Here is a 72,089-nt window from a genome sequence, read left to right on the forward strand (position 1 = left end):
GACTTCTGTGATCTTAACTTGGCATGTCCTAAAGATGACTTTTTGCTCCCTAATATTGATATGATCGTGGACATGACGGCTAGCTATGAGATGTACTCACTTATGGATGGTTTTTTTGGATATAATCAGATAAAAATTATGCCAAAAGATTAAGAGAAAATGGCTTTCACATGTACATAGAGAACTTTTTGTTGGAATGTGATGCCATTTGGTTTAAAGAATGCTGGTGCGACATATCAACGGGCTATTACTACAATTTTCCATGACATGATGCATAGAACCATGGAGGACTATGTTGATGATACCTTGGTCAAAAGTGCTAAACACAATACTCATCTACAAGATTTGGGTCCCATCCTAGATCATATCGAAAAATTCAGTGTTCAGCTCAATCTTAAGAAATGCACATTTGGTGTCACATCAGGGAAATTGTTGGGATATATTATTTCTGCAAAAGGATTTGAAGTAGATCTAGAAAAAGTACAAGCAATAATGGACATGCCACCACCTCAGAACATTAGTCAAATGAGAGGACTAAAGGGAAGGCTTCAATCTATTCGTAGGTTTATTTCACAATTGGCGGATAGATCGCAACCCTTCACAAAGACCTTACATAAGGGTGTGAAATTCAATTGGAGCCAGGATTGTGAGCAAAACTTAACATAGATCAAACAATATCTTGTCAATCCTCCAATCCTTATGCCTCCTATTCATGGGAAGCCTTTGCTTTTATACATTTTAGCCACTGAAACATCTTTGGGAATCCTATTGGCTCAAGAAGATAAAGAAAACAAAGAAAGAGCTATTTATTACTTGAGCCGAGCATTGGTCTCTAATGAGAAGAACTACAACATTATTGAGAAAGCTTGCTTGGCAGTTGTCTTTGCTTCCCAAAAGTTGAGACACTAGATGCTTGCCCACACTACATGGCTTGTGGCTAAAATAGATCCATTAAAGTACTTGCTCAGTAAGGCAGCTCTAACAGGAAGATTGGCTAAATAGGTCATGATACTTAGTGAATTTGACATCCAATATGTTGAATGCAAGACTATAAAGGGACATGCAATTGTAGACCACCTGGCTGAGGCACCGATACAAAGTCTTCTACCAATGAACATTGATTTCCCAGATGAGTCAATTCTGACACTCACACACCATACATGGGTTATGTTCTTCAATGGGTCCTTCACACAACAAGGATCAGCTGCTGGATTACTCTTCATTACACCACAGAGATACTCATTGCTTAAAGCGTACAAGATTATGTTTCCTTGTACAAATAACATTGTTGAATATGAGGCTTTGATCAATGGCATGAAAATTGCAGCTGAGTGGCAAGTGAATCAGTTAGACATCTTTGGTGACTCTCAGCTTGTTATCAACCAGGTAAACAATGTGTATCAAACAAAGGATGAGAAACTAATTCCTTACAAATGCATGGTTGATGACTTGATGAAGTATTTTACACACATCACCTTCCAGCAAGTTCCACAAGCAGATAATAAGGCAGTTGATGCCATGGCCACTTTGGCCTCCTTGCTACAAATGCCAAAAAATGATCTCTGACATGAGTTCTTGGTGGAAGCATTACACTACCCACCCTATGACACACCTGATTCCAGGATGATCTATTCTATTATAGGACAAGAATCATCCTGCTACCATCACATTTATTCCTACCTTCATAATCAAACCATTCCGAAAGGTTTGACTCGGAATGAGAAGCATTACCTAATCTGTAATGCTTCACATTATGTCATTATTGCTGACGATTTGTATAGGAGAGGTCTCGATGGAACACTCCTTAGGTGTTTAGAACCCGACGAGTCCAAATGTGCACTAACTGACATTCATGAAGGCATTTGCGGATCTCATTCCAATGGCCTGACACTAGCTCGCAAACTCTTTCGTGCTGGTTACTACTGGCCCAAAATAAAGCAAGAAGCTATCAAGTATGCTAGGTCTTGCAAGCAATGTCAACTACACGGGAATCTCATTTATGCTCTAGCCAGAGAGCTGATTCCCTCTACTACAACATGGCCATTTCAACAATGGGCCTTCGACTTGGTAGGGCAGATTCACCCAACCTCTTCTAATGGATATAAATTCATTATCACGGTTACAGATTATTTCATGAAATGGGTAGAGGTAGTCCCTCTCACAGTTGTTGATGGAAAAATTGTAGCGCTTTTTATCACAAACTACATCATCTGTAGATATGGTGTATTATCCTTGATCATTACTAACAATGGAGGACAATTCAAGAATAAAGACCTCAAGGAATTGTGAAAGAAATTCAAGATCACACAACATTGGTCTTCCATTTATTACCCCTAGGGTAATGGCCAAGCTGAGGCATCCAATAAGGCAATCCGCAAAATTCTTCATCACATAGTCAGTAAGTCAGGGAGAGACTGGCATCTCCAGATCAACCCAACTCTATGGGCATATAGGACAAGCATTAGAACTCGAACGAGCACAACTCCCTTTGCATTGGTGTATGGGGTGGATGTTGTGCTTCCAGTAGAGGTTGAGATGCCTACCTTGAAAATTTCTATGAAGGGTCTTATCACTAATGATGACTATAGGATAGCTCAGCTTCAAGAGCTGGTGTTACTGGATGAATGATGACAAGTGGCATGTGATCATCTGCAAGCATATCAACAAAGAATGACTAGAAGTTACAATCGGAGGGTCAAGCCACGTGACTTCTAGCTGGGTGGCCTTGTCCTAAGAGAGAACCCTAAGAATCAACAATAGCGAATGCAAAAGGGAAAATTCGAACCAAACTGGCTAGGTCCTTACATCATTACTGCCATATATGGATCTGGTGCCTATCAGCTTTCCACAATCGAAGGAGAAATATTTAAAGAGTTTGTCAACACTCTCCACCTAAAGCTGTTTTACAGTTGATTTAATCTCAGCAAGATCTCTGTACATATCTACATGTCCTGAAAAAATTTAAAAAATTTTTAAAAAATCAAAAAAAATAAAAAATAAAACAAAAAAGTGTGTAGTGCCTGCCTTTGGTTCGCATTTTTTTATCATTGCTGAACTCTTTTAGAGCTAGTTTCATGTTGATGGTTAGTAACATTATTATGAGATTATTAGATATTGTGCTATGGATTCAGTTGATATGTGATGAGATTACTTAGACTCTACATTTCATGTATGTATGATGATTATTTTCAGTGTTTGCAGTTATTAATGATGATTAGTAAGATGATTTATTATCATATGTGTTTTTTTATGGATATTTACCCCATACTTGCATGTGTATGGTGTGTGTTTGCTTTGCGTGTTTGCTTTTGTATGGCGTGTCTGATGTGGTTAAGGAAGGGAGTCGTAGTCACCTGCTAGTCGGGATCTACATGATGCACCACTTCTTGCCATTGCCTATTTAGTTTAGTATATATTGTGTTTGTACATACATGATTTTTATGCAGGTTGCAGGTACCAGGTAGCGACTTCTCTGAATTTGCCAAGATGAGCGTACCCTATCATATTATCTTAATGATAAAAGAGGGGAGATAAATTCTCAAGTCCAAATCCCTACCCTTTAAGCCATTTGTTCTAATTAGAAAATTAGGACAAGTATCAGAGTTGAGTACCCTCCGAATGCGTCAAATGATGTAATTCATAATATAAACCCCTTGGTTTGATTTGTATGTATTTTGGCTATGATGGATTTTTATATTTTTACCTTATGAGTCTTTGATGTATTTTCTATTAATTAAGCCTAATTAAAATATTTAATTAATGGTTTAATTTAATAGAAAATTAATATGATATTTTAATATTTATTTTATTTAATTAATTAGAAAATTAATTAAATAAAATAATTAAATTGGAAGATAAAAGTTATAATATTAAATTTGGAATGTGACAATATTTATTTTAATAATAATATATTTGGAGCTCATTTTTAAATAAATGACTAAATAATATTATTATTAAAGCTAATAAATATTTTAGCAATAAAGTTTTGGAAAATGAAATTTAAAAGTGGAAAATATATTTTAAATTATTAAAAGATTCTAAATCTCATATGATTAAAATATAAATATATTAAGATTGAAAAGTGGAGATATTAAAGTTAGTGCATGAGACTTGATAAATAAATAAATAAAATTGGAAAGAGTAAAATAAATTGGAGTTATAAGCTTGCATGAGAATTAACATGTGTCAACAACACAGGGGTTAGTGCATCAATTAAGCACAAAGTGTCTACAATTCTATGACTCATTAAAAAGAATTGGAAAATACCCATGCTTAGTTGGTGACACTTTTTAGCGGTTTCAAGAAGCATTCCAAAGGTTTCTTGAGAGCTCTTGATATTCGGGCATTCATAGAAGCTTAAATGAAAAGCTTAATGGAAGTCACGAGCTACAGGCAAAAAATGGAAGCTTCAAAGCTTACATGCATGGGGAGAAGATTTATATGCTCGTTTATTTTCTACTTGCTTCTATGCTCCTTCTAGCACTTCTAATCACTTGGAGGATTCGATCGGCTTGGATTCTTGGTAGAATTGCGAATGATGGAGAAGGAAGGGATTTTCTATGGACTTCTGAGGCATGACAAATTAGCATCAGTGTCTAGGTGCATTCTTGATATTCTTATATTCCCTTTGCACTCTTTCTCTTCCTGTCTTCATCATATCTGTTTTATGTATCTAAATACTCTCTGTATTTGAAATTGGAATCTAGATATTTTATTTGGATGAGAAGAAAAGAATAGAAAAATCCTAAATCTAATTAAGGAGAAATAATTAGATCTTAATCGAGTTTTGGTTCGAATTTATATTGTGAAATTAGATAGACAAGATTTGAAATTAAAATAGAAATTCTAAGATGAAAATTCGAATGATTAGATGTAATCTTTCTATCAATTATATTTTTAGATGCATATGAACAAACCCTTTTATGGTTTAGAGAACAATTATTTTAATAAGAAATTCTTAATTCATCACAAATTGTCTTGTCGCTGCCCTTTGGATAGACCCGAACTCAGTCATTCATAACTTTTTATCGTGATCGAATTTATTCGATCGCTCCAGTCAGAATTGGCGCAGCTTGGCCCTCTCCAACATATTTAAATTTCAGCCCGATCCAACGGTTCATTAGGGAGATATGGCCGTCGTATTGGGACTGATTTATTCAAGGACAGATATTTCTTCATTTCTCATAACTAAAAGTTCTTTATGCTTAAACTTCACAAAAATATAATATATCAAAGCATAAAATGAATTAAAGATATTATTGTAATCTTTCCTTATTAGAATCTTATTAATATGCATTAGTTTTATATGATTTATTATCTAATCTAATTAAATCAAATTTAATTAAGATTAGTTAATAATAGAAGAAGTGTAATTAATTATTAGTCAATCTAAGTAAATAGATTTTTAAATGAGAGAAAATTAAAAGAAAAGAGATCTTAATATAGTTTATATAGTGGACTTTTTATAATGTATATTGAATACTATTTAATATATATTAAAAATAATTTTAGAGTTGTTTAATGAAGATGATAATGTTAAAAATTTGAAGATTATTCATGTTAAAATCTACAATGAGTCTTATTGGTTTGTGATAGGGATCTTTATATAGACAAAATATTATTAGAACAATTAGAATATGGAGTCTAATGGTTGATTTTAATATTGATTAAATAATTGTAAAATGATAATTTATATTATGTTGATTTAAATTTAGTAACTCTGAATGATATTGGATTAAGACTGAATTATTATGTTATTACTTAATATGTTTGAATACCTTAATGGAGTTAAGAGTTAGCCAAATATTAACTAATGAGTTTATAGAAGGACTCTATAGATTGAGTATTTATAGTTTGAGGAGTTTATCATTTATTAATGTTTGTAAGGACTAGCAAACTATTAATAAATAATGATTTAAATAGACATCAACAAATTTGATTAGAGTTAATCTAGAGGAGATTATTTAATGATTAAAAGTTTTGTAAAAGATATTAGTTTTTGGTTTGAAGTATGATTGATTTTTAATCAAAATTCATTGAGTTATGTGATTGAGATTTATCTTGAGATAACTATCATTAATACGAATTAATTAAGGAAACATTAGTATTCATAAAAAATGATGAATGGGATCTATTAATAAGATTTCCAATATAGCTTGTCATTGAATATTAGCAAGTTATTATTATTGAACTATGAACATGAATATTTGTGTATGGCTGACTTTTAGTTATTAGTCAATTAATATTCATTGGGTTGATGGTTTGATTGTGAAATTATTAATTAAATCAACTAACTAAAGTTAATTAGATTTAATTAATATTTAAGTTATGTAATGGAGATTTAATTCTTTTAATAAGATTGTAAAAATATTGATATCAAGTTGATGGGTCTTATTTTTATGACTTAAATTAAGAACTTTTGATATTATATGGTTGTCAATGATGATAATGATTAAATTAAAAAACTCAAACTTTAGTAATACTTAATTAAGTTTCTAAATGAAAATTAATAAGATGTTAATATGTCATGGATGGTGTACCTATGTTAATGGATTGAGATAAATAAACTTATCTTCTTCTTATTTGAAGATTGATAATTGGTTCTTTTATAAACGAATAATGATCCTTGATTATGTTGAAAAGTTGAAGTAACATTAAAGAAAAGTTAATCAACTAAAATATGGATCATAGTTAAATAAAGAGAATAATTTAATTAAAAGTCAATGATGATCAGTTTAGTGAATATTTATCTTTAAGTTATTCTTAGAATGCAATTCTTAATAATGGAAAGATAATGCTATCAGGGATCAAATGGGTTGACTTGTAGGTCAAATGATGAAACTTAGACACTTGAGGTATACTTGCAAACAGAAAATTGGAAACCCCTACACATTATTCAACTATGTGAATTTAGTAAACCAAAACATGTGTTTGCATCGTGTATTCTATATGCTTCTTGTTTTGGGTTTTGGGTTAACTAGTGTTGACCAGTCCTAAGTTGTTACCAGAGGCTCGGGGGTTATGAGATGTGTTGGCATGTTGATTTTATTTGGTCTCGATCTTTAAAAGCTCAACCATGGTAATGTGATCGTATGCTCTATGAAATGTTTGTATTTACTAATTGTTATTGTTCATCAGTCTTCATGTGTGAAGCTGAGATGTATGTGTATGAGACACTTGAGCTAATCATTTTTGAGTCATCGATTAGTTATCCTTGGATTATTTTCTAGTCATCATGATGGGACTAAAATGTGGATTTATTTCTTGATGATGTCATGTTGTGACATGTTTGACTCAACCATTTTGGTGTCTTCGATCAGTATGATTTTGAGATATTCTTGGTTGCTTATTGAGAACTAATGGATATTGTGATTTATTTTGAGATATATTTTGGTTATTGAGAACCAATGGATACTTATGATTATTAGTGATGCCTTCAGTTGCCGATAGAGAACTATTGTGGTCATGATTTTCTATGGATGCTTTTTTCAGATGCTCATGGAGATTTGATGATTCTTATTATGAATATTTGATGCTTATATTGTGGATATTTGATGATTCTTTTTATGGATTATCTTTTGAATTTTCTTTACAATCGCTTGTACAGGACTGTGGTGATTTTATGATTCCATGAGCTTAGGGTAGGTTATCTACTTGTAGTGTCGGGAAGTGGCTTACAATGGGGGTTGGGGCCCTAAGTGGCTGCCAGGGTAACTCATTGTAAGTTTGGTTAATAAGTGATAACATTTACACACTAAACGGGGATTAAATGAACCTAAAAAGATAATTGTTGATGTTTTCGCCCATGCCTTGAGCGCTTGTATAGGCTAGGATGGGAGTAGTGAGAACGCATGGTTACGACCTTGCATTCTGTAGTATGCCTCGTCAGTATGAGAGGATACTAGTGGCCGCATGAGATCAGTATGGACCCGTGGAGTTTAGCTAACTGCCAGGGTAACTTGTACGTGATAAATGTGATGACACTTTCCCACTTGCATAGTAGGTTTCCTACATGTCATTATTGTGCCTCTGGGAATTAGATGTCAATTTTTTGTGTGTGTTGAAACCTTTGAGTAGTATACTTTTAGGATTCCTGGACTATAGAGATTGGTGCTATGTTTTATGGATAGCCTGTTTGGGACTTGAGATTATCTCCTCAGCATGGTGGGAGTGGACCACTTAAGTTTCACGCGGTCGGGTGGTAGTGTATTTTCCACTCTTATCATTTGAGATCCGTCGGAGACACCGTGGCTGGAGCATTCTTGGTTGGTATTTATCTTCATTATATTCTTGGAGCATTATGATAGATGATATATCTTATGATGGATGTATTTGCTGGTATGTTTCCTATATTGATGATTTGCATATGTTAGATGATGGTATCCTATGCTTTACTTTGCATGTTAGTAGGATGTTTTAGGAGTGACATTCCTACTATGTTAATACCGATGATCCCTTCGGTGCTTTGGAATGTTACGTACGGAGGGATGACTAGGATCTACGATGGTCTAATGATGCTATTTATGGTTGGGAGGAACCATGCACTTAGTTTATTTTGTTTGATCTTTATGATGGATGTATATGTCTTCTATGATGATGTATCATGTGATTATCTCTACTTTGATGTATCATGGATTTGAATAGGATGATGTACCTTATTTCACATATGTATATTCTTTTAAGCCTTCATACCCTGTGACATGTATAGTGGATGATTGAGCATTTGAAAATGTAATATATGAACATTGGACTTATCATTATTATTCATGTGGATATTGTACTAAATGGATTCATGTATGTTAGTTAGTTTAGATGTACCTCAACGTTACGAAATTCTTAAAGAATGAAATCGGTTATGTATGTTATGTTTACTTTTAGATGGACATTGTTATTACTTCCGTTATTATGTACAAGTTATATGTGGTATTTACTTTCATGTTATAAAAAAAAAATGTTACCAAACTTAGTGAAATTCTAGGTTAATTCTTTGGATCCCTTGGTGGGGCATTACAAAGTGCCATTGGTGAAAACCTGGAAATAGGCATCATGGTAGCAAAAAAATTAAAATTCTACTAAGAAGGTGAAAACCTGGTAAATAGGCACCTTTTTTTCCCCAATGCTCCATCTTACAGCACATCTTCTGGCTATTCTGTATAGTCGCTTTCATGCTTTCGCTTTCCTACTTTTCCTACTCATGTATCCAAGGATTGAGTCTTCTCACAATTCGGGGGCATTCCCCCTTAGTGTCACTATTTTTGAGATTCTCCTCATAGAATCTCTTTCGCGACAGTCACTAATGGTTCTCACTGTGTCTACCTACTGTCTCTAGTGTCACTATTTTTGAGATTCTCCTCATAGAATATCCTTTGTGACAATCACCAGTGGTTCTCGCTGCATCTGCCTACTATCGCTAGTGACACTCTCTTCAAGATTCTCCTCATAGAATTTTTTTCGCAACAGTCACCAGTTATTTCAGCTGTGTCTGCCTACTGTTGCTAAGGTCATGTCTCCAGATTCCTTTATGGAAAATCTCCGGCATCAGTCACCAATTGTCCTGGCTGTGTCTATCTATTGTCGCTCAATCCTTCTTAGGTTCTTCATCATGAAGATTCCTCTTTGACCTCAGTCACCAGTCATTCTAGTTGCATCTGACTACTATCGTCAACCTACTGAAGAGATTTCTTTCAAACATGTTCTGGACACTGACACTTGACATCAATCTAAAAAATGAACTTAAAAATGATATACTTGTTTGGATATGCTGAGATTTTTCTTTGTTTACTTTGTTTTTGCTTTATCATATCTCCTCAAGCAACTTGATGATGTCATCTTCGACTAGAGAAGTAATGACTGGGGGCATGATCTTTTCTTTACTTTCTATTTGTGGTTTAGTTTCAAAAAGTTGATTTATTCCTATAAGAGGGGTGTCCACTATAAGAGCCTCCATCTCGTATTGGATGGTCATGTGTACCTCGACTCCTTTTATATGAATACGCCAATAATGTTGGTTCTTCTCCTTGTTTGTTGGAGTAAACTCTTCATGCTACAGTAAATACTGATACTCGTCCTACTAAGTGAATGTATGGGTCACTACAAGTATATCTAGCGCAATTTTGTCTCATGTTACGAATGCAAGGGTCGTTACGGACAGAATGAATACTGAATACTTAGCATAAGAGGGATCTCCCATGTGTTTGGTGTGCCTGTCATGCAAGCAACATTTAGGTCATCCTAGCATTTATGCTCTGATGCTTATGTTAACTTGCTACATTAAAAGGGACAAATGTTTTGGTCATTCTAGCTTCTTGTGCCTCAAATGCTTACATTTAATCCCAACAAACCAATAACGTATGTTATATTCATATTTCTATGATTGCAATGTCAATGGAAATTGTATAACATACGAGCTTAATTTTATATACAGTGATGATTAAATATCGAGGCTTGGTAACCAGACCTAGGGTTGCATTTAACATTGTCTTGCATTACATACTTCATTTGCATAAACATGCAATCCAATATTCATTCCGGGATGAATCCACAAACAATGACCGTGTTGAAGTGTGTGTGTTAGCATAGGCCGCATTTTCACATATACAACACTATGATTTTTGGTAGTTGTGTATTTATGTAATAATGATGATGAAACACTTGAGATGTTGTAAATGTAAACTTGTTGATTTAATGTAAGAAACAAAGATGATTTTACTTAATGTAGTTTACGTGGAGGGACCTAAAAAATTATGATTTTAATACATACTAACACCAAACTTGCGCTGTGCCCAATACCAAAAACTTGAGAGAGATAAAAAATAGTATGTTTACTTAATACTAACCCTAGTGATACTCTTGTTCCAGCCACTTAGAGCCTCCATCATTTGCGGCCACCTTGTATTGAAGAGTCTCCAAGGTGCTCTAAGTGCATTTCGAGGTTGATATTTTGAGGGTCGTAACTCAGAGCTCATGAGGGATATTGATGAAATCTCAAATGCTACAGGACAATCATGTTGAGGCCTAAAATAAGTTATCTCATGTTCTAAGGAACACATTTTGTTTGGATTCTGCACAACAATCTCTCTCGATGCCAAAACTCGTAGTGTGCCTCAATTTATAGGTGCATCACAACATAACTTTGAAAGTGTTGATCTTGGCATTGAATCATCAATGCCATTAGCTCTAGATGGGTGAGTGAACACTTGACACCCTTGCTCTAATTGTAGAGAGCCTCCATCATTCATGGCCACCTCATACCAAAGAGTCTCCAAGGTGCTCTAAGTGCGTTTTGAGGTCAATCTTCCAAGGGTCGTAACTTAGAGCTCATGAGGGCTATCGATGAAACATCAAATGCTATAAAATAGTCATGCCAAGGCCTAAAATAACCTATCTCATTTTTGAGATATCACATTCCATTTGGATTTGACACAACAATTTCCCTTGATGCCAAAACTCATAGTTTGCCTTAGTTCATAAGTGCATCACAACGTAACTTTGAAACTACTAATCTTAGCACCAAATCATCAGCCCCATTGGATCTAGATAGGTGGGTGAACCCTAGTGATATCCTTTTTCTATCTGTAGAGAGCCTCCATCATTCATGGCCACCCTGTACCGAAGAGTCTCCAAGGTGCTCTAAGTGCATTTCAAGGTTGATCTTCCAAGGGTCATAACTCAGAGCTCATGAGGGCTATTGACAAAATGTTAAATGCTACAAGATGGTCATGTCAAGGCCTAAAATAGCCTATCTCATTTTTGAAAGATTACATTCTATTTGGATTTGGCACAATGATCTCACTCGATACCAAAACTCACAATGTGCCTTAGTTCATAGGTACATCACAATGTAACTTTAAAAACATTGATCTTGACATTGAATCATGAGTGTCATTAGCTCCAAATGGGTGGGTGAACCCTAGTGATACCCTTGTTTTAGCTACAGAGAGCCTCCATCATTTGCAGCCACCTTGTATTGAAGAGTCTCCAAGGTGCTCTAAGTGTGTTTCGAGGTCGATCTTCTAAAGGTTGTAACTCAGAGCTCATAAAGGATATTGATGAAACATTGAATGCTATAGGATGGTCATGCCAAGGCCTAAAATAACCTATCTTATTTTCAAGAGATCACATTCCATTTGGATTTAGAACAATGATCTCGCTTGATGTCAAAACTCACAGTGTGCTTCAGTTCATAGGTGCATCACAACGTAACTTTAAAACTATTGATCTTGGCATTAAATCCTTAGTGTCATTAGCTCCGAATGGGTGGGTGAACCCTAGTGACACCTTTGTTCCAGCTGTAAAGAGCGTCCATCATTCACAACCACCCCATATCAAAGAGTCTTCAAGGTGCTCTAAGTACGTCTCAAGGTCAATCTTTCGAGAGTCGTAACTCAGAGCTCGTGGGGGCTATTGATGAAAAGTTGAATGTTATAGGACATTCATGTTGAGACCTAAAATAACCTATCTCATTTTCAAGAGATCACATTCTGTTTGGATTTAGAACAATGATCTCGCTCAATCCCAAAACTCGTAGTGTACCTCAGTTCATAGTTGCATCACAACATAACTTTGAAACTATTGATCTTGGCATCAAATTGTTAGTGCCATTAGCTTCGAATGGGTGGGTGAACCCTAGTGAAACCCTTGTTCTAGCCACAAAGAGCCTCCATCATTCGCGACCACCTAGTACTGAAGAGTCTCCAAGGTGCTCTAAGTGCATCTCGAGGTTGATCTTTTGAGGGTCATAACTTGAAGCTCATGAAGTCTATCAATGAAATGTTGAATGCTATAGGACAGTCATGCAAGGCCTAAAATAATCTATCTCATTTTTTAGAGATCACATTCTATTTGGATTCAACACAATGATCTCACTCAATGCCACAACTTGTAGTGTGCCTCAGTTCATAGGTGCATCATAGCATAACTTTGAAATTATTGATCTTGGCATCAAATCATCAATGTCATTAGCTCTAGATGGGTGACTGAACCCTAGCGACACCCTTTTTCTAGCTATAGAGAGCATCCATCATTCATGACCACCTTGTACCAAAGAGTCTTCAAGGTACTCTAAGTGTGTCTCAAGGTCAAACTTTTGAGGGTCATAACTCAAAGCTCGTGGGGGATATCGATGAAAAGTTGAATGTTATAGGATGCTCATGCTAAGGCTAAAATAACATATCTCATTTTCAAGATATCACATTCTATTTGGATTCAGCACAATGATCTCGCTCAATGTCAAAACTTGCAATGTGCCTTAGTTCATAGGTGCATCACAACATAACTTTTAAACCGTTGATCTTGGCATTGAATCATCAGTGCCATTAGCTTCATATGGGCAAGTAAACCCTAGTGATACCCTTTTTCTAGCCATGGATAGCCTCCATCATTTGTGGTCACCCCATACTGAAGAGTCTCCAAGGTGCTCTAAGTGCATCTTGAGGTTGATCATCCGAGGGTCATAAATCGGAGCTCATGGGGGATATTGATGAAACATCAAATGCTACAGGACACTCATGTCATCTCATTTTTGAGAGATCACATTCTATTTGGATTTGGCATAGCAATATCGCTCGATGCCAAAACTTGCAGTGTGCCTCAGTTCATAGATGCATCACAACGTAACTTTGAAACCATTGATCTTGGAATTGAATCATCAATGCCATTAGCTTTGGAAGGGCAGGAAAACCCTACTAACACCCTTATTCTAGCCACAAAGAACCTCCATCATTTATGGCCACTCGTACCAAAGAGTCTCCAAGGTGCTCTAAGTGTGTCTCGAGGTCGATCTTCTGAGGATTGTAACTCGGAGGTTGTGGGGGCTATTGATGAAACATCAAATGTTACAAAATGGTCATGCCAAGATTTAAAATAGCCTATCCCATTTTTGAGAGATCACATTATGTTTGGATTCGGCACAACGATCTTGCTCGATGCCAGAACTTGCAGTGTGCCTCAATTCATAGGTGCATCACAACATAACTTTGAAACCATTGATCTTGGCATCAAATCGTTAGTGCCATTAGCTCTGGATAGGTGGGTGAACCCTAGTGACACCATTTTTTAAGCTAGAGAGAGTTTCCATCGTTCACAACCACCTCATACCGAAGAGTCTCCAAGGTGCTCTAAGTATGTTTCAAGGTTGATCTTTCAAGGATCATAACTCTGAGCTTGTGGGATCTATTGATGAAACGTTGAATGCTATAGGATGGTCAAGCCAAGGCCTATAATAACCTATCTCATTTACAAGGTGCTCTAAGTGTGTTTGGGCAAGTGAATCATAGTGACATCTTAAGGGATTGTAAAGATTATTTCAAATTAAACATATATGATAGCATTTCAAATCAAAGATTGCATCAAAATTTGATAATAAAGGTTGTTAAAATGTTATTCACAAATTATTGCATTTGAATTGAATATAAAAAAAAATGATCAAAATGAATGATATTCCATAAACATGAATAATACACATGATCCACGATAAATTGAACAATACTATACTAAATTAATATGTATATCATTATGCATATAAATGACAAAAATATATATCAAAATACATGCATCCATAAACAAATTACACAAATATATATCAAATTTCATGTATCCATAGACAAATTACACAAATATATATCAAAATACTAGATCCATATACAAAATGTGGCTGATCATGCCATTAGAATGTGTATAATATCAATGTTTATATATACAATGTGGTATATTCCATCTCAAAATGTCTCATGATGCATCCAATGACAACTATACTATTCTATGCTATTGGTGGATGATCAAAATGTAGCCTCTTCGTTACACTAGGTGGATCAGATGCCTCCTACATAAACAAAAAAGGAAAACCCAAAGTTGAACTACTAAATTTATATGATTCTATGTATCTAACATTGAATTACTCAAATGCATAATGATCTTCTTTTAATGAAGATTTATAGTATTAAACTTTCATCATAAATACCTCTCTCATCGACCTCCTGTGTCGGTCAAGAGTCCTCTCATATGTCCTCAACAATGCTTGAACCTCATTGATTGTGGCCTATGTATGTTCAAGTATGTTTGTCAGATGAATCTACAACTTAAAATATAACATTATAATTCATATCATGCTAAATTTATAACATATAATCAATAATTCAAACTACAACTTACCTGTGCAACACCTCTAGATACAATGGCTGTGTTAGCAAAGATACAAAACTCTGGCATCCAACCTCATGTGTACTAGGTGTTTCCTATGAGATACAAAATACTAGTTGTTAATGTAATGGAAATAAGTTTTGAATTTATTTATGAAAATAAAGAAAATAAAAAATAAATGATACTTATACATACAATGTGGCTCTCATTGCAAATGGAAACGCTAGAGGGTCTACGATGTGGAATCTGCCTAGACTCATCACCAGTAGCCACACCCTATACAATAAAGAATGTAATTAAATTTAATTATTACAAACATTTTACAAGAACACATCAATATTTAATCACTTTAAAAGAACTTAATTACCTTTCCCTTGTTAATGGGTTGTGCCTCATCCCTCTCACTTTGTCCCCTACTGACAGGTTATACTTGCAAGAGAAAAGAAAGATTAGAAATCATATATGCTCCAATATCAAATAGAAAAAATAATGAGAACACAATATAATGTACCATAGATATCTCAAGGCCAAATGAAATAGCCAAGAGCGTGACATTATCAACCTTTTTGAGCTCCTCCTCAATCATTAACTAAACATGAATGAAGATTGCATACATGTATAAGTCAGTATGGGTTAAAAATTAAAATTACTCTATTATAAAGATTAACTTTAAATCACATATGTCATAACAAAAAATTTATACACGTACCAACACAAAAAGACTCCATGCCTTTGCATGCCCCTCCTCTCTCATATCAAGGTGTGTAGCCTCTATACATGCATCTGGTGTATCCTCCTCAAATACAAACTAATATTCAGAAAGGTCACCCATGGGACCCAGAAAAATATCCTTGCACATTATGCAAGTATGGGGTACACAAACATGTGATGAGCTCGCAGATGATGAACTCGCTCCAACATCATAAGCACATGGAGGCAACACTAACCTAGCCTGGGATATCAATAGGCTATTTAATCTATGGATGACTCTAATAGTCTAAGAGCTAGCCTCTGCAATGATATTAGGATGTTACATTTGAGGAGGTGGGGAGACATCAGTAGGGGGACAAAAGTGCCAACCTTCTTCTACTAGGCAAAGGGTCTATCCTAAGGACCTCCTCCTCCTACACCCATGTTGGGCTTCATGCTCCAATAGTTCACCTTGAGGCCCAACCCAAATTTGGCATACAATTTTCTAAAGAAATAAAATGGCACCTCTAAATTGTTGTGTGGAGGGATGTCAAAAACCATCCACCAATGATTCCAAAATTTTGCACGCATAGCCTCATCTGTGTACCGTTTAATTGATAGATTGGACTTTGCATGTTCTACTTTCTTACCAATTTTTACCAATTTTTGGGTCTGCAAGAAGGCTAACCATATCATCTTTAGTTATATTTAGGGTTGCAACCTCAATATAGTCTAACCCATTATCACACATGGCATTCATTTGGTTACACCAATGAAGAGCAACATCTTGTTCAGTGGTAAGTGTTTCAATATTAGCCACTATGGTGTTTAACATGGATAACATGGGAGCCAATGCGAGTATATTGTTATATGTGGTTCGCAAAACCCTTAGTTTGACAAGATTTTCAAATATCAAATCTTCAATTAGAGGAGGGTTTTGAGGGGGTAGGGGATCGTTTGGTGGATGGTTTTGAGGGTGTATTGGATCATTTGGTGGAGGGTTATGAGGAACATTGTTTCTTGCCTCAATATCATCATTTGGGTCAGCCATACCTATTAATTTGCAAAACATAATTTCTAGTAAAAATAACCTAAATTTCAACAATTTCTATTTACAAAAACCTAATTTTTAACAAATTCAATTAAAAATAATTAATTTATAATAATGTTCATTCAAAACATTAAGAAAAAACAACAAAAAATTACCCTTATTGTATACCCGTTCCGAAATCTGATACCCAAATGGAGGTCAACACTCAAACAAAAAAAAATGCAATGTGAAAAGAGCTCTCATTTTTTTAAATCTGTGTTATAGGTTTTAGGTATCTAATATGAAATCAGATACCCAATTATCAATCGGATACCTGAAAAGGCTTAGTCCTAAGTTTTTAGCTTTGGTATCAGGATGGATGAAAAAAATCAAACCAGATTTTGAAATGCTTTTAGACATTTTCAAACTCTATTTTTTTTACATCGCCACTTTTTGGCACACCATGATCCTGCACATACCCACATCTTTAATGCCATATTCTTCATTACTATTGCAAGTCTTGAAGCTACTTTTATAAATTTTTTTCCCCTTTTTTCATCCTATGACATGAATGCATTTATTTCCTTCTCATCTCTACTATTGGTCATTTCAGATTAACTTTCTTCATTAGATGTGTCATTGTCATTGGTGTAAAGACTGTCCTTCTCAAAAAGAAATCCTTGACTGCACCTACTTGTTCCTCTTATACATTCAACACCTTCCCAATTCCTATAGTTTGTTTAGTTCTAGAAATTGGAGCTATTCATTTTGTCATCATTTTGGATATTAAGCACAAAGTCTTCAAGTCTTGTAATCAAAACTGCTAGGAAACATACAATTTTCTAATGTGTCTCAACAAATTTGATTATAAGTCTTCAAGTATTTGAGTTGTGACAGTTCAAGGAGGGGAAATGATTGTTTATATCAAAGGCATGCATGATATTATCAGGCATGCCTTTGATATAGAGACAGTTGAAGTTAAAGATAAAGGCATGCTCATATTCTCTTATTGTTGATGATGTTGAAGACGATGCTAGTGATTGTAGCAATTAAGAAATAAAAGTGCATAAAGAGAAAAGGTATTCATCCTTGATATTGTTGACTATCCTCATTTCTGTATTTCTATATAGTATTCGTACTGTCCATTGTGAATGCCATTAAAAAAAAAAATTTCTTTGACATCAAACATGTGTTCCTTTGGTCTAAAAGATATTCTTGTAAGAATTTATAGTTAAAACCATGCATGGGATTAAAAGTGACATGTGTTGCACTTGTCAATGCAAGTAATCAAAATGTTGCACTTGTTAAAGAATCAAATGCATCAACCAACCATGAAATTTTTTCTAGCTGTCAATAATGAGAATATTTGTTCAATGTATGCTTTGCATATTTTGTCATTTTGGTTTCTATTATTTGTTGTGTTAGCTCTTCTAGTAGTATTAATATGAAAACATATTAATTATTTAATTGGTAGATGTTAACATAGCTCTAATAGGGTTGTAGATATTTTCATGTTCTCTATCACACATAACTAATTATCTTAATGCCATGACATAATCACATTTATTTGTGGAATCATATCTACTTCTTATTCATCTCTAAATGAGAAGAATCATATTAGTTTGTGGAATGAGTTCCATCATCCTATGCTTTATCTTCCCAATGCCTCTATTGGTATAGTAGTAGAAAACTTGACAGAGGAACATATTACTAAGTTCAATGGTGCTTTTAGTCTCTTTGATAGAGATGATGATGGTAAATATCATCCGATTTTATGTCATTAAACTATCATAATTCATGATATTAATATTCGATGAAAGGAGATTTCTATCATGAAATTTGTAGTTTAATTTATCAGATGAGATAATGTATAATCTTTTAGCATCAATATTTTAGATCACATTCTATGAGGCATCATTAGAATGAAAGTGAAAGAGTGCAAACTAGTATAATTTGTTTATGAGTTTATTTGTGTATTTTTTTTGGGTACCATGGTTATGCGATTGATTATTTCATTTATTCTTATTTTATAACATTCCTATGATGCATTATAAAATCAGATATGAAACATTAATGTTTAAAAGACATACACAATCAAATTTTAAAACAAGAAGTAATCATATATTTTATGCACAATGTATGAAAAAGTTTTCTTGTCTTAGGAGTTTGTTTGATTATTGTATGCCATTGGGTTTGTTGGGTATTGATTATTTTTTTTTGTAGGTTGTATTACCACAAAGGATCAACTTGCAACAATTACCAAGTCTTCGAGGAAGAATCCCACTGAAGCATACTTGAGTGACATGATTAATGAAGTGGATGTTTATGACAATGGAAAATGAAGGTATGTTAGTGGGGAAATGTGATTTTATGATTGTGGTATTCTATGCTAGGAAAATGAAATGAGATTTTATTGTTGGTTAATATTTTTTTTGTATGGGTTTTTTAAGAGACTGATACATATGAGGAATTAAGAGATGCATTCAAAGTGTTTGATAAGGACCAAAATGGCTTCATTTCATCTTTTGAGGTCAATCTCATTACTTTTTATTGGGCCCCTTTGTTAATGTCTCTTTATAAGTAACATGACGTCTATCTATTTGGTATATGTTTATCTATGTTCAACTATATTTCAATTTATGTTTGAGTACCATGAAGTAAGTCTAATTATTATTTACTTATTTATGTTTAAGTACCACTGTAATCTCCATTGTTAGATTCCTTTGTAATATTGGGACAATTTTCTCATGACTTCAATGTGTAAATGCATTTTTCTTATAAATATCCTTCTTCTCAATAAGTATCTTGGTACTCTACACAATTACATTGTTGTACACATGAGGGTTATTTGAAGAGGTAAGGAAAACTTGTCAGCTATAGTTATTTTGTGTATAGTTTAGTCTTTTTCACTTGATAGTTAATTAGAATAATAGGGTTAATGATTAGGTACCACAATTTTGGAATAACATCAATCATATGTAGATCAACTATGCCTTACAATGATTCATCATAGATGTATTCTTAATGAAGGATGAACTACACATCCTAAGAAAAACCAAGAACAAGAGGATATTGAGAGGAATTATGTACAACACAATTTGTCTTTATGCTTATCCCTTACCTTGTTTGTCTTGGTCCATAAGTTTATTGTTTTTAGATAGGAGCAAGATTATCTACCTAACGATAATGAGCATTGACACATGCTCTTGGATATAACATATATCATCCATCTTTATTTGAATGATTTTAGCAGAATGTTGAATGATTTTAGTAGGCCCCTTTCTAATGCTATAGTGGCAAATGTGAGTGAGTGTCTAGTCTATTCATATTATAATTAAATATTTTTTGGTATAATAATGAGAGGATTCATGATTTTTTTTTCTTGATAAACTGTTAATGGTGCTAAATGGTTATGTTTAGTGTCACACTTCAAAATGACTAATACTAATAGTTGAAATATAATGTATAATTTAAACTTTATAAATGTGAAAAGTTAGCTGTAACCAATTATTTAACAAATTTCTCCAATGGAAACTTAAAAAAAAAAAACATTAATTTTGCGACTTCCAAGGAAATAGAATGCTACTTAAAGCTAACTTAATTAAACAAGTAAAGTTTCCTTACAAATGGTGTTCGCAAACTTTAGTTTCGATGCAACTACACATACAAAGTTTGGTCCATAAATTATGTTCATAGAATTCTGTTTTAATGTTGTCATACATACATTTTGCTGTGACAGAGAAATTAAACTTGATCTTAAAATTATTCCAGACATTTTATTTTAGGAAAAATGTAATCGATAGATGATTCATATTTTGCTCACAATTCTGTGCAACATCTGATGGATTCGAGGAAATCTTCTCTTTAGATCTTCATAGAATTACTGTAAACAGACAGGCAATACGGCCATTAAGTTCAGATCCCGGCGACCATCACAAAATGGAATCTTTTGCTTATAACCATCCGAAGATTAAATGGATGATACCGTACAACGCGTAAAGCCTAATAAGCCTACTCCCTTGCGCAACATCTTCACGGAAACTGAGACGAATGTTCGTTCGGCCGCGTCTATTGCTTCCATTAAAAGGTCATATCGAAAAAGCATTGGAAAGCGAAGAAATATAGAAATAAACTCTCTGCCCTATCAAGTTTCTAATTGCAGAAAAGGATTTGTTATTTTTAGAAACTCCTTCAAATAACCACTAATCATTTAATGCACAGTACTGAAATGGAGGAGGGTTGTACAGATATTTTTCAAGGGAAATTTCAATTTTGTGGACGATTGAAGAAATGTATCGGGCATCTCAATGGATGTTTTGTACAGCTCAAGATGCCAGTTGTTGGGTTGAAGGGGATGGGGGGTGCAGGCAAAACCGTTCTGCTGCTGATTCTCCGCAATGATCATCACATCAAAGGTATACTCCTTATCCTTACAAAGGTGATCATTATAGTGCCCTGTTTTGGTTTGTTTACAACTTTAAAGCATGCTCAGGTTCTCACTTATTTTACCATTGCTATCAGGATCTCTCGACAACAATTCGATCTTCATCACACTTTCGCTGATCTCGGACCTAGAGAGAATTTCAGAGACTGTATGGGTGAGGATTGATGGAGAGAAGATGCAAAAAGTTCAGAGGTTGGAGGATTGGCACATGCTGCAGCCGATTTTGATGCAACCCTACGAAACTCTTGTGATTTTGGACGATGTTTGGTCCAGATCAAATTTGGAATATTTATTATTTGAAGGACCGGGACACCAAACTTCTATAACAAGCACAGAAAGTTGCTCTATTCTCAGAAGCGTGTCTAATCAACTGTATCCGTTGCCATTCTTTTGCCGAAAGGATGCGCTGTCACTTTTCTGCTTCTGGGCTTTCGGACAGGCATCGATTCCAACCTTTGAAGTTGCAAATCTATTGAAGAAGGTATTTGTTTCCCTTTTTAAGTGGTATTTCTTTTAGGGTTCATTTGGTTGGTGGAATTTAAAAAATTCGGATTTCTACAAACCTTGGTTTAGCCAAATCAAGGTTTTGCATATCTTCATTCCGATTTTTGGGATTTTACTGAAACTGTTTGTTTCACTGGGAGTGAAGTGAGTACGCTTGGAGTTGAAGGCAAATTTCAAAAAGTAGTCCAATCTATTGTTTTTACACTCCTTAAAAAACAAAATCAGATTTTGATTTTCAATTCCTGCCTGCTAGTAGGAATTTGGAAAACTTGGTTTTGAGGCAAAATTGGAAGTCGTGTGTGCTAATTCCATTTTGCAAATTTTGAAACAAATGCACAAATTTTCAAATCCAAATTTTGAAAAAGCCAATTCCTGTCATCTTCCATGAACCAAACGGACCCTTAGTGGCTTTTATATCATAATTTGCCTTTGATTGTTAAACCAAGCCTGATCCCTTTTTAAGATATATAGTAATTATTTTGGAATATATAGGGAAAATAATTTTGAGTTGGAATGGGAGAAACATGTATTAACAGGTGAAGAGGTCATGATTGCCAAACAAGTAAAATTATATGAAACTTACTTTCTCATGTCTAATTTAAAAAAATAAAATATAAATGTATTTTAATAAAATAGCAATATATTATTGTCAATATTAAGGATGAAAGTAATTGCTATGGTCAATATTAAGGATGAAATTTTTTATTCATCATTTTATAATTTTCTAAATTTTTAATAGTATGTTTTTATATTAGTTAGAAATGATGTTGTTTGGAACAGAGATTTAAGAATATTTTCATTATTTTATAATATTAGGAAAAATATTTCAGACAACATTTAAACAACAATACAACAATAATCTAATGCCATCTCACAAAAGGAATAGCGAAGAACAAACATGGCTAAAGGTAAGGTCTCATGAAATGCTGAGGATTTATTTTCATAGATCTATAGGTCCCATGAAACAAAAATAATCTTGTTACAAGATTATTTATTTAGAATTTGTTTTCGAAAAATAACTGTCTTTAATTTTCAGAATGACATATTGGGGCTATAAATTGCCCAACCAGATAGATCATTTAGTTAGCCATTTGTCAATTAGCTAATATTCTATGTGAGACAAAAAAATAATTAATTTATAGAAAAATGACGTGCTTTCTTAAGATAAGAGTTGGGAGCTTAATCAAGTTTTCGAAGTTCATCTTTTAATCTGAGCTGCACTACTAAATTCATGAAACCATTGATTTAATATAATAACACCCATTGAATATATTTTTTTGGAAAACACCCTGCATAATATCTTAGCCCTGATTGACTTGGAACGATAATATATCTGTTAATTTTAATTTTAAGTGACTTGAAGCTGAATCTCTTTGGAAAATTCTATATGCTTTACCAATGAGACTCGGTTAAAACATGATATGTTTGGCAGGATTCCCTTTATGTGTCAATAGGATAACTTTCTAAGAATAGGATTCTTGTACATTTAGAATCTTATCAACCTAAGGATAGAATTCTATTTGATTATGAAAATTGGAAGTATGGTTGCCAACTAATATTGTGTGGAGCTCTGTACTACATCTAAAAATTCTACTTGCCCTCTAACTGATCTTCTGATAAATTTTCATTATATTTATTGGATTAAAGGGGCACACAGAATATGATGTGTTGTCACTTATTCTAAATCTGAGGAGAAGCTCTTTAAATGAGGAACCTAATGTGGTACGGGAGAGGGCAAAAACCAAGATTTCAAAGGAAGAATCTCTATCAATTTTTCAGAGAAAAAAGGGTTTGTTCAAGGATACATGTGGAAGTATCCCCTGTCCCCAGAACCCGTCCCTGTCCCTTCCCTGCTTCAGGAAGAGGGGGACGTAAAGGGAATGCCCCCCAACTATCTCCGTTTGTGACAAATGTTGGAAATGCAAGGAAACATCCCTAGACATGCCATCCCCAAAATGGCCGGGCATGCTGAAATGCCCCACCATTCATTCCTAGGACGGCTTGCTGTCTGCTACTTCTCAGGACAATTTTGGGCTTTAAAAAGTTAAAAAAAAAAAAAAAACACTTGCCTTTTTCATTCTCTTCCCAAATTATCAATGTGGGAGCCCCACAATCACATGCATTTGTCATAACACTAAAAAGAGATCAAAATAAAAATGTATCACTTCTTATCTTTATGACTGATGTAATTTTTAAAGATCAGTGCAACACCTTCTATTATTGATGCAACCTTCTAGAATGCTGGAACAACACCTTAAATGATCGGATGACCTTCTAATGACTGGAACAACACCTAATATGGCTAATTTAACCTTCCCAAATGCTGGAACAACACCTTGTATAACTGATATAACCTTCTGATGACTAGAAAAATGACATTTTTATACAACTGCTGTAACTTGTGATTTATTTACATATTATCTTGTTATTATTAACTTATTGACATCCATCTATCTTATTATATTCTGACAAATTCACTCACGCACATACATGCATCCACACACACATACACTGCTGGCCTCTGACATCCCCTATTATTGGCCCTTTAGGAAACGTCCTGGAGTCGCATCCCCTGTTGTCACCACTTCCCTGTCCCCAAAGCAACATGGAACATAGAGTAAGCTAGAAATATAGATTTCAAAATTGATTTCTTAGACCATATTGTCAAAGAATGCTCCCTAGACGTAGGCTTCTTAGTAAAGGATAGGGAAATCTGTGTGAATGCACTATTAGACATTTGGGTTTATGGTTGGAAGCAGAAGAACAATCCATTTGCCATCTTATCAGAACTTGCAAGCAATATCCTATTAAACCTGACTATCAATCCAGGGCAGTCACACCTTCATATATTGATATTCTTGCTATCAGTTTTAAAACATAAATTTGATGTTGTAGCACACTAGCACGTACCAGGACCAGAGAAGAAATCTCACATGGAAATGTCTCAGAGCTATACTCTTGTCAAAAAATGCCCGTATCCACAATACCATGACACTGTAGTACCAAAAGGGCATGTTTCTGATGCCCAGGAAAAGGGGTGCTTTGCCAGGAAAATGAAAGTTGCTTAATCAAAGCATTTGATGCTCAATTTCTTTCAATTCACATCGACCTAGGTTATTCCAAAAATCACATCAAAATATAATTCCACCCATTTTACCAAATTATCTTAGCTATAATTTTCAATTTCTGCATCATTGTTCTTGGCAACTTGGTTTCCATATATATAAAATTATTTCTAATTTACATGAAAACCTAGGAATATCCCAATATGGTGTTGATAGTCTAGTCACTTGTTTAGGGGGTAGGCTTAAAAATCTATGTTTACTATTCATAATTTTGTGAAAAATTGGATGCTCTTGTCCTACTATCTAATCAGGAGGAATATACAACAATACTGCCCTTAATCAAAATCGTTTTTTAATAATGTAACCTTGAGCACACTTGTCCGCTTGCATTTTTCCATTTCATACATTCAATTTTAATATGATAAGAATTCAACCCAAATAATTAGCATTCAAAATCTAACATGCACGATGATCTCATTCGAATTCCTTTCTGAATTGTTCATGCAGGCCTCATGGAGGAAAAATGCTTGCTGAGATAAAAAATCATGGGGCATAGGCTCTGTTGTTACTCTTATTGGACAGAATACTTCTTCCACCATTTCTGAACTTAATGAAGAATCTAATGCTTCTCGTGATATTCAATTATGGTACGAGAAGGGAAACAATAAAAGGTCTAGATGTCTTATCTTCACTCAATCAACTCAAGAGGGTCCGCTTAACTTAATGAAGAATCTAGTACTTCTCGTGATATTCAGTTATGGTACGAGAAGGGAAACAATAAAAGGTCTAGATGTCTTATCTTCACTCAATCAACTCAAGAGGGCCCGCTTACAGAGTTTGATTGCATCTTCTGTTCAAAATCAAAGCACAGCAAAGCAGAACTCAAGGAATGCAATTTTCATGCCTTCCCAGGAGGCCTCAATGTACATCCACATTGAACAACACGTTTTGAGATTTCAAACTGTATCACTGCTGCAAATGGGAGGAGGTACTCCTTAGTATCTATTATATGCCCTTTATTCAGATGTGGTCCATTGAGCTTGGGGATCCGGGTTCCCTAAGATTGTTAAGATTATTGACATTTTGGGTGATTGCAGTTCCTGGACATTTCATTATGTGCAGGATTGAGAAACTTCAAGAGGAAATAGGCCAATTAAAGGAACTGAGAAAGTTTCATACGAGAGAATACTGAGAAGGTTGCCTGGAGCTATTTTTGGACTAAGCTCCCTTAAGTTTGTTATATGTGATCAGAGAATTGGGAGGCAATTGTTGCATGCCAGAAAGAATTCAATTTTCATGCCTACGCGAAAGGCTTCAATGTACATCCACATTGAATAACATCAAGTTTTGAGATGTTAAACTGTATCACTCCAGCAATTGGGAGGAGGTGCTCCTTAGTATCTGTTATATGCCCTCTATTCAGATTTGGTCTATTACAAACAACCACCTCATTCAGAAGTTGTCTTATGACCTCGGGAACCCGGTTTCCCTAATATTGTTAAGATTATTGGCATTTTGGGCAATTGCAATGCCTAGACATTTAGAGGAAATAGGGGAATTAAAGCAACTGAGAAAGTTTCATATGGGAGAATAATGAGAAGGTTACCTAGAGCTATTTGTGGACCGAGTTCCCTTAAGTTTGTTATCTTTGATTAGAGAATTGGGACGCAATTGTTGCGGGCCAAAAACAGTTCTTCTGTGGAGCTTGGATTTGAAATTGACTTATTTTGTTACCGCTCAACCTAGAGCTCATGTTACAATCAACTTGTCAAGAAAAAGTGCATACAAGTTACACTACTATTTCAGCCTATAATTAGGCAGTTAACATACTTTACTAGTATCTTATCTTCTATCCGAATCCAGCTTTTCTTTTATAAAATGGCTATCTGGACCTGAATTATATTTGACTCCGTTGCATAGACTGTCGGCATTTTAAATAAGATTATGGTGGTAATTAAAACTTCTCAATTTTCAAATTTTTAATATAATAGGCTCGGTAGGTACAAATTTGCTGTGCATTGCATTTTTCCAGAAGAAGAGTGAGAAATTGTGATTAGAACCATTTAATGTATAACAAAGAAAGTGAAACGGCCACCTTTTTCAATGAATAATTGTATAATATTATTTGTTAAACAATAATATTACATATTTAAAAAAATATAGATGCATATTACACCCAACTGTCTGCATGAGTGAAATCTGAACTGTTTAAAAGGACACAGCCTTTAAGTGGTGAAATTATACCGCTAGAAGATGATGGACATCGAGAAGTCGCTGTTATTTAGTTTGCTTGATATAGCAGGGTCCGAGTTATCGGAAATATGCCAGGAAGTATTGGTCACTCTATTTTCTTCTATTGACAAGCTGAGAGTCATGAGCAGGTGTGATATCCAAAGTAATTCGAAGAAATTTGCTGGAATCAAACCTACTATAAAGTAAGAAACGAATATCAATAGAACAACTAGTTACCTAGTTAAAAATTACAATTAGTAGAAGCATCATCCCATGGTTGTGACGTTACATTTCTTATCTCTAAGAAATATAATGGCTAGAAATATTGTACCGGATGCAGACACCTCAACTATGCTAATAAGTTGTGAACTCCTCTATGTAAATGAAAACTCTTCTTTGGCTGCAAGGAAAGTGCATGCAGTGCTGGAAATGTTGAGGGAAACAGATCTAAGATTAGAAGCCACACTCAGGTTGGCCTTGGCTTTTGTTTGGTGCAACCCAAAGTCATCCTTATTATGACAAGTTGGTGGTTTTCAACAACAGGGTTCAATCTCAGTCTCATTTAGTGATCACCTTAGGAGTGTAATGTTGAACTTATTCAAACTGGATCAAACATCATTTGGATCAAGCATCTCCTCTTTAGAAGATGTTGTAATTGTCACCCAATGGTATTTTCATCATGGCAACTATTTGATCTTCTTCAATGCATTGAAGTTCTATCTATTCAACTTTTTTTTGATGAATAGTGTCCTTTTCTATTAATAAAATATACTCAGATTACAATTCACAAAAAAAGGGCCGGGGGATACAAGATCACCTCGCGAATGAGTTCACACGGCTGAAGCCGGACTAAAAACATGGCCACAGTCGGAAATAGAAACTATTCATCAAAAAAAACCATAAAAGGCAACCTTAAGCTGCCAAAGCAGTGCCAGCCGAAGGTGGTGGATCATCTTTGTCTTGAAAACCCCAATCATCTTTAGGATTGGGGGGCGGGCTGGGAACAGTCCAGCCATCATCATCAACAGTAGTAACAGTGACAGCCTTCGCATCTTTAACCTCTGGCTGCAGAGGAGAGATTGCCAGGTCCAGGTAAGGCCACTTCCTAGAATGCTCACGATGAGTACCAGGAGGAGGAGCCGGGGACCAACCAGAACCACCACGGGGTGGGGAAATTGAGCGGCGCCTCCATCTGCCATCACCACCATTGGGAGAGTGGTGGCAGGAAGCCTGGGAGTGGCAGCCAGAGGAGTGGCGTTGAGGACGGTGGCCATGAGGCGTTGAGGTCTCCGCTGAGGCATTAGGAGGAACTCTAGCAACAGTGCATGGAGCATTGCCCTAGTGATTTAGCAACTCCTGCAAGTGAGCTACCTCGAGTGTAACTTTGTTAGCTTGCACCTGAATCTGCATAATTACATTATTGCAAATGTTTGCCTTAGTGTACATAGCAATGTTAACATCCAAAAAACTGTTTGAAAAAAACAACATTTCTATCTTTCCACAGAGAAAACAAAATCTCCAACCTGAAGGTATGCCAAATCTGGGCGAACTTCCAAGGAAATTTGGGAGAGACATCCAGTAAAATCATGTGCAAAGAAAAAGACTCAGGTTGGAATGGCTTAAAAAAATCATGAATCTAGTGCCAATAATTCTGAGCACGCTTACAAAACCAAAAAATATGCAAGAAAGACTTTGGTTGTCCAGAGAAGGGGCATCTAGGATCAGGAACCCCAATGTGTTTGAGCTGAGGTTCCAGGGGAAGACCTTGGAAGGCCAGGCACCAAGCAAAATGCACAATCTTGGGTTCAGTTATAGCATTCCATATGGTATCAAAGTGTTTTCTCCATTGAGAAAGAGAAGATTGAAAATGCCATCAGTGGTTTAGCATATCCACCATCAGAAGATGAGGCAAAAGCCATCTGTAGCCCAAACTTGGCTTGTAATTAGAAAAAGGAGTGGCAGGATACCACTTCCAATCAAGCCACCAAAGGTGAACAGACAGAATCCCCACTTTATGAACTAAGTGAACAGGGATGGAAGAAAGCAGGTCAAAAGTCTACCAGTCTGAACGGATAAGGCGGTACTGTACTTGTATATCCTCCCAGGTTCTGAAACTCATGGTGACCCTTGAAAAGAGGTCCTTAGGAGTTCTGATGCCACGTTTAAAAAAACACAGAGCATTGGCCCCTTGAGTCTTTGCGAGGGGAGTACCCTGAATGGCAAATAGGGGAGACCACCAAATGTTCTGTTGATTCAAAGAGAGGCCATTGTGGAATTCATCTCCAACCCATCAAAGCCAGGGCTTAATAGCCTCCCAGGCTTTCCAGATGCTCTTGATGATGAATGAGCCTTGAATAACCACGGGCTCATGCATGATGAGAAGAGTTTGGAAACCAATCCCGTTCCAAGCAGGCCTGTTGATAGGAAAGCCGAAAAAAATGCAGTGCCGAACCAGAATCTTCCAAGCTTCATCTCCTGAGATAGCCCTAATAATCCATTTTGCACAAAGAGAAAGGCCTTGTTTCTGAGTGGAAAGCAGGCCAAAACCACCAGACTCTTTTGGGAGACAACAAAAATCCTAGGCCACTCTGTGGAAGCCATGGTGATCAGAACCAGAGGCCCAGAGAAAATCCTTGAGCAATCTTTCCAGCTTCATGTAAGAAGCTTTGGATGGAGCCCAGCAGGAGGAGTAATACACATGAGTGGCCGCCAGAATCTTTGAGCAAATCTGGAATTTTCCAGCGAGGGAGAGCGGCTTTGTGATCCAGTAGTCGAGCTTTTTGCTAATCTTGGCTAGCACAACATTCCAAAGTTCCACAGGCGACGCCTGGAATGCAAAAGGAATGCCAAGAAAGTGGAAGATTTCCCCGTGAGCAACCCATTTCCACTCAAACTGGCTGAGCCAAGGTGGAGTTGGCAAAAATGACTAACGGAAGCAGAGCGTTTTATGCCATTGAATGGCAGAACTAGAGGCTTGACAAAAGGTGTCCAGGCAACTTAAAGCATTATTGATGTTTTCTTCATCCTCTAGAAGAGTAAGAAAAGAATCATCAGCAAAGTGTCCATTGACTAATTGGGAGGATGATTCAAGCAAGGAAATGCCACGAACCAGTCCTGAGGACACATAATGCGCAAGTAAATAGCCAAAACCTTCCGCAACAAGGACATAAAGCACAGGAGCTAGTGGACAACCTTGCCTGATGGAACATGGAACGAAAAAGTCGAAAAGCCTCAAATTGCAAATTGTTGATGGTAATGCAAGCATTAACATCTCCAAAGAGCATCTCCATGGACTGAAGGAAAATGGGGCCAAAACCCAAAGCCTGGAGCATAGCCAAGATGAAGGGCCATTTAATGCGATCATGGGCTTTAGCAAAATCTACCTTTAAAAAGATAGCCTTTTGATTGGACTTGCTAGCCCATTCCATTCCCTCCTAGATAGCGATGATGTTGTCAAGAATATATCTGGACTTGATGAATCCAATTTGCTCTGGCCGCACAATTAAGGGCAACATGTGCCTGATTTTGAGAGAGAGTGCCTTGGCAATAATCTTATAAGACACATTCAGAAGGGTAACGGGTCTCCAATTGCATATGTCCTCTAGATCACCGGCTTTAGGTATGAATTTGATATTTCCTTTGTTTATAATGGCTTCTAAGCTTTTAGAATGATAGGCTTCAAGATAAACTTTGTATAGATCAGGGCCTATATGCTCCCAGAGGTGTTTGTAGAATTCACAAGGAAACCCATCATACCCAGGGGACTTGTCATCCGCCATGGAGTAGACCGCCTCTTTAAGGTCACGGAAGGAAAGAAGTTACTCACAGAAAGCACATTGCTCGACTGCTAGGCGGTTTGGAGTAACAAAAATACACTTTCTGAGAGCTTCCTCCTAAGCAACCGAATTTCCCTGTGAAGCAAACACGTTCTCATAGTGATGAACAAATGTGGATTTCAACTCGTCAGTGAAATCTTCCATAGGGTTTATCTGTGGCATGCCCAATATTATGTTGAACTCTCCTATGACATAGAAGTTGCTGAATTCAATGTATCCATCTACTATATTTTTCAAGTCGTTGTGCTCAATTGTTCTTATATGATGAATGATTCCAACCACCTATTTGAGCTTCGTGACTATATTCTCGAGCCCCAATAAAACCCATAATGTTACTGTGGGCTGATCTTTTCAAAGTATAATATAAATCAATTGGACAATATATCATAACATCCATGAATCACTCAGAATCTCATCAAAGTTGGTGTTAGGATGGCTAAAAACTCTCCACTCTCATCAATCGACCGCCGTTTATGACTAGAAACATCAAATCCAGCACAGGGTCATAATGTAAGAGCTGCAAGTATGACAGACTCCTGCAAACATTGACCATGTGATCAAAGTAGAACTGGTTGGCCACCATACATGGACACAAAACTCTCCATTAGAAGTTACCTAGTTAAAATTACTTTTTCTTATGGCATAGAATCTTGAAAAGCCACTTGTGTGACTACTATTCTTACCAAATTTGATTCATTAAACAATGCTAGTCTTAGAAAAAATCATCTTCATAAAATTCGTTAGAAAATAATCATTCATCCAGCTATTTCATCATAATTAAAACTGAACTCTTGCATGTTTAAACGTGCTACATAAGCTTCTAAACTTAAAGCTAATAAATTCGATTGAATCAGTTCAGTACAGTTCGTTGGATGACATGCATACTCGATTATGCATCAAAAATAAAATACCAAATCCTTGTGCAATTCAGATGCAGCTGTAGATATCTGTTTGCAAGACTTTATTAGATGTGTTGAAGACTGTTACCTGCAACAGCTTATTCATGACTGGTACAGTGGATGTACAGTCATTCAAACCCTTCTACGTTTCTTTCCAAGGTCAAAGTAGACTTTCCCAGCGCTTGAAATACCTTCCACCTATGGTGATGTCTTCGGAATAGAATAGACAATAGTAATAGGCCTGGTTTTGCATCCAGAACCTTCCACAACAGGGTTTTTGCCCTGAAAGTAGATTGCAGAAACAAAACAAGTTGATAAATAAAAACATGCCTCTTCCTTTCCTGCGATCATCCTATATCCTTTTTCCAGTGATCCAATAAGATAGCCAGTTTTCATTCTAAAATGGACTTGGAATTAAAAAAGAGAACTTTTTAATGTTTTCTCAAGTGTATCTAATCTTTGGCAACTGGATGCAATGTTGGAGAATCAATTCAATCTTTAATCAAAGTGACTGCCTTAAGTTGGGGCTACTTCACAATGACCGAAATATAGCAGTCAGTTAAGTGATTAAAGTAAACCCAGCCCCACTCACTCGTCTCCATTTATTTCATAAAATTGACCAAGAAGGGGAGACACATCTAAAACAGACTTAGCAAAGTGGTTATTGCATTTTGGCGCTTAAATTGAGAGGGGACCTTACAGTAATGTCGTTACTGATAAAGTTGATGGCATTAGTGTTAGGGCTATAAATTACGTCCATAGCTGTTATGGGAATGTTGTTGCTATCATGAGGATGATGTTGAACATTTGCTTTCATTGATGTCAAAAGAGTGATGGTAAAAGGAGTGTCAAGACATTGTATCTAAAAGAGGATATATCACTTCTCGTGTCATTTCAGATTTACATTTTGAGTTCACAATGGATTGCAGTCTTCATGGATTCAATTGGGATGTGTCTATTACTGCATGTTGCATCCATTCATGTTTATGAAAGTGATCCGGAAGCCTACACTGGAATATTTAAGTATCCAACCAGTTTGTATTCTTCACTTTTTATAATGTTTAGGGATAATGTCTTGCAGTTTGAAGAGAGAGTATGACTACACATTTCTTAATCATCGAAAGTTTCCACATGCTATGTCTAACATTCAGCAAGTTTGAATTATTACAGGAATCATGCGGCCAGTGAACTTATCTGTTTGTTGTTCCGGCTTGATATGACAATAGCTTGTGGTGTGTGCCTTCTACAGATTTCACTTGGATAACAGTTATGACCAGTTAAGATTACACTGGGATCTGTTCTTGTGTTCGATCTTCTGGCAAGGCATGTGGGCTATTGGACCTAGCCTACTACACATTTGATTTAGGGCATATGTTGGTGGCCGAAAAGCAGATGTAATAATCTTTATTGTGGGCTGATGATTGAATGTAACTATAATTGAAATGCTTATGCATGAAACTTTAGAATTTGTCCTGGAATGTTGGAATGTAATGAATGTGTGCTTCATAGAGAATCATCAGATTAGTCAAGTAGTGCAAAGCTGTGAGTTACATTCTCTATCATTGTAAAGGTTTATTAGGAGATTATTTTCTATGTAGGAGAGTTTACTGAAGGTTGATTAGTTCAAGTTAATATGAAAGTCCTCAATTCATATCATACTTAATGCTGAGATTGAAGTCCTGGTTACTAACTTGTTCCTCATATCTTGGCAGAAGGAATTTGATGTAATCAGTGGGTTGGTTCTCACATATACCATGTTGATGTCTCTAGTAGGTTGGCACCTATTACATGATTGCAAGTTTTTCATTATTTTGTGAGGTTTGATTTGGGCAGTAGATCCAAAAAGCTATTCTCACCGTGGTTTTTCTTTACGTATATCTGGTGTTCATGTGTGTTTATGCAAGTTTTAGGTATTGTTTAACTATCACTACTTGTGAGGTTTGCTAGAGCTGCATTAAGGTCCAACGGCTCATGGAGAAAGTTATTAATGTTAAGAAAAGTTGCATAACACCTCATCATCGCTCAACCTCATGTTTTGTCGTGATCTTCCACAAAACATCCAAATTTGAGATCATTCAATCATGCTTATGTTGTACCACTAACATTCATGTGATTATCTCTTTGGAATCTTCTTGTGTTTCCCCAAACTCTTCCAATAGGGACATCATGTCCCCTCAAATCATGATGATAATCTCTTCTCAATGGTAGTCTTACAAATGAAGTACAATGTGATGCGGCTCTAGATGAGTCACCTTTGGATGAGATTCTAGTCACTGCAAATTGATGTTCCATTCCCCTTTCCATCGCAAATCTTAGTGTCTCTATGATACTTTGAAGTACTACCGTTTTGCTTTTGGTTTCCATTTAATAGCAAACCTTCCCATAGAATGCACCTAATGGGTGTTCCAGTGTTAACCATTTGTGACATGTACTTTTCCCTCCAAGATTTGTGATATGCAAGTCTTTGCATATTCTTTGCTCACCTATAGTGGTAACCATTTGTTTTTCTCCCATGATGCCAGAAATTTGTAGTGTCTTGTTCTTCACGAGTCCTCCAACTTGTTTGTAGCTTGATACCCAAAACGTCATACCAGACTTAGTGACAAAATCTTGAACATCAAAATGACACCTTTTTTTACTTACCTTTGTCTAGCATGAAGCATGCTGGGGTGACGATCTCCACATGACCATTACCCCATGATCTTGTCTTCAATTGTGGTACATGGCTACGAGCAATCTTTAATCAGTGAACACTGATTCTTCATAATGTGGTCAGAATGTCCAACATACCCATTGTGGTTCCTCCTAAACTTACTTCCATTTCAAATGGAAGAGATGGGGAAATAATAGTAACATCAATAGCTTTATTTGTTTTGGACCTCGAGAGTTTACTTGGATCTCTTGAGGAAAAATAATTTTGAAATTAAAACACAGAGTCCACACACCCTATACATCTAGTTGTATGCCTCTCTCTGACCTCTTTCGGCATGTTTTCCATGATAATGAAAGTTTTGTAGTGACATAAGAAGCAAAAAATTTGAAATAATTTCGTAGCTCAGGCTGTGAACAACATACTTAACCTCTTTCACCTAAAGAGAATTTATTCCTCTCCACTTAGGGATAGCCAAAACATTCTCCTCAAATGCATACTCACCACTCAATGGTTCACCATTTGGAATTTCAAAATGTAGTGAATGATTTGATTATGATACATTTTCTTTCATCTCGAGTTCTTTGCGTCCAACAGGTGGCACCTTTTTTGCCTTCCCTTCATTGATATTTTGTTAACACATGCAATCATTACAAATCTAAGCCACCTTCAACTTGCTTGCCCGATCCCTCTTGCTGTTGCGCCATGATGTTATGTGGATTTGAATTTGATTTTTCCTACTTCAAATTACTTCACTAGCTTATTTTCATTTTGATTTTCATCTTTCCTTTTTCTTCTTTCTGTCCTTTACCTCTTTTCTGTCAAAACTTCAATTGTTTGCATATGTAATCTGATTTCTGATGCATTGATTAAGGCTGATGTAGTCTTTCATGTAGGTATTAGTGTAATATGTTGTTGGGTTTGGCTTTTATTCTTCCAGTGTTGATTCTTCTATGAAAAAAGTAGCCTGGACAGATCCTGGTGCTGATCAAATCGGATCTCGATAATTATTTGTATAATTTATTGCTTCCTTCATTGATGAATTCCTGAGTAGCATCCTACATATTTAGCATCATCTGGGTGATCAGATGACTCATTTTTTTTTTTTTCTCTTAATGAAAACATCCAACTCTTCTCCTTGATCTGCTGTATTTTTTCTCTTATCTCAATCGTTCCCAAATTTTACTGTTTGGGTTGCATACAGCCATGAAAAACCTGTGGGCTAGCAGGATCTAGAGACTCTAATATCAATGTATTCCTAGGGTTTCATAGATTATCTTAGCCAGCTTCAGGACACCGATTAATATTAAAATTACATTATACTCAATCAACTTTGTAAGAACAATTCTTCATTTCACTTTGAGGATCAAAGATAAGCTTAAACACAAATTTCAGTCATAGAATAAAGTGCAACAATAGATTGATTCCTAAAAAATTGTCTAATTTAAAGTTTTCTGAGGTAAACATAAGTAAACATAAGATCTGAGTCTGATACAATTCATACATGTTTATTTTGAATTCGAGTTTGTTGATCCTAAAATTTGAATCAAATTCGACAAGGGTAAAAATTTGGAAAAAAATCGACATTAAATTGAACATATATATATATTTATTTTAAAAAGTAAGTAGTAATATATCCACAAAATTGTCATAATAGTTTGACATTGCAAAATAATTTAACTAAATAAATCAATATTATATCAAAATAATATAATATTATTATAGATAACAGTATTATATTAAATATCAAAAAATTTGGATGAAGTTTGAAAAGGGTAAAAATTCGATGAAATTTGAACTCTATGGATGAAATTCGGCGAATCCTGTGACATAGTTTATTACTGTTTAGTCACCTCAACTGAAAGGTTTCAACTGTTTTCTTATCTAGTTGAAGGAGGCGACTAGGAGATTTGGATGCCTTTGCTGCTACTGGTGTAAAAAAAGAAACTTCTAATATCTTTTCAGAAATTTGGCCTGCAACTCATCTGATGTTGGGTAATAGTATGATTGCTGGAACTCTCACCTCACAGGTTTGCAAACTGAATTCACACTATTGACTCCTTGTGAGTTTGAAGCACGAACCCCTCAACAATAGCAATTTAGGTTCTGACCAGGAATTTATTGTCATTGATTGCCTGGCCATAAACTCCCTTTTTCCCTCAGACGGATCTAGAATGAAATGTAGTTCTAGGTTGCTGGAATGCTCACATCTGTTGGTAGTGGTTAGTAGATGCTCTTGGAGGGTGATCTACATGGCTTGTAGCCTGTAGATTGGTTTTATAATCCTCTCACCCAGATATAAGGGAGGGATCCTTGCTAGTAACTAGATGTGTGATCTGCTACTTGTTAGCAGTTGCAATCAGATTTGCTTAATTTAACAGGGCCTGCAAGTGCACTTGAAGATGGATAGTTTGACAGTGCAGTCTGTACAAGGTAAATTTGACCAGTGAACTTCTGGCAGATGATAGATGTTGGAGAGGCCTATTTGTCAAGCAAGTGGCACCCAAAATTGTTAACTAAAACCACCGACCTTATTAAAAAACCAAAATAAGGATGGTGATCTCTTATACCAGCACCCAAATTGATGAATCTACAGTATAAAGATCCGTAGATCAGTTCACCCTACAAAATAGTTGAAAATTGATCAATCTTGTGAGTGGAGGCGTTCCGTTCTCATCCCTGTTTTGAGTAAGAATTTTAAGTTTTTCAAATTTTTTGCATATCTCGTCCTATTTTCAAATTTAATTAATTTTTAGTTACATCATATTATATGTTTTTATTCATTTTTATTCTTCAATTTTATTAGTAAATCCTAGTTCAGATAGGCGACATTACACATGCATAGTGATCTAATTGGTTTCCATTCTGACCCCATGGAGGAAAAGTACTTTCTGAGATGAATTTACCGGACACAGGCTTTGTTGTTTCTCTTTACTTCTGAGTTTATACTTTCTTTGCCCACTTTTGAAATCCATGAAGAATCTAAATTCACATAAGTAACCGATTATGGTACAAAATGGCCAACAATAAAAAGTCTAGATGAATTACCTTGGCTGAATCAATTCAAGAGTCGAGACTGTCTGCTAGGATAGGTTGATTGCCTCCCCTGTTCAAAGTCAAAGCAAAGCAGTGCAGTGCAGTGCAGAACTTAAAAGAGGTAATTTTTATGCTTATGCAAAGGGTTTGAATGCAGACAGTACATTTCATTCAACAATGCCAAGCTTAACCTGGATCACAGCAGCGATTAGCTGGAAGTTAGTTTCTTTTAGATGCCTTCTGCTGAGATGTGGTCGATTACCGACTGCCGCGTGATTTAGAAGTTTGTTTTATGACCTTGGGAGTTCAAGCTTGCTAAGAATGTTATGTTTATTGGCATTACCAGCCTGAAAGAATTTCCAGCATCAAGTGGAGAATTGGAGTTGTTCGAGTGCTTAGACATTTCATTGCATGAGGATTTATGAAACTTCCAGAGGATATAGTGCAACTACAGAAGCTGAGAGATTTTTACATGAGAGAACATTTACAAGATTACCCGCAGATATTATCATATTTGTGAACCGAGTTCCGTGAAGTTTGTTATCTGTGATTGGAAGATTGGGAGGCAATGGTTGTGGGCCAAGAACATCTCTTATGCAGAACTTGTATTTGTATTCATCATAAGAACAACTCTCATAATGAATGATTGTCTATACTTTTTTTTGTTAAAAAAGTAGCTATGATATATTTTTAATAGAAGAAATGGGTGGGAGAAGTCACACCCTATCTGATTTGGTCAAGTCTGAACTGTAGAAAAGACAAAACCCGTAGGTGACCATAATTATAACCCTAAAGGGCAAGCCCAGTTAGGCAATCACAGTTATTGAGTTTGCTTGATACGTTAGCAGGGTGTTATTAGGAACATGGTCTCAAGTGGGACACTTAGGCAACTTGACTATGTTCACTAAGTGCAGAGTTGCCCCTGCTAGAGGCTCGAGTTAGTGATACCATTGTGCATGGTGTCTTTCCCTGTTGATCTGAAAGCCCTTGAAGATGCACCATTTCAAGTGCAAATTTGTTAGCTTATACTATTGAATGTACACAAGAACGTTGAAACAGGTCATATTTTTAGTATAAGTCTAAAGGGAAGTTCAGAGACTGCAAGAGGATTGCCGGAAGAGGTAAAAATTTCTGAATTTGGAAGATGAGCACATTCAGCTACAACAGATGATTTTGACCTCCCAAGAGTACTCTAATGATTCTGGATGATGTTTGAAGATGATGTTTAGTTCAAGAGAAACTTTGGATATTTATTATTTGAAGGGAAGAGGAAAAACTTCTATATGACTAAGGATAGCTCCACTATCCTTACAACCCTATCTAAATAACTGTACCAGTTGCCACTATAATCATCAAGATCTTCTTGTTCTTGTCCACTCTTTCAATGACTCACATTAATCGAGGACTTCTTGCCACAATCGTTGCAGGTTGTATTGGCATAATGATGAAGATGATTGAGTCAAAGAGCACAAAGTGTTGAAGTGGTGTTGTCATTGTTGGCAACAAAGCATAGTGGAAGTGATGGATCAACGATACCAGAAGTAAATGGGATCGAATAGTTACTAAGTGTTAAATGTATCGGTGACAGGATAGTCATTTGTGGAACAAGTGATCAACGATGAAAATTTTGGTGGTTTTTGATTATGTGGTTTTTCCAAAATCATTGACAAATTATATCAATCTTTGTCTATAATCACATCAAGTAGTTTGTAGTATAGGCAAATATCCGAGGAACAAAACCAGAGCAATCGGGTAGAACAATGTACTCACTGAGTGAGTTGAATTAAATCGATCAACCTATGGAGTAAAAGTCAAAGGATGATTTAGATTATTGTTGAATTATTTAGGGCCAACATCAAAGGCTGAAAGTGAGTTGGTGGGCTCACACTCAATTTAATTGTTTTGGTGGTTGACTTAATAAATCGTTTTTATGTTTTATTTTGTTTTGAGAAGATATAGATAAATGTTTATAAAAGAAGAGGTAAATCATAATGTTAGGCTTGTAATGCATGAATGCAATTTGAGAAGTTAGGATGAAGTCTTTGTGTGTTGCTTTAGTTCTTGGTTCCTTAGATTCTAGAGTTAGGCCCATATGACTTGTGGGGACTGGCTTTTCCTCTAACCTAATTTTTTACTCACATACACCATTACATTTGCATCTAGCTATCACGTAATATAAATAGCTATGATTTATAGAAAAATAGGCCCTTAGAGAAATAAATTGGTGGGTTCCAATACATGCAAATGATAAAAGTAAATTGCAAACTACACAAAATATAGACAACAAAAATAAATAGCAAGAGATGTATGATATATAGTTCCATGTATTGATCATATTTTGAAACTCTGAAAGACGAAGGTTGTAGTTATTCTTTCACTTATTCCTTGATTGTTTAGTCAAAACAAGATTAATTTTCTTCCTTATTTTAATATTTTTCACAATAAAGACAACTTGTTCTGGTGCCTTGGGCAAGTACCATGATGAAAACTTGGCAAACATGTGTCATGCATTGTAACAAGCCAAAAATTAATAACAAAAGTTCACTAATTCTTAATGTACTTGTTTAAGTTAAGAGTTTTAAGCAAATGACTATATATTTTTTATGGAAATGAAAATAACATATCACAGTAATTCTAACACTTGATCTATACTTAACAAGAATATTTATTTTAAACAAACTAACATTTATCAATTTACTTTTTTAAAAGAAAGGAATTAAATAAATTGCTATATAAGAGATAGAATACCACTTTTTCAATTAAATACTTTTCCTCTAACATTCTCAAAATAATTTGAAGCAAAAGAAATAAAATACTCACTTTTTTTTTTGGGTTAGGTTGAATTGATAGAAATGATTTTGCAAGATCAATGTGTCCAAATCTCTGCTTGTGTTACGATCATGGGGGAAAAGGTATCACTAGGGCGTTAACCACCCAATCATGGATTGTATTCAATCCCTCAAGGTTGCTTCAAATTCCAAAGAAGACCTGACCCTTTGTGAGGCATGGTGGATGGTCAAGTCAAGACTCCTTGGAATTCGGTGTAGTCACCTACAACATGATTGATCAAACCCTATAACCTTCTGCTACTTTAGTTTAACTCCTGTCATGAATGTATGCAGTGGCTCCATCGTGACTTCCAATAACTCATACCTTGGCCAAGGATTTCCTTTATTTGGAGTCATCATCTCACCTTCTCTCTTAACTCTAGGTTAAGTTTAGTTTCTAAATGTTTTTTCTTGATGAGTCAATTGAGAAATTTGTTGTTTGATAAGGTCTTCACTAGGTTGGTATAATCTTAAGTGTTGGGTGTGTTAGCCCATTCCAACCTTGGGTCTAACAAATCCACCTTTATATGGGCCTTTAAGTATCATGCAATTGTTGGAATAGCTAGAGGCAATTCCCTTGTCATTTAGGATTCCACACAAAAAGCAAATTATTCATGTAATTCCTCATATTGGGAGCTTCTACTTCCTTATTTGGAAGTTGTAAGTTTCGATGTCATAATCAACCATGCTTAAAATGTTCCTCAAAAAGCTATTTAGAAGAATGTTGGTTGAGCACAAGAAAGATAAGACTTCCAAAATGTAGGTGTCTAATTGCTCTATTTTAAGTTAACCGATTTGTGAAGTGGTATGTTAGATTGAACTCTTTTAAAGTTGACTTGGTTTGTTTCTCTTGGTTAAATAAACATACTTTCTTCCCAACCTTCTAGTCTCTATTTTGAAGTTATTCTATTGTGAATAATTATAGCTGACGAATCTAACTTGATGACAAGATTATAGTCACTATTCTTATTAGAGTATCTTTGTCTGACTTTTAGGGTTATTTTGGGTTCACGTACTTAATTCAGTAATTCATAAGAGATATTGGCTTCATTTGAATGCATTGTTTGCATTAGATTTTTTTAGAGTTAAGAGTCTAGTTGACTTGACAATGAACACTCTTTTTGCATGGACAAAGAACAAGGTCAAGTTCTTGATATTAGGAAACTATTCTATGATTTTACCGACCACATCAAGGAGAATAATGATTCTGATATAGTCTCCATTGGGAACTAGGAACGATTTGGTCATTCTTTATTAGCGATGCCACTCTAGAAAAGGAAGACTAGTTGTAATTTGAACTTGGCTTGTGGTATAGAGCTCCATCTCACTTGCAAGATGATATATGACTATTGCAATCTCCTAATTCTTTGCATTGTTTAAGCATCACAAGCAAACAAGCTAAGAAGTTAACCTATGTATTATCCTAGGAAATACCAATCTTATTGAAAAATATAAATTAAAAAAGAAGATAGAAGAATACAACATTCAATTTCTTATATTAAGAGATAAGTGAGTAAGAATAGAGCAGTAATATCCTACAACATGAAGATTGCATAAGAAATAATCTTTAAGCCTTTTTACCTAAAAATATTTTCTTTCTCGAATAGTAAGAATGTGAAGCATCATTGTAATGTGAAAAGGATGATTGAATAATACAAGAGACAATATTAGTTGCAGAGAAGGAATGATTGATGCCTGTTTGATTTTGAGGTTAGTGAATGGTTGTGTGATATCTCCTCAACCTTGTTACTTCCTCTGGATATCTCATAGTCTTGCTTGCGGTCCCTCTTTTACCGAGCACCCCTAAAGGTGATACTTCAATTTCTTGATTTGTTGCTACATATTCTTTCACTACAATAAACTCCCCAACTAAGACACAACTCCACCATTATTTCTCATGCACCTAGATGACATGGTACGCTATGTGTTCCCCCATTGTGAAAAGGAAGACATAGACATTTTTTGTTCAGCCAGTCTTGCAAAGCTAATACTTACCTAGTTTTAAACTCAATTTTGGTTGTTGGAATATGACTTAGGAATTAGAATATGAAATCCTTCATTTTGGATTCTGGAACTTAAAAATATTTGATATTTAGAATTTTCTATTCCAAGCCAATTTGGTTCAAACTACGAATATATGGTTCACAAAATGAGTATAAAAGTTACAGTGAGAAAGATGATTCGTATCTCCAATTTTTCCAAGGACCTATTCATGATGCTTCCAACTTTTTGCATGCCAAAAATTGTTGAAGAAAGAGATTGTTAAGAACAAATTGATACAAGTATGATCAATATGTTTCAATTATTGTTTTGTCACTGATGTCAAACCTGCTATTTGTTAGTAAGACAGCTGTTTACAAGATTTAAGTACTATCACTTATTTGATTGATGAAGATGATTTGATCAAAAGATGTAACAATAGCACCTAGAGAAAAGGTTCAGTCATAATATGTAAAGGAGTACAAGAATAATTTAAGATAATGATAACATGATGTATTGATAATCTACTTAAGGTTACAAAGGCTAGTTACACTAAGTATAGAAGAACAAGTTAAACATTGTCTACCAAGCTTGACCAAGTGGATAGTAGGTGTCGGGCAAAGTTAGTGCATGTTGAGCAGAAAATCAGTTGGAGTCGAGTAAAAGTCTATTCTAGTGTATGCCGAGCAAAATAATGGATGCCGAGTAAAGTTTAGTTGATGCCGAGCACCAATAAACTTTAGTTCATGCCAAACAAGTTTACAAAGGATGTCGAGCAACACAGTATGTGCCGAGCATCAGAAGCAAGTTAATGCTGAGTGACTGCATTATTTAAAAGATCATGAATTCAATGGATTTGAACCGACAAGTTTGTTTTCTTAGATTGTGTGAACCAGGTGGAAGATAAGATTGATGAGCCGGTGGCACAAAATTTAAGGTAAACCATTTTGAGGTGAATTCAAAGAGGATTGAAGGAGAGGTTTCTAGAAGAGATATGAAATATGAGGTAGATTAATTGTATACTACCGAATCTATCCTAACCTTAAATTAGACGATGGAGAATGAGCGGCAAAAGATTTGAATTTCTTATTTATAGGAATGGTTGTTCAGAAGCAAGGGTTGTCATTTGTGAGAATCTAAGGAAGACAAGGAGTCAAGGGTTTTGCTTCTTCAAGTGACCTAAGAGAATAGTTTGCATTGGCATGTTAAGCAAGAAGGCTTAAGGGTATGAATGCTTGATGGGTGAACAAACTATCACAATTGAAATGTGTGAAGGCCAAGAAGAATGTAGGATTGAAATATAGATCTATAATTTGCAAATGGAGTTGTAAGTTGTTATCAGATCAAGCCTTACTGTTACTCTCTAATAATTGTATCACTCTAGGGTAAATCCTTTGGATTAAGGTTGACTTAATAGTCATTTGCAAATCCTTTAACTAGGTGACATTCTAAGTGAATGGTCTAAAGTTCTCTAACAAGATTCACTCCTAACATGGTGATTGAAATCCTTTAACAAGGTCACATTTAACAGTGTGTATTGTAACTTTTAACATGGTTGGCTTTTCACATGGCATCACTTCAGAAGAGTGAAAAAATGTAGCATGTTACTAGTGGTTTTTCCCAAATTAAGTTTCCACATAAATCATTGTGTCAAATACGTTGTTGAATCTATTATGTTTCATGTTTTGATTTCTGCAAAGTGATTTGACAGTAACCTTCAAGGTTTAAGTGATTGCATAATCTTATGGATGCATGCATGATGATAAATTATTTTATGGGTTCACTAAGCTGTGAAAAGTTTTATTTATACATCTAGATTTTGGATAACTAATTCACCCCCCTCTCAGTTATTCTAAAGTATTCCAACAATTGGTATCAGAGCCATCTACTTAAAAGGACTAGTTTGAAGGTACTAGAAGCACAAAGATTAAGATGTCAAAAAGAGAAGTACCAAAACTTAAAAGAGATAACTTTCCTGTATGACAATAAGCTACACCTTGGAGGACTTGGAGATAATGCACAATCTACCATTACTACTGAGCATGTTGATCTTGCTGAAGCCCCAACTGTTGAAGATATGAAAAAGAAGAAAGAACATAACCAGACAATGTTGGAGATTGCCTCTACCTAAGCTAGGTTGAATTCGATGATATCAAAGGTCTTGATAGTACAAAGAAAATGTGGGACGCCTTAACCACCATCTATGGAAGAGACACTAATGTTCTAAGAGCCAAAGCTGAAAGTCTTAGAGGTAAGTTTGATAATATAAGAATTAAAGAAGGTGAAAATAATTCTCAATATGTCGCAAAGATAAAAGAAGTTGTTAACATAATAAGAGGAGCTACTGGCACAATAGATAATGATACTATGCTAAGAAAAGTTTTAAGAACACGACTGCCCATATATGCTATTAGAGTTTCTGTAATTCAAGAACTGAGATGTACACTAGGGAATAATTTATCACTTGAAGATTTGGTAGGTAGGCTCACTGCTTTTGAGCTATCTAAGTTTGATAATTACAAACCTGAAAATATTGAATCCACTTTAAAAGCTAAGCTTTCATTAAAGAAACCTAATGAGAAAAAGAAGAAAAATATAAAGTATGTGTCCACTGAGAATGATACAAATGAGGAGGATGTAGAACAACTTGAAGCACTATTTGCAAGAAGATTCCACAAAGGTAAAGGCAAGTTCAAAGGAAAATTACTTATAATTTGTTTCAATTGTAATGAGGTTGGTCATATTGCTGCTAGATGTATAGAGAAGTAGAAGAGATGAAGACAAGGACTACAAAGATAAAGGGAAGAAGTCTTACTACATTGTTGAAGAGGAAGCAAAAGATGAATATGATGAACATGATCATGAAGTGTATGTTGCAATGAAGGACAAATTTGATGAAGATGAGGCAACTGCACTTGTGACTTGTGTGAACAAGAATGAAAAATGGATAATTGATAGTGGGTGTTCACATCACATGACTAGAGACAAAAGTAAGTCCATTACCCTGAATTGTTATGATGAAAATAGTGTAAGATTTGGTAATAATGCACCATGTTTGATAAAAGAAAAAAGTTCTATCAAACTCACAAATAAGATTTTATGTGACAATGCTTACTATGTTGAAAGACTTAACTATAATCTCTTGAGTGTGTCACAATTGAATAATTCAGGATGTAAGGTTGAGTTTGAAAAAAAGATTGCTAAAATATATAACACAAATGTAAAACTGATTGAAAAGGGTGATCAAACTAGGAGTAATCTATTCTATCTTGACATAGAGGATGCTACTTGTATAGTTGTAAAATTTGATAATGTATGGCTATGGCACAAAAGGTTATTTCATGTTAATTTTGATAACTTGGTTAGTATCAATAACATGAGAAAAGTTAGAGGTTTGTCTAAGATGAAGAAGTTTGATAATATAATGTACAAACAATGTCAATTAAGCAAGATGACAAAGTCAAGTTTTAAGAGTAAAACTCATACCTCTAAAGGAATACTAGAGATTGTTCATACTGACTTGTGTGGACCAATTGAAGTGCAAAACTATAAAGGAGATAAGTACATTATGCTGCTTGTTGATGACTATTCTAGAATAATGACAGTTATGTTTCTAAAACAAAAAATTTGATGCTTTCCAAATGTTCAAGTGGTACTTAGCAAGAGTTGAGAAGAAAATAGGTAAAAGTCTAAAATGTTTGAGATCTGACAAAGGAGGAGAATTTACATCACATGAGTTCGAGATGTTCTGTAATGAAAAATGAATCAAAAGAAAAACATTTGCCCCTAGAACCCCTCCACAAAATAAAATAGCTAGAAGGAGGAACATATCTATAATGAACTATGCTAGAACACTCATGATGGAGGAAAATGTTTCTTTGAAATATTGGAGAGAAGCTTTAAGTACAACTATCTATACCTCGAACCATGTACAAGTCAAGAAATGTACTCATTCAACACCTTTTGAACTATGGTATGAATATTCACCTAATGTAAAATATTTTAAGGTATTGTTGGAATTTACAAATGGAAAGATTTACTTCTGACAGGGGGTGGGGGTGAATTAGAAGTAACAAACTTTATCCTCTAAATTTTTTTAACTGAGATCAATCACATGCATCCAACATCTCTAATAAACATGAAAGTAAAGACATGCATAAAAATAGATAACACAAGATTTTGGTCACCCAAAAACCCTCCAAAATGAGAAGGTAAAACTGGGGTGGAGATGACACCCACAAATTATCACTGCAGCAATATGTTACTAGTTAAGGTTACAAAGTTTGACCATTAACAATGGTCTATCCTATGAAAGGCTTGCCCTGTTAAAGGCTTTACACCTTGATAAAAGTGACCTGGTTAAAGGATTTACAAACACTCACTTGGAATGTTACTCTGTTAAAGGATTTAGAATCTTGTTAAAGATCTACAATATAGCTGTTAAGCCAACCTATCATCATAGGATTTTCGTTCTCCTAATACAATGGTTAGAAAGTATAGTAGAATATCTTGACCTAATAACTTACAATCTTCAATTGTTGATTTTAGATCCTTGTTCTGCTCAATCTGATATGATCTTTCCTGATCTGATATAACTCAGTTCATAGTGCTGATACTCTGTTTTGATCAACTTGATTCTACAATGCTCCTCTTCCTCTAAGTCTTCTCACACCCCTTAAAACTTTGCTAGCATTCACTTATGCATTCTCATACGAGCTCTTTCTCACTTCCACTCAACTCTCTCTCTCTCTCTCTCTCTCTCTCTCTGAATTATACGGTATTGACCTCCTTATAAAGGTTTTTGAGACTTAGGGTTAGGTATGAATCCACGATCAATATTCATCCATCTTTTCCTGCTCAAATCTTTACACTTTTCCTATTGGTTGCATGCTTTCTCCATTTTTCTAATTGGTTGCATGTTGATTACATAGTGAATGTAATAGATTCGACCTTATCTTTTAGATTCTTCGAGATTCATCTTGAGTCGTCTCGAAAATGGTTTACATCTGAGTTTGTAAAGGCACAAATTTATATGCTGATTCTGTGTTACTCGACACTTACTTATTACTGATGCTTGGCACATATAGGATTCTATCTTGCTTGGCTCCTATAGTAACTCTATCTCGCTCAACAACTATACTTTGCTCGACACCTATAGTGACTTGGCACCTATAGTGACTCAACACTTGAAACTTGCTTGGCACTTGAAGTTAACTTGACACCTATTAGATTTCTAGCTCGGCACATATTGTAGCTCGGCATCTATATTATACTCAGCATCAACATTAGAATTTTCTTAAGTATGCTGACACTCAATTATCAAAACCAATATGAGACCAACAATCTCCTCCTTTGACATGAGTGTCAAAAACACTTAACTAAACATTATGAATATGATCTCTATGAGTACAATACACATCTTGTTCGACATATGTACAAGACTTCAAAAACTTGTTCAAAATTTTGTTGAAGACTATATACTTCAAAAACTTGCAACTCCCCTTGAGTTGATGTGCCATTTTTGTATCCAAAATTCCTTATGCTAGATTTGTCTCATGCCAACTATTCTAATACTCTTTATCTTTGCCCTGTCATTCCTTTCCTTGTTTGCACTATTTCTGTCTATTTTGTTTTCACTCCCCCTTTCACACATCTTCCCTTGCAATTTTTGTATCCTTTTGGCTTTATATCCTTATTTCTCCTCAAAACTCAAAATTTTATTAACTCCCCCTTTGGGTTATTATCTCCCCCAATTTATTAAATCTCTCCTCAATGTATTTTATATCTCCCCCCTTTTGACACTTATGTCAAAGGGTTCTATGAATGAATTGAATATTTAGCCGAAAAAGATTTATTTACCTCCATAATGATCTTCAGAGTAGCATCCCAATTGTCTAATGCAATTTCCAGTGCTTTAAGCTAGATGACTGTCTTTGCTGCAAGGTGTACGAGGCCTTCCAATGTAGAAAGATTGAGATCTTTCTTCAAAACATTCTCTGCATAGACCATTTCTTTATGCAAAACTTCCATGTGAGGGGTTATGGCAGATTGTATCTATATCAACTTGGCCTTGGTGTTGGCCTTATCTACTATGAGTACACCTAATTCCTTTTGAGTGTGAAGCATTGTAGTAAAATTCTTCTCACTTTGAGTTAGATTCTTTGGTAGCTGCATGCTAGATACTTTGAGGTTTTTTTCCAAGCTCAATATGCTTTGGCTTGTTTCTTGTGTGAAGTATGATGAGTCACACAATTTGGAATACAATGAGAATATGTTCTCAAGTACTGCTTTCACCTTTTCTACCTTCTTAGCTAGTTCTTCTTATGATAGTGCTATCTCACCAAATATTTTCTCATTTATCTTCATTTGGAACTTCTTCTTAGACCATTCAAGCAATTTAGCATTGGTGTCTAGGTCTTCATTTTGTACCTAGTCCACTATGTTGGATAATTGCTCCATGATATGCTTTCTCTAATAAGGTACTTGCAAGTTGAAAGCATTTAGAAAGATATCTTTGATTTCTATCAATGCTTTCCTTTGCCTATACTCATTCCTAAGTATCTCCTGCTTTTTCTTCTTTTCCAGTGCCTCTTGCACTTCATTGATTTGCTCTATGTTCATTGTTTTATAGTCATAGTTTGGTATGACTATCTCCTCATTAAATGCAGGGTCTCCACAATGAAGTACCCTTGCTACCTTGGTAGAACTCGAGCCTAGTGCTGATATTTGTAGTAGTACTGCATCTATACTCGTCTACAGTGTTGTTCTAGTAGGAGTCCCTATAGTAGGAAAATTGACTAATGTTTGGATTGCCTGTCGTTCCTTCTCCTTAGGGCTCTCCTCCTTGTCTTCTTTAGTTCTGCCTTGATCAATGAGCGTAATTAGAGGAGGTGCACCTTGACCTTGTGTTGTAGGAGTAGAGGTATCCTTCTTTCCTATTTGCTCCTTTGCTTGCTCCTCGGTAGTTGAAGTTACTGTCATTGTGGAATCAACCTTAGCAAATGCATCTCGTGCTAGTTGCTCTTGTGGTTGTCCACTTATAGCTATTGGAGTTTGTGAAGGTGGTTCTTGTGGATTCACCTTCTCTTTGGTTCTCTCAGCTACCGCCTTCTGTAGTTCCTCTACACTCACCAAGACTGGATTGGTACACAATTGTGCTTGTAAAGTAGTCTGGTGAAGGATCTTTCTAAGATCCTCTGCAATTAGTGGGTTGATGTTCTGACTAGAGGTGTCAGGAACATCCTTCACAATTATTGTCTCTGCAAATGTAGGTGTTGCATGTGGAAGACTAGGTGGTGGCAGTTGCGTATCTTGCACACTTTGTTCTTATTGCTACTCCTCAATTGTTGCCATATCACCTTTTTGTGTTTCCTTCTCCATTGTAACTTCTTCCTTTTATTTCTTTCCTTCCTCCTTTTCATTTTCCTCTTCTTCCTCATCATTATTTCTTCCCTCAAAGGGATCTTCTTGTCCTTCTTTTACTGTCTGAAGGCCATAAATCACTTTCCACATGAGAGTGGACTTCTTCACAACATCTTCAATCTTATTTTGTAGAATGTTGAAGGCTCTGTATTTGGGTGTAAATTTGCTCCCATGTTTCTTTCTCGCCTTTCTTATTTGACCGTTAGTGAGGTCAGGCATTACATGAGCCAATGCTGACTCTCTTATAATAAGGCTAAGCCAAGCCTAGCCAAACCTACCACCAGGGCAGATACAAGGGCAACAAAAAAGGTGGCAAAAGAACAAGAAAAGAAGAAAGCTACAGAATAGAGAGGGCCAACAAAGAAAAAGAGAAGAAAATATGTGGCACCTCTAGAGTCAGATGAAGAGAGGGCAGAGTCTGATGACATGAACAATTCAGAGTGGTAAGTCACACCACTAAATTTGACTTAGAAAATATTTGTGACAATATTAGGGATAATGCAGACTTGTCTATATTAAAAACTATTGATTTAGTGGTTTGACTTACCACTCTGAATTGTTCATTGTCATCAGACTTTTCCCTCTCTTCATCTGACTCTAGAGGTGCCACATATTTTCTTCTCTTTTTCTTTGTTGGCCCTCTCTGTTCTATAGCTTTCTTCTTTTCTTGTTCTTTTGCCACCTTTGTTGTTGCCCTTGTATCTGCCCTGGTGGTAGCTTTGGTTGGGCTTAGCTTAGCCTTCTTTTTCTCTTTAGGCTATGCAATGGGTTGTTTCTGTGCTTTCCTCTTCTTGGGCTGTGCTTTAGGTGCTTCCTCTTCTTGCTCGATACCTTCTTGTTCTTCAGCATGCTCACCCATACTTTGGGTTAATGCTAATGGTCCTTGTCCCTATTCCTCTTCATCATCATCTACCTCTTCATCATCTTCTTCCTCCTTTGTAGCCCCTTCTCCAAATTTAGCTTTGAGCTTCTTTACTAGTTTATCCTTTTCTTTAGTGTAGAAGCAGTCTTTAGCTCCATATCCACCTTGGATTTTACCACATCATATGTGCCAAAATGTGGAGCACTCTTATCTACTTCCTCTGCTAGTAGAGCTGTTATGGATGTAGATGCTTCATCAATGTTTGTTTCATACCCCAGAGGTTTAAGCCATCTTACCCTTGGTATGGCTACTTGAATGTAGGTATAGTCAATGTCAACAAGAAAGAAAATGTCATTTGTATGCTTCTTCACAAGTGAGATTGGAATCCTAAGTCTTTGCTTCATTGATTTCTTAAAATCTTCAAAATAACTAGTCAATAATGTCTCAAAATTTGCCCCCATTTGTTCAATATATTCATTCACCTGGGTTACAATGGACCTATTTGTTTTCCAACTAACCTTTCCAAAAGATGAGAATTCATTCTATCCATAGAAAACTATACAAATCAAAATTGCACCAAATTTAAATTGGGCTCCCTTTGTTCTCCTTATAGCTCATAAAATCTCATTTATCTGTTGTAGTTGTAGCTCTGCTAGATCATAAGTATGATCCTTTTTTACAAGTTTGTAGCCAACATCTACTACAATACATGGAACACTATTCAACCTTCTAGATTGGTAAAACTTGAGGGAAATGACTCTAATAGAAAAATTAACAAGAGGATCCTTAATGATATCTATGGTCATGCCTCTCTTGTTCCACTTGGCTCTTGTATTCTTCTCAATGGCTTCTTTGGAGTCACTTCTTAGGGTCGTGGGCTGATCTAGGGTTGGATACCTTGTTACCCTATGAACAATCCTTTTTGATATCTTGATTGGGCTATCTTCTAACCACAAACTACCATCATGAATCCTACTCAACACAATTTTGATCCATTCAGTCTTAAAGATAATAGGAAACTTTAGGGCATAGGTTAAGCCCTTTCTCTCAATGATTTGAAATTCTTCTTTTAAGACTCCATTTTTACACAATCTATCATATGCCTCTCTAATTTCTATTTCCAATAGCACCTATCTTATAGTTATAACATCTCCTAACATCTTGCACCATTACTACCTTAGGAGGAATTATAGATAGGACTCCGACTGGGTCGTTCTTGTAGGAAACTTCAGGCATAGGTCGAAAATCAGGTTGTCTAACCTCATTTGACACTAACTGAACTTTAAACAATTCTTTCTTCTGAGGTTTCCTAAAACTGGAGGCCATTTGTGCAATCTAGGGTTTCAACACAAAGAAATTTCAAAACTGCGTAACTTGGCACAATTATAAATACCTTGGAATCGATGAAATTGTCTTAAATCTTTGTAGAAATCTACTCAAATGCTTGAAACACTGCTTGAAAATCATTCTGCACTCTTTTCATCTTTTCTCTTTTGTTCATGATGGTGAAAAATGATTCAAAATGCAATCATATACCCTTGTTTCATAGCATTTAATGCTTAGTGCATTTATTGCTATCCACTTGGCTCTTTAAGCAATTCTTCTTTACTCGTTTTCCATTGTCTTTCCACCACTCAACATATATTGGAGTTCTCCTTACTCGGCTTCAACTAAAATTTTCCTTCACTCAACATCCACTAGTAACTCGGCTATAACTAACCACTCAGCTTCTACTAACTATGACAGATAACTTGGCATGTACTAGATTTTTACTTGGCATTTGAAGGCAACTCGGCAACGTTTGAAATTTTAACTTTGCATCTCTATTCATGCTAATCTTCTCCTTTTTAGAACTTACTTGTCTTGGAACTAATGTATGATAAAACTTTGTATATCAGCTCCACATACCTTCTTTTGCTTAGTTGGATGAAGTGTGACCACTTGACCTTTTGGGTGAAGTGATCTCTCCATTGGATGTGCTACTTCCATCTTTCTTCTTCCATGTTTTATTCATCTCCCCTCTGATGTGTTCAACATCTACCTTCTCTTTTCCTTTGTTGAACTCTGAGTTGGGTTCCTTTAACTTTACTGGGCAATTTTTGCTGATGTGTCCAATCTTCAAACAACTAAAGCATGTAGTTTGGCTCAACCATCTGCTATATTTTCCACTAAAATGTGTTCTTATGCAATTTTCAAGGATGTGTCCATACTCCTCACAGTAATGACATCTATGCCTGGTGTTGTAGTCCCAATTGTAGTGATATCCATGATTGTTTCCCCTTGCTGGTTGATTAGGTATCCACATAGGCTTTGGTCTGCACTCAAAAGCTCTATGTCCATACTTCTTGCAATTGTAATAATGACCTTCAAATCCTGGTGTTTTAATGGTTCTAGTCCTGTAGTCATGTGCTTGATGTCCTTACTTGTTGCATTTGTGATAGTGACCCATGTTCTTAGGTTTGTCATGCTGATGGGCATTCTTGCTCCTACACACATTAGAGGTATGTCCTTTTTTACCACCAAAATGACAAGTAGGTTTAGTATTCTTACCTTTGTCACTTCTTTCTTTTGCAGTCTTGGATGACTTTCCTTTTTTAATGCCAATGTATCCTAGTCCTAAAGTGTCATTGCTGACTCTTGATGATTTCAGTAGCTATTCAAAGTACCTAATAGCCTCATTGGGTTTATTGAAACTTTCTGCATTCTCCTCTCTTTTTAGGTCATTTGTAGTTCATTTTGCATCTTTAGTGTAGAGATCTCAATATCCTTGACATTCAATCCATAATGTGCATTCATCATCTGGCTTAGAGTTTCTAACTGCATGTTGGAAATTCTTGCAAGCTCAATTGACTTTTCTTCCAACCTGTTGGCAATGTTTCTCTTGTCTTCTTCTATCATAGCCTTATCTTCAATGACTCTTTTCTTCTATTCAGTCACTTCACAAAGCATCATGACTTGTGATTCTTGTTCAACCTTGAGAGTTCTGATTTCTTCTGCTTGAGCTCTATTCTTCTCTATCAGGTCTGCTATTGTTGCATCAAACTCTTTGGAATCTCCATTTGTAAACACTTTTGAGGTGTCAATCTCCTTGTACTATGTATCATTCTTAGCTATGGCAATCTCTCTTCTTCTCTTTAAGAATTTTCTCAATTCTTCCCTAGCTTCTTCTAGAGAATGTAGAATGAGCATCTCAATTTCTTGGTTCTCTATGATCTTCCCAAGTTTGTAGACTTCCATTTCCAGATCTTTTTCTTCAAGCTGTAAGACTTCTCCTTGTGAGAACTAGGCTCTGATACCAATTGTCGAAATTTACAAATAGAAAGATTTGCTCTTGAGGGGGGGGGCGGGTGTGTGGCGGTGTGAATCAAAAGTAGCAAACTTTATCCTCTAAATTTTTTTAACAGAGATCAATCACATGCATTTAACATCTCTAATAAACATGAAAGTAAAGACATGCATGAAAACAGATAACACAAGATTTTGGTCACCCAGAAACCCTTCAAAATGAAAAGGTAAAACTAGAGTGGGGATGACACCCATAGACTATCACTACAACAATATGTAACTGGTTAAGGTTACAAAGTTTGACCATCAACAATGGTTTGCCTTGTGAAAGGCCTACCTTGTTAAAGGCTTTACACCTTGTTAAAGGATTTATAAACACTCACTTGGAATGTTACCTTATTAAAGGGTTTACAACCCTATTAAAGATCTACAATATAGCTATTAAGCCAACCTATCATCATTGGATTTTTATTCTCCTAATACAATGATTATAAAGTATAGTAGAATGTCTTGATCTAATAACTTACAATCTTCAATTGTTGATTCTAAATCTTTGTTCTGCTCAATCTGATCTAATCCTTCCTAATCTAATATAACTCAGTTCATAGTGCTAATACTCTATTTTGATCAACTTGATTTTGCAATGCTACTCTTCCTCTAATTCTTCTCACACCCCTTAAAACTTTGCTAGCATTCACTTATGCATTCACATATGACCTCTTTCTCACTTCCACTCAACTTTGTCTTTGAATTATGGGGTATCGACCTCCTTGTAAAGGTTTCAAGACTTAGGGTTAGGTATAAATCTACGATCAATATTCATCCATCTTTTCCCACTCAAATCTTTATACTTTTCCTATTGGTTGCATGCTTTCTCCACTTTTCTGATTGACTGCATGCTAATTACATAGGGAATGTAATAGATTCAACCTTCTCTTTTAGATCCTTTGAGATTCATCGTGAGTCAGCTCAAAAATGCTTTACATATGAGTTTGTGAAGGCACAAACTCATATGATGATTCTATGTTACTCAACACTTACTGATGCTCGGTACATATAGAATTTAGTCTTGCTCGGCTCCTATGGTAACTCTATCTCACTCGGTATCTATACTTTGCTTGGCACCTATACTGACTCAACACTTGAAACTTTCTTGGCACCTATTGGATTTCTAGCTTGGCATATACTATAGCTCAACATCTATATTATACTCGGCATCAACCTTAGAATCTTGTTAAGTGTGTTGACACTCAATTGTCAAAACCAATCTGAAACCAACAGGTATTTAGAAGCAAATGCTAATTCTCAAAGACTTCAGGAATGGTAAACTAGATGCAAAAAGTGACAAAGGTATATTCCTAAGATATTCCATAAGAAGTAAAGCTTATAAGTGTTTAAATACTAACACTAACAAAGTTGTAGAAAGTGCAAATATAAATTTTGATGAATATACAAAAGTATATGAGACTAAATCTATGAAAGAACTAGAAGAATACAAATCATTTGTATACTTTTATAAAGGTATTCCTGCTGAAGAAGATGCTACAAATCAAGTTACAAACCAACAACAAGTTTTAGTGACTGTTGAGTCACATACTATGAATGCCAAGTGGCATTCAGGAACCAAGGTACATTTAGATGCCAAGTTACAGAACGAAGTCAAAGCACATTCTAATTTTTAGATTAGTAGAGATGCAGAGCTACCTAATAGAGATGTACATAGTGACTTTGAAGTTGAAAGACAAAATGAAGAAACTAGAGCTGAACCAAGATTGTCCAAATATGTCAAGAGACATCATCCTACTGCACAAATTATTGAAGATGAAGATGCTAGACCAATGACAAGAAACAAATTGAGAAATGATACATGTTTAATCAGCATCAAAGAATCTAAATCACTGAGCGATGCCTTAGAAGATGTGGATTAGAGTAAAGCCATGGAAGAAGAGATTGAACAAATTGAGAAAAATAAAACATGGATTCTAGTTCCTAGACTAGAAGACAAAAATGTGATTGGCATCGAGCAGGTATTTAGAAAGAAGCTAGATGAAAATGGTGAAGTCACAAGGAACAAAGAAAGATTAGTTTGCAAAGGATATGTACAAGAAGGAACTGACTATGGAGAGACATTTTCTCCTGTTGCTAGATTGGAAGGAGTAAGAACTTTACCTGCTTATTCTGCATACAAAGGTTTCAAATTTTATCAAATGGATGTTAAATATGTATTTTTGAATGACATATTAGAGGAAAAAGTTTACATAGAACAAATAGAAGGTTTTGTTGATGCTAACAATAAGAACATGGTATGTAGATTACACAAAGCTCTATATGGCTTGAAACAAGTACCAAAAGAATGGTATGAGAGACTTCATAATTATCTTGTGAAGATTGGATTTGAAAGGATTGATAATAACATCAATCTATACATGAAAACAAAAAAAGGCACAAATATTTTGTTATCTAAAATTTTTGTTGATGATATTGGATTTGAAGGTCAAGATGCTTTATGTAAGGCTCTTGCAAATGAAATGAAGCAAGAATTTGAGATGTCTATGTTTGGAGAGATCAAGTTCTTTGTGGGTTTGCAAGTATATCTGATTAAAATATGGTATATACATCACTCAGTCAAAATATATCAAAGAAATATTGAAAACTTTTGGATTGGAGGATTTCAAACTAGTAAGTACACTGATGGTGATAGAACACAAGTTGTCAAAGAATGATGATTCAGCTGAGGTGAATCAAACATTGTACAAGTCTATGATTGGAAAATTAAAATATGTAGCACATAGTAGACCTAACATTGCATTATCTGTAGAGATAGTTGTAAGATTCTTTGCTAATCCCAGGGAGAATCATTTGATGGCTTTAAAGAGAATAATGAGATATCTAAAAGGAATAGAGGAGTATGGTCTATACTATAAGAAAAATGAGAAATTTGAATTAAGAGCCTATACTAATGCTAATTGGGTTGGAAACATTGATGACAGAAAGAGCACTAGTGGAGGAGCATTTTTCTTAGGCAAGAGACTAGTTACATGGACTAGTAACAAAAAAAACTACACTTCATAATCTACTACTAAAGTTGAATATGTTGCTACTTCTGTAAATTGTACAAACATTGTATGGATCAAACAGTTACTCAAAGGTATGAAGGAAGAGATCATAGAACCAGTGACACTTTACTGTGATAATACAAGTGTTATAAAATATCAAAGAATCCTTTGATATACACAAAGACTAAGCACATTGCAATCAAGTATCATTACTTGAGAGAATCAGTTTAAGATAAAGAGGTGAAGATGAAATATGTTAACACAAAAGAGCAAATTGCTGATATCTTCACAAAAGAATTACCTAAGGATTCTCATGAGTATCTAAGAGGTAAACTAGGGGTGATACCCTTGGGTAGAAGCAAAGAGTTGGGTCTCAATTTTGTGGAAGTCTGCGGATTGAGATTGTACTCCTTTAGAAACGGGTACCTATTTTTAAAAAATGGTTACCCATTTTAGGCTCAGGCACCTGATCCTAGATTTAAAAAAGGGCACCCATTTTAAAAAAAATTGGGTACTTGTTTTTTAGTTTAAAAAATGGGTATCCATTTTTGAAAACATAAAAAAATTGTATTTTTTTAGAAATGGGTACTCATTTTTTACTTTTAAAAAAGGGTACCCGTTTCTAAAAATTTAAAATTTTATTTTTTGGGGGGATTTTGTATGCCAATTTGACATTTTTAAAATGAGTACCCGTTTTTTGAATTTCAAATAACGGGTACCCATTTCTTACAACATTGGGCAGGATTCTTTTCTCCCACCTCAAATTTTGGTTTGGGATAGGCTTGGTGAGACCAAGCCTATGCCTTGACCTCTCAAGATTTGGCTAAGGCATTGAATTGACAAATTCACGCCTTGCCATAATTTTTAGAGGGTCTTCCTGATCAAATTTTTTTATTAAACAAAAACCCATTAGAGCTCTCATTGTTCTGATTTCAGAAATATAAATTTTATAGTGCTATGATTTTATTTACTATTTTTGCATTATTTTTTAATGAAAGGTGGTACCTAAATGTAAAATAGTGAAGCTCACTAAAAATTTAACAACTTTTTTATTTTAAATTTTTTCTTAAATTAATTTATATTTCATCAATCTACATACAATTTTTTTAAAGTTAAAAAAAAGAATTTTAGAAAAAAGTGAAATTTTGATCAAATTATGGTGTCCGTACATGAGAGGTTTTAAAATTTACCTTTATAGACAATTAATAATTAATAATTAAAAAATTATTCAATAAAAAATTAAAGAAAAATATTATCATTAATCTTAGGTGTATTAGGTAACTCTCTTTAAAAGGATTTATGAAAATTCATTTATTTATGTCAAATTATGGTGTCTGTACATGAGTGTGGTATGGTCCTAAAACAAGCATTTTAAAAAAGTGGTTTTTAAAGATCTATACCAAAAATAAAATCTATCATATGGGTACACAAATAAATTACATATTCAAAAATTAGATTTTGAATACTAGAAATTTTATTTCTGAAGTTTTTTTTATATTCAATCTTTAAATGCCTCAAATTTTGACATCAATTGACAAAAAAATTTAAAAATAGGAAAAACACTTCCACTTTTTGCTCAAAAGTGAGACCCAACTTCTTGCACTTACCCCCCTATCAAAGGCTATCTAAGTAACAAAAGGAGTGCCCTACATCAAACAAGCTAATTTTCATATGTTATAAATTGATGTAGAGGATCTTACTTTAGGAGTTGCCTAAAGTAATGAAAGAACTAACACTACACATCAGTCATAAGCAAGGTGACAAAGGAAGAAATTGAAGAAACTTATAGCTGCATGTTAAGATGACAAGTCTTTGGAATTGTTGTCAAAGAGGGAGATAGTTACTGATCAACAGAAATACAAGAAAGAGGGAGATAGTTATTGATCAAGAGATATAAAAGAGATTGGATATTTAACAAAGAGGGAGAAATCCTAATATCTACCTAGTAAGAGGGAGATATAAAAAGAAATTCAGAGGGAGTTATAAGGATCACAAAGGAGTTTTGTAACCTATTCAAAAGATGAAAGTTGCTGATAGAGGGAGAGATTTCAATACAAGGAATTATTTTATTTTTGGTATTTTGTTGGTCTTATTGTTTTCACCTAATTCATTTGGTTGATTAGTTTGGTTTGCCATTAATGCTAAAGAGGGAGATTGTTGAAGAAAGAGATTGTTGAAAATAGATTGATACAAGTATGATCAATAAGTTTCAATTATTGTTTTGTCATTGATGTCAAGCCTATTATTTGGTGGTAAGACAACTACTTACAAGATTTAAGTACTATCAGTTATTTGATTGATGAAGAGGATTTAATCAAAAGATGTAACAATAGCACTTAGAGGAAAGGTTGAGTTATGATATGTAAAGGAGTACAAGAATCAATTAAGACAATGATAACATGATGTATTGATAATCTACTTAAAGTTACAAAGGCTAGTTACACTAAGAAAGTATAGAAGAACAAGAAACAAAGTTTGTCTACCAAGCTTGACTGAGTGGATAGTAGGTGCTGAGAAAAGTTAGTGCAAGCTAAGTAGAAAATCAATTGGAGCTGAGTAAAAGTCTATTCTAGTATATACTGAGCAAAACAGTGGATGCTGAGTAAAGTATAGTTGATGTCGAGTACCAATAAACTTTAGTTCATGCCAAGTGATTTTACAGAGGATGCCAAGCAATGCAGTTTGTGCTGAGCATTAGAAGCATGTTAATGTTGAGTGGCTGCATTATTTGAAAGATTGTGAATTCGATGGATTTGAGATAACAAGTTTTCTTTCGTAGATTGTGTTAATCGAGTGGAAGATAAGATTGATGAGCTGGTGGCAGAGAATTCAAGGTAAACCATTTTGAGGTGAATTCAAAGAGGATTAAAGGAGAAGTTTCTAGAAGAGATATGAAATATGGGGTAGATTCATTGAATACTACTTAATTTTTCTTAACCCTAAATTGGATGATGAAGAATGAGTGGCAAATGATTTTAATTTCCTATTTATAGGAATGTCTAGTTAAAAGCAAGGATTGTTATGTGCGATAACCTAAGAAAGACAAGGAGTCAAGGGTTTTGCTTCATCAAGTGACCTAAGAGAAGAGTCTACATTGACATATTAAGTAAGAAGGCTTAAGGATATGAATGCTTGAAGGGTGAACAAACTATCAGAGCGGAAACGTGTGAACACCAAGTAGAATGGAAGATTGAAATAGAGATCTGTAATTTGCGAATGGAGTTGTAAGTTGTTATCAAACAAAACCTTGCTATTACTGTCTAATAATTGTATCAGTCTAAGGTAAATCCTTTTGATTAAGGTTGACCTAATAGTCATTTGTAAATCCTTTAATCAAGTGACATTCAAAGTGAATGGTCTAAAGTCCTCTAAGAAGGCTTACTCCTAATAGGGTGATTGAAATCCTTTAACATGGTCACATTTAATAGTGTGTATTGTAACCTTTAACAAGGTTGGCCTTTCACAGGGAATCATTTCATAAGAGTGAAAAGGGGTAGCATGTTATTAGTGGTTTTTCCCAAATTGGGTTTCCACGTAAATCATTGTGTCAAATGTGTTGCTGAATCTGTTATGTTTCATGTTTACATTTCTGCAAATTGATTTGACAGTAACCTACAAGTTTAAAGTGATTGCATAATCTTATGGATGCATGCATGATGATAAATGTTTTATGGGTTCATTGAGTTGTGAAAAGTTTTATTTATACATTCACCCCCCTAGTTATTCTAAAGTATTCCAACAATGTCAATGTTCATTGTAAAATAAAAATTCAAGGAAAAATTAATAGGAAGACAAAAGAATTTAGATATGTGCAGTACTAGTTATTTTATTTAATCCAAACATATGAGCGAGTAATAGCAGAAAATTCCCCCCCATTTAAAAAAATTAAATTTCAAAAAATTGTGCAAAAATAGGTGCCCCCAAATGGGCATCCAGATGTCAAACCCAATTAAATTTTACTTTAGTTGAAATTCTCATTTAAAAAAAATGAGATTTAAAATTGGAATTAAAATGAGAATTCCAAATAACAAGTATTTTGAAGGAATTTGAAATTCTTGTTTTGGGGGTCAAATGGGGATACCCGATTCTACTTTTTCTCAATTCCAATTACAATTGTGCAAACCCAAAAAATGGATTAGAATTTTTTTAGAATTCCAAATACCAATTCCATTCTAATTCTAGCTACTAAACGAGCCCTTACTACATTTCCTTAGGTTGAGTTATAATTGATATCTCGAGAACATTCCCTAGGTAAAGGGAGGTTATGTAAAAAGGTGGCTAGGTGAACACATGATGAGGATGCCTCATTTATAATGAGGTTACCGAAGTAATGTTTCCTTACTATTTTCATTGATTTAGACATATAGGTTCTCATTTCAAATTTACTATAATTTTTGAAAAGATTCACCAAACTAATTATAGTTGACTCTTATCATATATATATATATATATATATAAGCATGACATGTTAAAAATCAAAAGATTGAGAGACAACTTAATGGGTTAGGTTTATTCCTAATCATCATGAGGCTAGACATGCAAGACAAATGTTCAAGGTGACAAATAATCATTTGCTAGGAATATGTATCGATGTAAATTTGGAATAAGTCACATTGGTCATCTAAGTACCATTATGTTATGAGATCTTACCACCTCAAGAAGTCTTATACTTGACCACACATCATCCCCTTTCTCGGTGATACCTTTTCCCCCTTCGCGTTTGATTTTTGATCTTCCTGCATCCATTTAGAACGAGTGGTTAGACATTGGAAAATAATTTAAGTAAACAAGATCATCAGTATGTAATTACATCATCATGTCTATGAACATATTGCTATTAAAATTAAGTTGATCTATATAAATAATCAATAATTTGATCACAGTTAAGGCATAACCAAGAAAAATAATTAAGAATTTTAAGTTTGCAATACCCTAAATTCTAAACCTACAATCAGCCTAGGGCACAATCTGCCAAAACCAAGGTTAGTCTATATAAACCACTTTAGGGAACAAAAGTTATACCACTCTATCATAATAATCAATACCACTTAGGCAAAAGAATCACTATTTATGTTTTGATTAGGTCTTTTCCTATTAGGGCACATTTACAAAATCATTATTGAAATAGTAAAATTCATCTAGTGCATCAAATAGTAATAATACAAGCATAGAAGTATCAAATTAAAGGGGTGTGACACATTCTCCACCTTATGAGTCATCATCCTTTATGATTAGAAAACCAAGATATAATAGTATTTACAACATATAAAATTTTCTTCTAAACTCTCTGGTTAAAAATATTATAAAAATGTAGAAATTGCTGATGAATCTCGTTGTAGTCTTCCCACATATTACTATCTTTTAAATATTGGTATCACTAGACCTTACATTGTTTAACCTCTTTGTTATGTAGGTGTAACCTATGTGCCTCTAGCACCCTAATAGACTTGACAACAACCACCCCAGGTTCTCAGATATGCAAAGAGTTCCAATCAATCATGTGTGAGAAATTAGAAATATACTTTTAAGATATCTTGAAATATGAAACACATTGAGCATTCCAGATAATGCTGGTGGTAGAGAAATCCTTTATGCTACTGGGATGACCATTGCCAAGAGGAGAAAGTTTCAAAAACTTTCCAAATGTTATAGCACTTTTGTAGGTTTTTACCCTTATACTGACTATGACGTGACAAGGTGTTCGTTTGGCATCAAGGTAATTGTTCTATTGATCAGTAGCTTCTGCCAACCTTTGTCTAATCAATTTGACTTGCCCTACTATCTCTAACAACATCTCTCAGCCTAATACAATCTTATCTTCTAGCCTTTACCAGCTTATAGGAGTTTTGCACTTTCTAACACATAGTGCTTCAAAGAGGACCATTTTTATCAATGATTGGTAGGTATTATTAAATGCAAATTCTACCAATGGAAAATAATCTTCCCATTTGTATTATTGATCCATGCAATACATTCTAAGTAAATATTTTAGGATCTGACTCATAGTCTCTATCTACCCATTCGTCTCGTGATGAAATGTTGAGCTTATGTTTAGTTGTGTTCCCAATTTTGAGAATAGACTTAGGCAAAATCTATAAGTTATACAAGCATCTTTATCATAGATTATTTTCTCGAGAATTCCATGGAGCTTTAAAATTTCTTGCACAAACTTGTGCACAATTACTAGAGCTCCATCTGTAAGGTTACTCAAAATACAATGGGCTACCTTGGTAAGTCTATCCATGACTACCAATATCGTGTTGAGCTTATTGTGTGATATGGGTAGTCCTTGGACAAAGTCCATACTAATAATCTACCACTTCCATTCAAGAATATCATGTGGGTGGAGTAATGCAACTAAGTGGTGGTGCTTAGCTTTAACCACTAACACTTGAGGCAACTAGCTACAAACTTAGATGCATTTCTCTTCATCCCCTTCCAAAAGTATAATGCTCTAATATCTGCTGAGAGTTTTGTGAGTGGAGGATATCCTGAGTATGGTGTTGAATGAATCTCCCTAAAGACTAAATTCCTTATTTCTAGGGGGTCTCAAATGTATATACACCCTTGAAATCTGAGTATTCCCTCTGGTTCAAAATGGAATCAATCATATCAATGGTATTGAGGGTTTACTTGTAGTGCCTTTTTAACTTGATGGTAGTATTTATCATTTCCATAACTTGATAGAATTTTTTGTTTGAATTTTGATTGAATGGATGTTATGACACATGCATGTCGTCTTTAGCTCAAGGTGCTAGCTACCCTATTTTCATTTTCTTTAATATTAATGAATTCAAAATCATTATTGAAAACTAGTTATAGCCACCACCTTTGTTGTGCATTCAAGTAAGGTTTTGTAATAAATACTTCAGACCTTGGTGATTAGATCTCTATTTGAATATTTTTCTCATTAGATAATGCCTCAATTTCTATTACATGTGCACTATGGTAGCTAACTCCAAATCATGAAGCATATAATTTACCTCATAATTCTTGATTTTTTGCGACTCATATGCTATAACATGCCCATCTTGCATAAGTACTACTCTAAGCCCTTTGCCAAATGTATCTATTACTACAAGGAATTGTCCTTTTAGATCTGACACTTCAAGATCAGTGTAGTGGTTAGTTTTTCTATGAGTAAATTGAAAGCTTGCTTACACTTAGTTGTCCATTAGAATCTCTTACCCTTCCATATGGAAGGGAGGTAATAGGGAAGGAGTTTCGTGAGAAATTGAGGATGAATATTTATAGTAACCAACTAGGCCTATAATTTTTTTGACCTCTTAGACATTTCTAGGTGCTAACCATTCTTCTTTAGCCTTTATCTTTGCAAGATTCACAATTATTCCATCTCTAGAAATTATATGGCCTAGATATTGGATTTCTTGTTGGAAGAATGCACATTTTGATAAATTTTCATACAACTTATATGTATGAAGATGAAAAAGGATGAAGTGAAGGTGATGCAAGTGCTCTTCCTCATCCTTCAAATATATAAGTATGTCATCAAGAAAGAGTAGGACGAATATGTCCAAGTAATCATGAAAAAATTGTTCATCAAGTTCATAAATGTAACAAGTGCATTAGTCAATCCAAAGTGGAGGACAATGAACTCATAACATTCATAACAAGTGATGAAGGCTATTTTATGAATGTCTTCATCCTTTAATCTCAATTGGTGGTATCCTAATCATAAGTCTATTTTAGAGAAGACGGTGGCTCCCCACATTTGATTGAAGAGATCATCAATACAAGTTAAGGGGTACCTATTTCTTATCGAGAACTTATTCATCATCCAATAGTCGATGCAAAGCCTTAATATTCCATCCTTTTTCTTAAAGAAAATTATTGGTGTTCCCTAGGGTCAAACATTGGGCTTGATCAGACCTTTGTCTAACAATTCTTGTAATTAATCCTTAAGCTCCAACCATTCCACTATGGCCATTATTTATGGTGCTTTTGATATTGGTTCAACTCTGGGAATTAGTTCAATAGAGAAGTCAAATACCCACTTCAGGGGTAGCTCTAGTAAATCTTCATCAAAAACATTTTTGAAATCCCTTAAGTAAGGGTACTTCTCTTTGAATGATCATTTTGGTTCTTATTCTGTTGAATTTTCCATATAAAAAATTAGGTATTCATTTGAATGAGTACCTTTAGTGGTTTTTAGAATCTCCTCCATCTTAACCATAAACAATTGACATCCTTTCTTCTCACTTCATCTAAATTGGGTTGTGGAGAGATGTCACAGTTTCAAATCTTGTTTAACTCATTGGATCATTATAGGGTTACCTAATTCATCAACACACTCGACCCTTTTTGCAAAGAAGTCCACCTGGGCTTTATGTTGCCACAACCATTTGATTCCTAAAATAACATCATAGGTCTCTAGGGGTGCAACATACAAGTTGACTTCAGAAGAAAACCCTGGAAGTTCTAATCTGGCTTCAAATAGACATTGCTCTATCTGAGCTTTAGATCAATTTTCATATTCTATGGTCCATGGGTTTGCCATGAACTCAATTTGTTTTGGAAAGCAACTTAAGATTTTAGGGTTAATACAATTTTTTGTAGCCCCAATGTCTATGAGAATGGAAATTGAGTTTCCATAGAGTGTACCTGTCACCTCTATAGATGCCATCTGAAAGTCTACTTGCCGATCATTCACCCTTGCATGAATTCTTTGCTGAAAGGCATTTTGCTAGCTAGGTAGTGGGTTTTTTGGTGACGAGACATATTGGGTCTTGGTGGGACATTGAGTAGCATAATATGTGCCTCCACATGTTGAGCATTTGCTGGGAGGTCCCTTTCTCTCCTACCTTGACTATTGGTTCAACATTATTTCAATGTCCCACCTATTCCTTCTTGGTACTTCAGTTTTCATAAATGTTACCCTTGACTTTTTTATTGGTTCAAGGTTCATTTACTTGCTTCTCTATTTTCCATTTATTGATTTGATAATATTTTCCTCAATTCTTATCTCTGATGGAGTAATCTCTTTTTAGATTTAATTCTTGTCAAACTACTTTTTCATATGCCTCTATTGTGGTAGTTGGACACAATACGTCTATGGGTCCCCCAATTCAGTTGTTGAGTCTCATAATGCACTTTCTAAGCCTATATGTTTCATTGTCCTATAATTCTAGAATATACTTCAAAAACTTGTCAAACATTTAGGTGTAATCATTCATAGAATTATCCCCTTGTCTAAGTTATTGAAACTCGACCAACTTCTACTCATAAAAAAATTACAGAAGCCACCTCTGCCTAAATAGCTGGACAAATTTTGTCCATGTGACTGATGTCTTGGTTATCCTTAATTCTGCCTTCTTTCTTTCCCACCAACCATCAACCAACCTTGTCGGTACAAACTCTAAATGACTTTTTGGTTTTTAGTGTAATCCCAGATCTCTAAGTATTTTTCCATGCATGTCAACCAAGCCTTTTCTATGTCTTTTGATGCAACTCCATCAAGCTAAGGCAGTTTGACATTTTTCATGTCATCAGTCATAATTCCTGAACCTTAGTTAGCTTCCCTACTAAGAATGTCATGGTCAAAATGCTCTTCCCTATGGGAGTTAGTGTAGTGAATGTGTCCTATTCCTTGTCCTATTTTGATGGAGTGGGTGTGGTGAGTGTGTTCTGGTCTACTCTGGGATCCAAAAGCCGATCCTTCAGTTTTTGACCCCTCTATGGTCTTGAATTTGTCCTCAAGAGCATACAGTCTGTCTTGAGTTTGCATCATCATAGATAGAAGCTAATCTAGTTTTTGAAATGACGAGTTAAGAAACTAGTCTTGGTTATCTCCTATTCTAATCTATACGAAACAAAGTCACTAAATTACTTTATAATTTTTATCAAGATTCATTCTTGAAAGATAGACAAAGACAAAAGTATCTCACAAATAGTCATACATAACAAGCTTTTTCCATTTAATCATAGCATTTGGAAGCTTTCATTTACATAATCCCATTAAGTGTCTAACCAAAATTTTATTTACAGTACGCCAAAAAAGAGTGCATTTAAAAAAAATATAATAGCTCCTTATTGGAGTAATTCCCCACTTTGGGTGCCTTTACTGGGTACACCACATGCATTGTTCTTCACCATCACTATCTGTGATGGGCTCAATCTAGTTTAGGAACTTTGAGGGTACTAGTCAAAATCCTAGCTGTAGGGTAGTAGGAGTAGTATATATCATGGCACTCTAAGTCAAACCGTCTTGTTTCATTTCTTTAATGAGCATTTGGGTTGGGGAAACTTGTTGGTTTATGCTTGATGTTTTTGGTACTAGATCTAGTTTTCCTTATGCAAGTAATGTAATCTTGACCTCTACTCTCACTTGAGGAGTCTACTTGTCTTTGATGCCTAATCCTCCTAAGGGCACTGGCAAGGATTGTTTCTTCAATATCACCCAAGCTAGGAAAAGGTTTTGGATAAGAAATGAAAGCCAATAAGCAAGTTAACATATAGGATAATGACTTGATGTCATGAAAGCATATAGTCCAAAAGGGTGGGAATGTCAAGAGACTTCTTAGAAGAGTGTTTTTATTTTTTTATTTTTTGTGATCAAGACCATGGAGTCAATTGGATAGGATATAATAGGATAAAAAATTAGGATGAAGCTCATTATGGGGGCTATGAGTGAATCTTTTGGGATAAGCAAAATCACTATAGGATAAGCTAATTAATAAGATGGCGAGTGGTCATTAATATCTCAATATTGTCAAGATCAAAGGTGAATGAAGGAATAGTTGGATGGTAGAGGAATATGCATGTCACACCCCTTTTATTTGATACTTCTATACTCATATCTTTGCTATTTGATGTCATAGATGAATTTCACTATTTCAATAATGGTTTTGTAAATGTTCCACAAGCGGGAAAAGATCTAATAAAAATAGTATTTTTGTTGCCCTAAATGGTATTGATTATTATGATACAATGGTATAAATTTTGTGCCCTGAAGTGGTTTATATGGACTAACCCTAGTTTTCAGAAATTGTGCCCTAATTCTAGTTTTGGAATTCAGGGTATCACAAAATAAAAATTCTTAATTAGTTTTATTCGTTATGCCTTAATTGTGATCAAATTATTGATTATCCATATGGATCGACTTAATCTTAATAGCAATATGTTCACAGACATGATGAAGATCTTGTTTACTTCAATTGTTTTTCAATGTTTAACCAATCATTTTGAATGGATGTAAGAAGATCATGAATCAAACCTAAGATAAAAAAAAGGTATTACTAGAAAAGGGAATGATGTATGGTCCATTATAAGACTTCCTAAGGTGGTAAGATCTAACAACATAATGGGCCAAGATGGCCAAGGTGACTTATTTTGGAATTACATCACTAAACATTCCTAGCAAATGATTATCTCTCACTTTGAACATTTCTCTTGCCTATCTAGCGTCATGATTATCGGGAATAAACCTGACTCATTAAGTTGTCTCCTAACCCTTCGATCTTTTCAAAATTTGTAGCGAATTTGGAATGAGAACCTATACGTCTAAGTCAACGAAACTAGTAAGGAAATGTTACTTCGGCGACCTCATTGAAAATGTGGCGTCCTCATCATATGTTAACCTAGCCACCTTATCGCATAACCTTCGTTTACTTTGGGAAACCAAGCTCTTGGTATAATATGACTCGAACAACTTTTGAAGTTGAATGTTCCCAAGATATCAGTTCTAACTCAAACTAAGGAAATGTATTAAGGAAATCATTATCGGGTTGGGTTTAAATCTAGCTAAATTTTAGCTTTGCAAGACAGGTTAAACAACAGAATTCATGTCTTCCTTGTCACAATGGTGGGAACACGAATAACGTGCCATGTCATCTTGGTGAACGGGAAAGAACGGGGGAGTTATGTCTTGGTCGGGGAGGTTATCGTAGGGAAAGAATATGTAGTAGCAAATCAAGAAATAGAAGTATCATCTTTGGGGATGATCAGCGGAGAAGGCAATGCAGGCAAAACTGAGAGATATCCAGAGGAAGTAACAAGGTTGAGGACAGGAGGTTTCGGCTATGAAAGACTACGAACATTGAAGGGATACTTTAACACAATCACTCACCTTAAAACTCAACAGGCAATAATCATTCCTTCTCTGCAAATAATACCGTCTCCTGAATTATTCAATCATCTTTTTCACATTACAGTGATGCTTAATATTTTTACTGTTCAAACCAAATCTTTTTACGGATAAAGGCTTGTAGAATCTTTCTTATGCAATCTTCATGTCGTAGCATATTATTGTTCTATTCTTGCTCACTTATCTCTTAATAGAAGAAACTAGGTTGCTGTATTCTTCTATCTTTTTTTATGTTTTTCAACAACAATAGTAATTCCTGAGATAATACATAGGTTAACTTCTTAGCTTGTTTGTCTGTGATGCTTAAAAAAAGTCGTATATCATCTTGGAAGTGCGATGGACCTCTATGCCATGAGCCGAGTTTAGATAACAACTAGGCTTCCTTTTCTAGAGTGGCATTGCTGATAAAGAATGACCAATTGTTCCCAGCGAAGACTACATCAGAATCATTATTCTCATCAATGTGGTCAAGAAAATCATAGAGTACCTTCCTGATATCAAGAACTGAACCTTGTTCTTTCTCCATTCAAAAAGAGTGTTCATTTTAAAGTCAACTCGACTCTTAACTCTTAAAAAATATGATGCAGACAACGCATTCGAATGAAGCCAGTATCGCTTATGAATTATCTAATAAAGCATGTGAATCCAGAATAAACTTAAAAGTCAGTCAGAGATACTCTAATAAGAATGACAACTATAATTTTGTCATCAAATCAGGTCCCATCCATTGTAAATATTCACATTAAAAGAACTTTTAACAGAGACTAGAAGGTTGGGAAGAAAGTATGGTTATTTAACCAAGAGAAAGAAACCAAGTAGACTTTTTAGAGTTCGATCTAACATATATATCACTTCACAAACCGGTTAACATAAAATGGAGAAATTAGACAACTGGAAGTACGTTTTTCTTGTGCTCAACCAACATGCTTATAAATAGGTCGTTGAGGACTAACATTTTAAATATGGTTGATTTTGACATCAAAACTTACGACTTCCGGATAACAAAGTGGCAGCTTCCAATATGAGGAATTACACAAATAATTTACTTCTGATGTGGAAGTCTAAATGGCAAGGGAATCGCCTCTAATATAAATAAAGGTCCATATAAAGAAGGTGGACATGTTAAACTCAAGGTTGGGGTAGAATAATTCACCCAGCATCTAAATTATACCAACCTAGTTAAGACCTTATCAAACAACAGATTTCTCAATTGACTCCTCAAGCCAAAACACATAGAAACTTACCTTGACCTAGAGTCAAGTAGGAAGCTAAGATGATGGCTCCAAATAAGGGAAATTCTTGGCCAAGACCCAAGTTATTGGAAGTCACAATGGGGTCACCAGATACATTTATGACAAGAGTTGAATCAAGGTAGCAGAAGGCTATAGGATTCAACCGATAATGTTGTAGGTGACTCCACTAGATTCTGAAGAGTTTTGACTTGACTACCCACCATGCCTCATGGAGGGTCAAGCCTGCTTCAGATCTTGAAGCAACCTAGGGGGATTGAATAATATCCATGGTTGGATGGTTCAACACCCCAGAGATACATTTTCCCCCATGATCATGAGACAACCAAAGATTTGGACACAATGGTCTTGTAGAATCCTTTCTATCAACTGAACCTCTTCCCTAAAAAAGTGAGCATTTTATTTAGTTTTGTTGCAAGTTATTTTGAGAATGTTGGAAAAGTATTTAATTGAAAAGTGATATTATGTCTCTTACTCTTATATAGAAGTTCATGTAATTCCTTTCCTTTTAAAGAAGTAAAATTTATAAATGTTAGTGTGTTTCAAATACTTATTCTTTTTAAGTACAGATTAAGTGTCACAATTACCATGTCATGTTCTTTTAATTTCAAAAACAAAAGTATTGTCATTCTCTTACAACGCCTAGCTTAAACAAGTACATCAGAAATTAGTGAACTTTTGTTATAAATTTTTAGCTTGTTACATATGGTATCAGATCACCACATTCAAGACTAGACATAGGGTCATCTAGAAACTACTACAAAACAAACACATGCATTTTGGGATGTTTTTCATAATCCATACCAAACAGAAGAGACCACAAGATCCAAGCCTGGTGCAAATAGACAATGCCCTCAATAGAGATTTCGACTACTCATGAGTAGAGCCTTTGTCTAGCCACAAAACTATAGCGAGGATTTTATTATGCTTCATGCATCATTACCTATCCATCTTTTCTAAGTGTTGAAAATCTAGAAACGTGCACTACTTGATGTCACAACCCTTTCTTTTGATACTTCTATGCATATCCCTTTGCTATTTGATACCCTAGATGAATCTTTCTATTTCAATATTGATTTTGTCACTATGCCCTAAGTAATAAAACATCATATCAAAACAATGGTTTTTTTGTGTTCCCTAAATGGTATTGAATATTATGATATAACTTTTTGTGCCCTAATAGGTATATGTGGACTAACCATGGTTATGTAGATTTTTACTTGTGCCTTAATTGTAATTGAGATTATTAATTAGTTGTATGGATCAAACTTATTCTAAATAGCAATATGTTCATAGACATGCCAATGTAACTAAATGATGAAGAACTTGTTTATTTAAATTGATTCATCAATGTTTAACCATCCATTCTAATTAGATGCATGGAGAACATGAATGAAACCTAAAAGGGGAAAAGGTATCATGGGGAAAGGGGATGTTGGATGATCGATCTCAAGACAACATGGGGTGGTAAGATCTAACAATATGGTACCTAGGTGGCCAAGGTGAATTAAACTCTAGGGATTCACCTTTACATTTTCCCTATCAAGTTCACAACTCATCATCTAAATTTCCCCCTGGGCTAATGATACTTTCATAATTTGGTTGTTTCCATGCCTAAATTTATTCCAATGATTAAGAAGCAGAAATTTTATTGAGAGTAAGTACTTAAAAATAAAAATAAAAATTATAATCAACAAATTTTATTTAAACCTTTTTTAGAATCCTTCTAGGTTTATATAGATATTAGCTCCACATAAATTAATTATTAGGCCATTTTATATT

General features: G+C 35.0%; 1 protein-coding gene across 3 annotated transcripts; it reads left to right on the plus strand.

Moving 5' to 3' along the window:
* The first annotated feature begins 20,495 nt into the window (after positions 1-20,495).
* On the plus strand, positions 20,496-33,348 carry LOC149560713 (putative disease resistance protein At4g33300). 3 transcript variants are annotated; one of them, XM_089824773.1, is made up of 4 exons: positions 20,496-20,942; positions 21,103-21,270; positions 21,377-21,780; positions 33,006-33,348. In XM_089824773.1, exons 1-4 carry the CDS (start codon positions 20,906-20,908, stop codon positions 33,021-33,023), a joined length of 627 nt encoding a protein of 208 aa, XP_089680899.1. In that variant the 5' UTR covers positions 20,496-20,905; the 3' UTR covers positions 33,024-33,348. The 3 variants fall into 3 exon arrangements, with proteins under 3 accessions (XP_089680899.1, XP_089680898.1, XP_089680897.1); XM_089824772.1 differs by lacking the exon at positions 33,006-33,348 and adding an exon at positions 25,376-26,747; XM_089824771.1 differs by lacking the exon at positions 33,006-33,348 and having other exon boundaries at positions 21,377-22,181.
* Positions 33,349-72,089: the final 38,741 nt, after the last annotated feature.

The sequence above is a fragment of the Cupressus sempervirens genome, chromosome 4 (assembly GCF_028749045.1).
Source record: "Cupressus sempervirens isolate cs-2001-9-10 chromosome 4, ASM2874904v1, whole genome shotgun sequence".
Taxonomy (NCBI): Eukaryota; Viridiplantae; Streptophyta; class Pinopsida; order Cupressales; family Cupressaceae; genus Cupressus; species Cupressus sempervirens.

Excerpts from the sequence above, each read along its gene's own strand:
- LOC149560713 (XM_089824771.1), top strand. The coding sequence starts at position 20,906 with ATGTTCGTTCGGCCGCGTCTATTGCTTCCATTAAAAG. Across the intron at positions 20,943-21,102 it reads TCTATTGCTTCCATTAAAAG|ATATTTTTCAAGGGAAATTT; the intron begins GTCATATCGAAA and ends AGGGTTGTACAG. Across the intron at positions 21,271-21,376 it reads CAATGATCATCACATCAAAG|GATCTCTCGACAACAATTCG; the intron begins GTATACTCCTTA and ends CATTGCTATCAG.